Genomic DNA, 72089 nt, shown 5'->3' with positions numbered 1-72089 from the left:
TTTAGATCGCTCCTGCACAAGGCTCGACTCACAACTAACCTGGGGGTGCCAGGGGACGTGAACCCAGCCCCACCTCCTGCAGTGGGGCCCCACGATGCCCTCTTCAAGTCATCCAAACAGGAAAAGGACAGCATTCCCTGTCCACAGCTGTTCTCTGAAGTTATCCAAAACGCCTGGGGGCAACCAGCTTCTCAGACTACACCAAGCAGTCCTTTCGTAAAACACACCAGGCGGTAGCCTGGGCGATCAAAACAGCCACAGCCACCTCCTTCTTCAATAGAGCGGCCCTCATTTGGCTACGCCAGATGCAAGAAAGGCTCCCTCCAGAAGACACCAGGCTGCAACAAGATATCAACAAGATCATTGCGGCCACCGAGTACGCCTCTGATGCCTCCCTGAACTCGGCAAAGTTCGCCTCAAGGGCCCTAGCCTCCACCGTCACGACTAGGAGGCTGTTCTGGCTCAGGCCCTGGAAAGCGGACCTTAAAGCTAAATGGAAGCTGGCCTCAGCTCCCTACAAGGCACCTAATCTTTTTGGAGCAGCTCTAGATCCTGTCCTCGTGGAAGACAAGGACAAGAGGAAGGTACTGCCGTCGGCCTACCGCCGCCAAGAGCGGAGGTACTCCCCGTATCCAGTCCAACAGCCCTTTCGGCCTGGCCCAGGACCCAGGGGGTCCTTCCCACACCGCTCCAATTATATGGGAGGCGACAGATCACATGACAGACAGCAGTTCCGAGACCGGGGCAGGAACCAACATTCCAGAAGACCTTTCCGGGGGGCAGGCTTCAAACCCGCCAGAAGGGGGAAGTGACTCCAAGACCGAGGGGCCCATAGGGGGAAGGCTACATTTCTTTCACCGCCAATGGGCCCGGTCAACATCGGACTCGTGGGTAAGGCGCACCATCTCATTGGGATTATCAATAGAATTTGCAGGGCTGCCGCCGCAGCGCTTCGTGCGGTGCCTGGTCCCACAGTCCTCCGAGCTACAAGCTCTAATGTCCCAAGAATTAAAGCATCTGCGAGAGATCAGAGCCATAGAGTCAGTACCACCAGCCCACCAGGGCTCCGGGTTCTATTCAAGCCTGTTCTTAGTCCCCAAGAACTCGGGAGGATGGAGGGCCATTCTGAACCTAAAGAAGTTGAACCTGTCGGTGCACTATCACAGGTTCAAAATGCACTCGCTACAGTCTATTCTAATGGGGGTGAGACGGGGGGACCTCCTCCAGTCAGTCGACCTTCGAGAAGCCTACCTCCACGTCCCTATCCACCCGGACCACAGACAGTACCTGAGGTTCGAATATGGAGGCCAACACTTTCAGTACCGTGCCATGCCCTTCGGGCTATCGTCGGCTCCCCGCACCTTCACCAAGCTAGTGGCGGTGGTGGCAGCCAGGCTTCGAACCATCCCGGTCCGAATTCTCTGTTACTTGGACGACATCCTGATACTCTCATCGTCTCACGACCAAGCGGCCAGGGACTCGCACCTAGTCCTCGAAGCTTTTCGAAACCACGGTTTCACAATCAACCTCGAGAAGAGTCACCTTCAACCGTCCACACGGATTCTCCACCTAGGCGCAGTGATAGACTCCGCCAGGGGCCAGGTCTTCTTATCCCCGGACAGGGTCCAGAGTCTCCAGCAACTGACCCTTCAGATTCTGTCAGGAAGGAGGGCCTCTCTTCTGCAACTATCATGCCTACTGGGAAAGATGGTCTCCTGCTTCGGCATCGTGCCGTGGGCACGCAAACATTCGAGGGCCCTCCAGTGGTTTCTCCTCCCGTTCCAACGTTCGGGGAGGTCCAACTCCAAACACAAGGTTCAACTCCCCACCAGGGTGCGTCTCTCCCTCAGATGGTGGACTTCCACCGCACTCCTCAAGGGGTCAGAGTTCCTAGACCCAGACAGATTGATCCTCACCACAGATGCGAGCCTGCGGGGGTGGGGAGCACACCTGCACAACGGGGTGGCACAGGGCCAGTGGTCCAGAGCCGAGCAACACAGCAGCATCAACCTGCTGGAACTCCGGGCGATCAGATTAGCACTACGCCACTTCCAGGCCACACTGCAGGGCCGGCACGTGCTGGTCCTGACGGACAACATCTCGGCCAAGGCGCACGTAAACAGAGAGGGAGGCACAAGATCCCGCTCCCTGATGCTGGAATCAGAGGCCCTATTCGAGTGGGCAGAGAAACACCTGCTATCGATCAAAGCAGACCACATCTCGGGGTCGGCCAATGTAAGAGCAGACTGGCTCAGTCGAACAACAATAGACCAGGCAGAGTGGCAACTCCACCCTCGCCTCTTCAGCAAGCTAACCTCCAAATTCGGGAGACCAGGGGTGGACCTATTTGCGTCTCCAACCAACGCCCAACTCCCTCGTTTCGTGTCTCGGTACCCGACACCACAAGCAGAGGACCACGACGCCCTCCATTGCAAGTGGCCGACGGGACTTCTGTATGCCTTCCCTCCGGTCCCGTTGATCCCTCGCCTGATCCGAAAGTTACTGGCAGAGAAGGCCGACCTGCTCCTGGTGGCTCCAAACTGGCCTCGAAGGCCGTGGTTCGCAGACCTGGTGGCCCTGTCGGTGGAGCAACCATGGGTGATTCCACCCCATCAGATTGTACTATGCCAAGGCGAGGTCAACCACCCAGAGCCTCAGTGGCTCCAATTAGCCGTCTGGCACTTGAGCGGGTCATCCTAAAGAAGGACAATCTACCTGACAGCGTAGTCAGCACTATTCAGGCGGCCAGACGCCCGTCAACAACTCGTATCTACGAGGCCTCCTGGAGGGCCTTCTGCAGCTGGAGTGCCGTACACCATGTGGACCCCACCAGGGCCACGATTCAAGACATTCTATTGTTCCTGCAGTCAGGGTTAGACAAGGGGCTGGCCCCAGCGACCCTAAGGCGTCAGACCGCAGCCCTATCGACGGTCGTCTCCTGCGCTCCATACCGGACTTTATCACATCACCCGCGTATCAGGGAGTTCCTGCACGGGGCAACAAACTTGCACCCACCAACGGTACACCGTTACCCATCTTGGGATCTGTCTCTAGTACTACAGGCCCTGACAGGCCCTCCCTTCGAACCACTAGACTTAGCCACCCTCAAGCACCTAACTCTCAAGGTGACCTTCCTCCTAGCAATCACCTCAGCAAGGCGAGTGTCAGAATTAGCAGCACTGTCCGTGCGTAAAGACCTCTGCATTTTCAAATCCTCTTCGGTGGTCCTCCGGCTGGACCCGACCTTCATCCCAAAAGTGAACTCCTGGTTCCACCGAGCCCAGGAACTTATTCTGCCGGACTTCTGCCCGTCACCAAAGGACCACAGGGAGAAGCGCTGGCACACCCTTGATGTCCGGCGAGCGATCCAGACGTACATACGCAGAACGGCAACCTTCCGTCGCACAGAAGCCCTCCTGGTCTCTTTCAACCCGGCGTCCATGGGCCAGAAGATTTCAGCCCCCACGGTTAGCAGATGGATCAGAGCTTGCATCGAGCTATCTTATGACCTGAACTCCAAGCCTCTACCGGCCAACATTCTGCCACACTCAACTAGGAGCGCGGCCACCTCGGCAGCCTGGGCCACTCAGGCCTCTGTTGCCGACATCTGCAGAGCAGCAACCTGGTCCTCTGTGTCACCTTTCATCCGGCACTACAAGATCGACACCTACGATTCAGCCGAGGCGGCATTCGGTCGCCGGGTGCTCCAGCGGGTCGCGACTGGAATGGACCCAGCGGGCAGTCAGCCCCCCACCCTGGAGATTTAAGCTTGGGTATATCCCATTCCTGGATAGTGGGAGCAGCGCACAGGAAAATGGACGTTGTCTTACCTGAACGTCCCTTTTCTGGGCGCTGCGTACACTATCCAGTCCCGCCCGTACATTTGGGCTTCCTGCCCGGTGGGAATTTCCCCGTTTTCTCAGTTTGAACATGTTGAATATTGTTGTTAATAAAGTTATGGTTATTAATTCATCATGGTCGTGTCACTGGTAGTCCTTTTCGCCACACCTTCGCTCAGACTGGGGAATCATGGGAGTGGGGGTGTGGCTAGGCAGAGGGGAAAGGGGAAGTCCTTATTTTTAGTATTTTTTAACACTCAGTTGTTTGCCAAAGGCTGAAGCATTAACCCATTCCTGGATAGTGTACGCAGCGCCCAGAAAAGGGACGTTCAGGTAAGACAACGTCCATTCTTACCCAGCCTTCGCAAGTAGTAATAAGTTTTACAAGTAAAACAACCCCCTTTTTATAACAGGGCAATAACAGTCTTTTTATTCACAGGGATAAACAAACAATCAAACGTAATTAGTCCCAACAAACCTATCCTAAACCTATTTCTTGGATAAACCTATTTCTTGGGTTTATCCAAGAAATCCAAATTGCTTGCTGTATACTAGAAATGAACTGTTGTCTGTGATAACCGGCAACTCCCAAACCCCTCCTATTTATTTCTCAGCCAGAAGGGACTAGCTATTGTCTGTGTCTGCCTCTCCCTGAGAGCCGGCTTACTGCTTTCCTTTGCTCTCCTCTCTTTTCGTCTCTGTGCATACGTGCATCTGGGATAGGCCCCATCTGTTCCTCCCCCTCACTAGCTCAGGCCCCAGCTCTGCCTCTTCTCTGATGTTATTTCTTTATCAGAGCCTTCCAAAGGCTGTGAAGTTGGCCCAGGCTCTCCCTCAACTTCCTCCTCGTCTGACTCTGCAGCTATCTCTGCTGGCAGCCGACGGGCTACAACAGTGTCCCTGGTCTTCATTCCAATATAGTGTCTTAAGAATTCTCAACTATCTTCAAATACATATATTTCTTCATTCCTATGGATAGTTAAAAGAGGCAATGCTATGAATTGGAGTGTTTGCAAAATAAACTAAGCCATTTTAGTATGCTAATAGAATTGTGTGAGCGGCCATCTTAACTTCGATTTGTATGAGATTTTAACATACAGTATTATCTGAATTTAGCTTGATTAGTTTTTGTCTGGATAACACCTAAATCTTAGATAAATCAGGGATTATAGTTAAAAAGACTGTGCTGTATTAGGCTACAATTACAATGAACTCTGTGTATTTTGCTGTGCCCTCAAGACCCTGCTGTTCCGCCAGGCTGGGCTATCAATGTAATGATTTTAAATTGGGTGTTTTAAATTTTTGGGGTTTTAAATCTGAGCCGAAATTAATTAATAATTTTAATTATTTTTAATTGATGTCTATCTTTGTGCTTTTAATAGGCTATACACCGCCCTGAGTCCTTCGGGAGAAGGGCGGTATAGAAATAAAATTATTATTTATTTATTTATTTATTTATTTATTTATTTATTTACTATACAATGTTGTACAAACTAAGCTAATATGGAAATAAAAGATAAGTCAAAGGATTGGTGTCTTACTTGTCTTTTTCATGAAGTCCTTGGAAGTTAGAATCTATGACTTAAATATAGAAATTGAAATAATAATAAATAAATAACAAAGCCAAGTGTTTGATCTCATTTTAACAGTCTGTTGTGTAAACTCAGACAAGTTCCCTTTGTAGACCATTTATGGCATAACAGAATTGCAAATGGTATTTACAGTACAGTTGCAATGTATCTACCAGCAAATCATGGTGGTTCTGCAAATCATGGATTAATGCAGCACATGGACCCATCTTTAGTCTTCTTAATTTGCTGTTTGACAGTTTGTTCAAACATCAATTAAGCTGCAGAAATGCAAAATAGAATAAATAAGTAAATTTTACTGCCGGTGGACTATTAATACTTTTTCCTGAAATTCCACAAGGAATCTTCAGGGTGTTGTCCTGATTGTGCCTTAAGGTTCAGCAATTGCTGTTTTCTGATAAATTTCCCCTTGCTCATCATAGCCCACTAGGCCATCCCAAAATGTAGACTAGGAATAGAGCAGCATGGTGGGATCTAATTGGCGTTAGAGAATCATTTTTTTAAAAAAAGGAAAACAAAGCATAAAAAATCTCCTTGCCTTTTGGAAGCAAGTCAAGGTCTAAATTGAAACTTTTGGGGTAGGATGAGAGCATCTGAAGATGGGGTTACAATGCAGAGTAGTACCATTCACATAGAAGGTCAGGATTGTATCTCCCTCTGCCTTTGTTTTGAATAAAGGAAGCAATTTTGGGACTGAAACAATATGTGTGGTCAAAGGAGGCTTCAGAGGACATAAAAAGGAGAAAGGTGAGACCTGGATCCGAGTACTGGATATTCTGTTGCTTGCCTCCATGATAGACAAAAGCCATGGTTCCACAGACTTGACATACAGGAAGGTTGTGACCATCCCAATGTTGCTGAACTATAGCTTCCAGGATCCCAGCAAAATGGCCATTCTGCTGAGGTTTGTACGTCAGTTTCAGGTTGTTATTCTTTTACACAGCTGATGGAAATGCGTTTGAATTCTGACCTTGCATAGGAGAATGGATCCAGTTTTGCCTACTTCATAGGTTTGCAGTTGGGATAAAGTGCACAGATGAGGGAAAATAGATATGCTGTCATGAGCTTCATCGAAGAAAGTCAAGGTACAAATGCAAAAAAGAAATAATATAAAGACTGGTTTTAAGCTAAATTTGCTTTTAATTCCTGGCAAGAACGGCTCAAGCCTTACTTAAGACTTCCTTTGATAAGTCACTATCCCTGAGAACCATATTATTGGAAATAAATAAGGATATTGCACAACTGTTATTTGTTGAAAAGTTCAGAAGATGCAGACAAAATTAAAAAAAGGAAAAGAAAAAAGTAGAAAAAAAAGTCAACAAAGAAAATAATTAAAAAAATGGTTTCCAGTCATTGAGCGTAAGTTAATATATTACCTTATATATGTTTCCAACTAATATGGTCCTGAGCTTTCTTTTCCCAATTGAGCCCACAATACTTGCTGATGTCATTGATCCTTCTTGTTTTAGGTCTGTTTTGTGGACACTTTTCATCAAGTGGGATCCATTCTATGACTACCTTGGTCCACCTGCCATCAGTTCTTTCTATATGACCAATCCATTTCCATTTCCATTCTTTTACTCTCTTGGTGATATCGTATACTTTCATTTGTTCTCTAATCCATGTGCAGGTTTTTCTATCTTGTCTTGTAATGCCGAGCATGTATCTTTTCATGGCTCTTTGAGTCACTTCTAGCTTTTGTACTGATTGTGAATTTCTTATATTGTATCACCTACCATTGAGATCCATTGGCCAGGGTATATGCAGTGGTCTACTACATCTAGTTCTTCTCCAGATGGAAAAAAAAAATCTTTCTTTGATGAATTTATTAAATATAACCTAGCTATATCCAGAAATTATCATCCTTTTAAAACTAGTTAGGCAAAAAGTTGAATAGGAGTTATCAGATAAATAATTTATCTATGATCAAATAGTTCATCTTTATGTTCCTTGCTCTGCACAATCTTGACCTCAAACATCTATGACCTCACAAGATTTTTTCTTTCATCAGTATGGCATCTAAAAGGAATTTTCAAAGCCTACTTTGCAAATTCCATAAAAGGGCATCATCCTATTTTTTTTGTCAGAGCCGTTCCATGTTCAGATCCTTTTCTTCATTTGTCTTTTGTATTCTAATTTTGGTAATCTCAATCTTGTTGTGTTCCATGTCCTCAAACCTATAATACCAATGGAAGGTAAACTTTTTAAAAAAAGTTTTTCTCATCATCATTTAAAGGTTTATCCATTGAAATCAGTATTCTTTCTGAAATACTATTTCAGTTCAGTTCCCCCTCCCCCCCAGGAAAACAACCCTTTAAGTTAAGAAAATCCAGAGGTCAGAAAGATTTAAAATCTTGATTAATTTTGTGGTAGAATTTGAAAAACAAGTGTATAATCAAATAATATACTTGTGGGAAATGACTGAAACAGAATTAAACCAATGTTAGGAATTGAGGCTTGATGAAGATTGCAAATGAACACTAGAGGGAACTAAAGGACTAGGCAGAAAAGAGTTAAAATGACTATATAAGATAACTTTTTATTAACATAGTTTTTTTTAAAAAAAATTCAATTCAATTTCAATTGCTACTATGCTAAAAGCAGTAAACCTACTACTTATACTATAATATAACTAGTTGATTCTTACATTTTCTTTGTAACTCAAGTCATAAGAATATTTACTTGGAATATTTACCTGAATTCAAATGAATTAATTTGTGAACTTTCCCCTATGAAAACTGTATGTCTGTTTCTTGAATCATATTATGCTTTGTTTAGATGAGTGAACCATACCAATGAGTTTTAGCAAGGCATTTTCCCTTACCACAGTAAGGAAGTTACACCTTATGGTAACAGTAAAAATCTTAAAAGCAAATATCTTAAAAACAATATTTTATTTTCTAAAATTCTTTAGGGGTACAGTAGATTGGAGGACACTCAATACATACGTACTTAGCTTGTTTATCATTGTACAACAGTGAAGTTCATATGACAATTCAGTGCCTTGTCTTTTGTTATGCCCTTTTCTTAAATTATGCTTACTTTTACACATATCTATCCACATTTAGAATACGGGCAAAAAATGAAGGGCAACCTTTGAATGGATGGCAACCATACTTAACATTTTCCAGCAAAGTCAGCAGATGGTTGATAGAATGAAGTGGTAGAGATACATGAATAGGGCACAAATTTCCAGTTTTCTCTTGTGGTTGCATGGGCAACTCTTTGTTTTTAAAACCATGCTAAGCTGAATGAATCTGTGATTCAGAGATTCATTATGAAGGCAATTGAGTCAACTCCCCTTTTCAAATCAAAACTTCAACTCCAATGTTAAATTGAATTGGATGCCTTTGAACAAATCTGCTTCTTTTGTGCATATACAAATGCACTTTTTACAAACTAAATCAACAATTCAAAGTCAAAAAATTGGGAGGGCGTATCATTAAGGACCATTGTTTTAAATTTTGACTGTGCCTTACTGGAACTGAGCAGCAGCAGTAATTTTATAAATGCAAGACCTGCAACTGTAAATTACAGAATTTGGCAAACTCTGAGTCTGATGCAATGAGTGGGACAGCCACTTGGGGTTATGAGATTTATACTTCTGCCTAAGAAAATACTCCAGTAGTTTGTTCACTTGGTAAAAGACTAACTTTCTTCTCCATTTCTGGATTATTCTGTGATGACAAAAGAAGATTAACACAAATGGGTTTGGAGATACTACTAGTCATGTTGGAAGCACCGAAATGCTTCTGGGTTGAAATGATTGACTATTGCATGGGGGATGCCCAGTTGGAGGCTCCTTTCATGTCTCCATTAAGTTGCCCACCAAAGTGGTACCCATTTATCTACTCAGCTGAAGCGTGTGCTGGGATTTCACCACATCCTGTGGCAGCAACAAGGTCTTGAATGGGAGCTACCGATCATTAATCTAGTGTCCTAACCTCTGGAGCCACTGCACTCCCTGGTTTGGAGATATGGTGGCTTTTTAGGTGCTATCATGGCAAAGATATAAAACCCATGTATCCATCATTCTCCAAAGCCTTGAGTCTATGTCCCCACAATTCATTCAAAAATTTCTGTGGAAAAGTGATTTTAATATTACAGAAAGAGAATCTTATTATATACTTAAGTCGTAATCATATTAAGAGAAGCACAATTAAGCTGTCCTAGCTCAGTTCAACAAGGGCACATATCTAGAAGAAATCGCTTTAAGACCTACAAAAGACTATTTTCAAGTAGACTATTATTTCCCATTTCAAAACTTATTTCCAACATTAAATAACTTGCATAAAATAATCTCTCTGAATAAAGTATATATAGTATGAATAAACCATATACACATTTTGCAAGGATGTGAAACATGATTAGTAGACTTCTTGTTTCTGCCTTTTAGATACAGCCAGATTGCTTCCCATAAGTCAGTCTGGTATTGTGTCAGAAATATCACACCGGTAGTGTCTTAAAAGGCTTCATTCTCCAAAGTTCTTTTCTGAAATTCTTGCTCAGGATTGTAAGAACATATTCATTGTGTTGCTTGTTAAGACCAACAGTATAAAGTTTTACCTAGTCAGCAGAACAAGATCCAGTGTTTCAAGTTCATTCAAGCAAATAAAACATTTTCCCCCTTCTGAAAATTCAGTGCTGCCTACAAGTACAATTTGTTTTTTCATGAAAAATTCTTTTCAGATCCTCCCGTAACAGGTACAGTAGTAATTGTTACCCTATGGATAGCATTAGACAATCACATCTTAAGTTAATAAACGAAAATGCAAGCAGCAATTAAACTTGACGTCTCTAAGTAACCATTTATATTCATTTTGTCCAAATTGGAAAATTATACAGTGGAAAATATTGAAAACTTTAAAAACATGAAAATTAAATTCAGAAGGAACTAATAAGCATAAATCTTTTATTACATTAGCCATTGCCAGTGACATGACACAGGCCAATATGGTTTGTTTAGGAAACTACAGAAAAAAAAATTAACCATCTTGTGTATTGAGTAAACTCAAATACTATTAGATTCATTCAAGAATGAGAAAGGCAAGATATAAACATCTAAATCTCTTTAATTGTACTTGGATCATTTAGGAAATAGATTGGAAAAGAGAGATGAAGTCTTCATGTCTGAGTCCGTTTCACTACCTTCTTTTGAGACAGGGATAGAAAATGTTAAAATAGGGTGTGTGTGTGTGGAAAATAACAGGAGTCTTGCAGGAAATGAGTGGGATCACAAGCCTAATTAGGCCATGACTGGTACAAAGTATGGCTCACTGACTAAGTCATAATGGTAGACTTTATAAAATATGCAAATCAATGATTCCTCTTGAAGTACAGATAGTCCTTGAGATATGACTGAAATAAAACCTGGCCATTACAGTCGCATGTTGCAATGGTCATTAAATGAAAAACTCAACTAATGACTCTTCTTTCCCAGCTCTCCCAATGAATCATTAAATGAACGTACATGTCGAAGCGGAACGTGGGGTGCCTCAGGGTTGGGGGAGGCTGTTGGGGGGCCTAGCATAGGACAAGCAGGCCTAGCCCTGCTTGTCCTGGCTCTCCCAAGGCTTCCCCCATCGTCCGAAATGTCCCATACTCTGTTTCCTGCCCCTTGGGTCCCCACAGGCCTTTTCCCATTTCCACCAGGCCTCCCTAGGCCTTAAGCCCGATTCCCATCCTATTAGACCAAACACCCTTCTCGTCACTTACCTTTTGAAGAACTCTGAGGCCTTCCAGAGGGCTGGTCTGAATTACTTCATTGCATGGCCGCATGGCGTGATTCTGGAAACAGCTGCCATGTTTCCAGCTGCTGAATTGCATTTTGGTATTGCTGCCACTTCCAGAATAGTGCCCTGTGGCCAAGCAATGCATTTTGCTGCTTTAACATGGTTTGCACAGCGCTGACACTTTCAGAAACTTCTGAATTACTGTGCAGGCCTCATTAAGGCAGTTAATGTGAACAGTTCTATTATTAGGATGACACACTGTATTATACTATATGTACTAAAGTTGTGTAAAGGAAAATTGTAATAAAAATTATTTCAAAAAAAAAAAAGAGGATGACACACTGTATTCTACATAGTTAATTGCAGGTATGCTCACATGATCAAAATTGAGAGGTTTGGCAATGGGCATGTATTTATGACAGTGTCCCAGGGTCACCTTTTATGCCCCTTTGACAAGCAAACTCAATGAGGAAGCCAGATTCATTTAACAACCGTGTTACTAATTTAATAACGGCAATTATTCCCTTAACAGTGGCAAGAAAGGTCATAAAATGGGGTGAAGTACGCTTAATAACTATCTTGCTTCGCAACAGAAATTTTGGGTTTAATTGATGTCGTATGTCAAGGACTATCTGTAAGGGAGGCTTGTTGAGCAGAGGCCATTTGGTGAACTCAGCCCAAGTTCTGTGCCTCTCTACAACTGCTCAGGATCTCAAGGTAACTTCAGACCTCAACAGGAAGAATAGAAAATTACTATTTATCTACTCTCTAGGGATGGCTACTGGGTTCACACATTCCTCTAAACTAATGTTTGTCTTACATATAGTTTACTCAGCAAGCCGTAAAAACATGTTTTACCCATCACAGTTGCCCAACCACTAGGATAATACTAGAATACCTCCAGTGTTTTTGATATTATTTTAATAACTCAATTTGGACGATACTAGAAACAAAGATTTTCAGAGACTTCTTGGTTTAACTGCAACTTGCACAATCAGGCTACAGGTGTAAGCAAAAGAACTCTCTTACTTCCACATGCTAGGATGCGATCATCTGAACCTGTTCATTATTTCCCAACCCCGACTTAAACAAATAAACAAAATGAAAAAGCACCAAGGGATTTCCCCCTAAATAGTGATAATGGCTCAGCTTAGCAGTGTTCTGCCTTGATTTTCTTATTTATTAAACATGTTTCAGAACCTACGTGGAATTCCAGATGTTCCAAAGGTTTAATTTTGACCATTATAGACATTCAGCTTATTCAGTCTTACATGCGTAAGCTTCTTGTTCTTTGAAATGGCTGGAAAGGTCTTTTAAATGCCCACGTCAACAGTGGTTTCTGTTTACTTTTTTCTGGAAAAAGAACTGCTTCACTTTCAGGAGTAGGAAAACGTTCCTTATATACATCAGGATAAGATTTCTGAAACTGAAAAGGAATGACCTGGGTTAAGGAAGTTGTTTACTAGTTCACTAAAAGCAGACAATGTAGTAAGAATTCTACAGTGGAAAATATTGAAAACTCACTGTAAAAAAGAAATATGTGATATATTTTGTCAAACTGTATAGCACACTCTATAGTACTTAAGTTATTTATTTGTATCCCACCTGTATTATTTTTACAAATAATTCAAGACAGCAAACATATCCAATAGACTTTCCTCCTCTTATTTTCCCTGCAACAATCTTGCTGTTTTGTTATCTCTACAACCCAAATATACATATACACACACATATATATCCATTTTGTTCTAAAACAGAAATACTGTGACTATTTCATTGCTGTAAATTCAACCAAAATGATTAAGCCATGATGAGACTATATTATTTAATATGAAGACTAAAACAGAATAATTTTGGTAACCAAATTCATATTTATAGGCTCTTGCCTCACATTTAAGAATATGCTTGTAAGTCGCCCAGAGTTGCTTGTCAGCGAGATGGGCAGAATATAAACTTAATAAATAAATAACTAATAAAATATGTTTGATTCTTTACAATCTTTTATAAACTACGAGCACCTGCAATAAGACTAATATTTACAAATTGTAAACATTCTAGGAAAAAAAAATTATATTTAAATATTAAGGAAAATCCTAAGAACCACCAATTTTAAAAGATTTCCCTTATGGATGCATCTGTGTTGCTGTTGATATTATAGAAAACTAAAATAAATATTGGGCAATTTCTGATCCCACTTAAGACATGGCAAACCTGAACAGCTGTCAAGGTTTTGTGTTATGCATTAAATGGGAGAAATGTTTTTAATGCATGTATGGCTTTGCACTTGAGTTGTAAATTCCTAAAGATTGTCTGCATGTGTGTTGTGTATCTGTAGGGAGGAATTCTAAGATTCTATAAAGGTAGATTATCAGTTCTGTCTTGATCAGATCAGGATTTAAGTTTATTAAAGTCTCCTCAGTTGCTTTGGCAATGTTTCTGATTTATTTATATTTCATGTATCTAGACCATCCATCTCCCTCAAGGTTTTTAGCACTTGCCGCAACAAAATGTATTGTCTCAGCTACAGAACATACCATTTCTAGTCAGCGCTACAGATGTTTCCAAAGGAATAATTCTGTGGAAAAACTGATAAGCTGCAGGATCAGAATTAAGATTTATTCAACATATATTTTAAAAGATCCTAGTGTTGTTCTGTTATAGTAGTAAGCCATCAGCAAAACTCTGAACAGAGCTATAGCCCATCTCTGAGGAACCCACAAGCGTCTTGCCTTATCACTTAAGTGTCTGTAGAGAAGGCCTTTATATGTGTGGAGCCTTTCATATGACCCAGAATCCTACCAGGATTCGGATTTGTGAAAGCTTCCAAAACATCATCTGAAATTTCAGGGGAAAAAAAGAAGATTTAGTACACCCAATGAACTGCTATAATTGCTTCCTGGAGCAACTAAAAAAAGGCTAAATGGAAAAAAAAAAAGAATGTATGATTGGAAGAGAGAGAACGATTTTAAAATTCAATTCAGAGTAGATGAAGGTGCGACTGGTCAATATAGAATTTATGGTTTAGCCATTTTCCCTTGAGGTTGCTCTTCTATTGAAAGAGCAATTTCATTTCTGAGAATGCTTGCTGATCTCAGCTATCATTGGATTAAGGTGCAAAATGATGACAAGGAATGCATTTGCACAATTATGGTTGGTGTGCCAACTTCAACCATTTGTTCGCTGGTCAGATTTAGTAGCAATGATGCATATCTTAGTCATATTCAGTCTTGAATGCATCAACGTATTTGCTGTTAAAAAGTGGCTCAGAATTTACACCTTGCCTTTCCTCTAGAAGCTAATGGCAAAGAAGATAATGAATTATATTTGGCATCCACCATCTCTTCCTTTAGAGGAGACCCAAAATACATCTCTTTCATTCATTCTTATTGTTTGTTTGCACTGGTTTCATGTCTTGAATTTTATTAGTATCTTCAGCACTTCATTGACTGCGCCAACAGCTCAAGCTAGATGAAAAGCCAGTATACAGTTAGTCCTCAATTTACGACCCACCATTGAGCCCAAAATTTCTGTTGCTAAAGTGAGACATTTGCTAAGTGAGTGCTACCCCATTTTATTTTATTTTATTTTATTTTTTTATTTATTTATTTATTTATTTTTATTTATTTATATGCCGCCCTTCTCCGGAGACTCAGGACGGCTTACAGTGCGTTAAGCAATAGCCTTCATCCTTTTGTATATTTATACAAAGTCAGCTTATTGCCCCCATAATCTGGGTCCTCATTTTACCTACCTTAGAAAGGATGGAAGGCCGAGTCAACCTTGAGCCTGGTGAGATTTGAACTTGCAGTAATTGCAGGCAGCAGATGTAAGTGGATGTTAATTAGTCTGCTGAGCCACCAGAGCTCATTTTATGATCTTTCTTGCCACAGTTGTCAAGGGAATCACTTAACCATGTGAAGTTAGTAATATGGTTGTTAAGTGAATCTGGCTTCCCAATTGATTTTGCTTGTCAGAAGGGTGCAAAAGGTGATCACATGACCCTGAGACACTGCAACCGTTATAAATATGAGTCAGTTGTCAAGAGTCATGGGACCATGGGGATATGGCAACAGTCGGAAGTGTGAAAAATGGTCATATGCCACTTTTTTTCAATGCTGTTGTAATTTTGAGCTAAATGAACTGTTGTAAGTCGAGGACTACTTGTAGACTGCCAGTAGGCTTGAAGACCCTAAGGATGGATCAACTTGTGTGGTGGTTCCGTTATTCTTAACATTCCTCTATTACAGTAATGGCGAACCTTTTAGGCACCGAGTGCTCAAACCGCCCACGTTCATGCCCAAACTAAAAGGGGTGTGTGTGCGTGTGAATGTGTGCATGTGTGAATGTGCGCGTGCGTGCGCAGTAGAGATCCGAAGACCAGCTGGCCGGCGGGAGACTGGGCATCCCAACACCGGCACTGCGGCAAGAGGTAAGATCTTTTTCTTTCATGAGCTTCTGTTTCATCGTTTCCAGGGAAACAGAAGCCCACGAAAGAAACGTCAGAGATCTAATCTGGGGTGGCGGCGTGTGTGCCAGCAGAGAGGGCTCTGTGTGCCACCTCTGGCACCCGTGCCATAGGTTCGCCATCACGGATCTATTATTTTCTTTTCTGGTTTGGTTCTGGTTTTATAGTGTGAATCGATTTTTCATAATTATTATTTTGGATATGTTTTTCACAATTAATGGTTGAGTAATTATTATTTTATATTGTTATATTTATTGTTTTTGTTATTGTTGTGCCCAGAGGCACTTTCCATAAAATGGGAACTATGTACATTTGATAAATAAATTAAAATAATAAATAAATATAAATCAAAGAACCTAATATGAATCCACTTTCCAACTTATCTATATAAAGGGAATTACGTAAATGTTTCAGCAAAATTGAAGAGAAAAGTGAAGGAAAAAAAATCAACAGTTTCATTTACCAGTTTCAACCTTTTCTTCTTTTCTTTGATGGACATTTCCATATTCATTGTGATTTCTTCCAACAAATTTGCCAGTGGCCCCTGACGACAATTTGTTTTTTGGTGTTCAAACTCATCAGTGCTGATTTGATGACAAAATGATGGCACTGGCAAAATAGCATCTATATCCGATTCTGGATATTTTATCTGAATTTTACACAAACACACAAGAAGATATTTAGAATTTGTTTCTGCTTATCTCTATGATTAATAAACGTTATGAATTGAAGGCAGGTGAAATATACTATTATCACTTGAAGCAAAATTGACTACTGAAAGGCTTTGAATGATAAGCCTTTGTTTTGAAATTCATTGCTATAGGAAACATATTACATTTGATTGAAAGAGAGGAGAGAATGTTTATATTTTAATTGTGATAGTTATCTTCATTTAATTATAAAAAGTTTTTTTAGAGAAGGAAGGAAGGAAGGAAGAAAATACTTGCAGACACATTTCAATCTGTCAAGGGGTTCATAAATTAACTTAATGATCAGATGTTTCCTAACTGACTCTCTTAGTTAATCTGTAACATACCCCCTACATACATACTTGCATAATTAATTAATTAAATTATATATGTAGTTGTCCATCTTAAAACATCTGGGTGGCTTATAGCCAATAAAATCATACTCAACAGTATAAAACCAACAGCAATATCAAGTGTTTTTTCCAGTGAGACTGGTCTATCAGAGCAACCTTTAAAGGCATGAGAAAATAGAAATAAAAGGAAACAGAACTAAAACAAGTTTACACCAATACCATTCAGATATCTTATCACAGTTTTCTATTCTTGCTTCCTTCACATTCAACTCATACACCAATTTTTGTTCTTTAAACTTCTTGTCTTTCTTTTTTTTCTGGATCCCATCCACTTCATCCATCCAAGACTTTGTTGGTCTTTCTCGTGTTCTCAGTCCATTCATTGCTCCATGCATTTCACTTTTGCCTTCAGTCCAGACTCATTCTTGATCCTATGTCTTCTTATTTCCCACACATTTTTAAGTACCTGATTCTGACCGCATTTGACTTTTATGGTTCTTTGAGCGAACCCTGTTCTCTTTCATATACCGAAGTTGGCGGTAGCACTCTGATAAACATACATTTTACTTCTTTTGACATACATTCATTTTGCATAACAGATCAGCTATTTTTCCAACAGCACTTCCTAGTTTTGATTACTGTCACCTCTTGTGTTTAATTAGGATTCTGAGAAACATCTTCGTAGCCATATTTAATAAGCTCATTACCCTGATGTTCTTGCATTCATCCTTGCAACTTTTTACAACTTTTTTTTACTTGGACACTAATTGTTTATAGCAGGGATCTCCAACCTTGGCAATTTTAAGCCTGGTGGACTTCTGGGAGTTGAAGTCCTCCAGGCTTAAAGTTGCCAAGGTTGGAGATCCCTGATTTATAGCGTTCATTTCGCTCTTGAACACTTCCCTAATAGCTCTATAACAACATCTCTAAAATATTCTTCCCAATATTCCTCCATTCCATGTTATCAGAGAGAAGCCGTGGCCAGGGGACCTTTGCCCAGCCCAGCTATAACTAGTGTGTCAGTCATGACTGTACCTGGACTATGAAATCCTTGTAACAACAACTCATGCCCTGATCATTGCACAATTAAACTATTTCAATGTGTTTTATGTGGTTGCTTTTGAAGATAGGCCATGAGCTGCAATTAATGCAAAATACAGTGACCAGTTGATTAGCAAGAAAAACTTGTTCTGGTGGAATTGCTCTTATCTTGAGATCACTGCACTGTTGCTTCCAGATACAAATGCTAACAATTACATATAAAATCCTATGTGGTGTGGGGTAGGATTTATCAGAAATGCGCCCAGTTCAAATATTTAGAGAAGGTCCTTTGAATGTTTTTCCCCCTATGTGAGATGCAAGTGTATAGGCACCATCAGGGCTTCTTAGTGATAACCTCACATTTTGGAATATATTCCCATGGGAGATATGTATGATTCCCATCTCCTGTTATCAACTTGTTTTTTTTTCCCCCAACAGTATTTGTCCAATAAAATAATTGTGGGTGATCAATGGGTTAATTGTTGAAATTCTATTCACTTAGCCTGAGGCTTTTTGTTTAGATCTCTTCACCTATTTATAAATCATACATTTCCATTGAAATTGCTATGCGTTTTCTCTGGCTCTTTTAATATTAACTGCTTCATGCCCTCTTGAGACTACTACATTCTTTACAACTATCTTTTTTTTAAACATACATTTTATGCTATCTCTCATTCTCTATTGTGCAGAAATCATTCTCTTATTTATATGTGCGTGTGCTTTCTTAATCCATGGCTTCCTTCGCTTCACTATTGCACTTCATATTTCATGAGATCACATATATCCCATTAGCACAACTCGACCCAACTCCCTGGTAAACTGAACATATTTGTTTTTACTCTCTTCTTAACAGTGTTACATTCTCTTTTATTAAATCCATTTTCCATTTCATCCCTTGAGATATTAATCTATCTTCTAATATTTTCTCATATAGGACTCATATGTTTTCCTCCTGAAGTTGATGTAACTTCACTTTTGCTTCTCTTGTTTCCTTTTCTGCCATGTCCATTTCCCCCCATGAACCACTCTTAATTCTACCAAAAAAATGAACTGTTCCAATAATTTAGAAAATTATCATCACCACCCAATCCTTTACTAATCAACTCAATCTTTTGGTACAGTCAATTTTACTCTTAGAACTACTGTATATTCATTTCTTAACCATGCGCATCTATGAATAAGTTATTGCTTACACGGCATACCTGAAACGAAATTGTTTCCTTTAAAAAGATACTCATCAAACTGTCACCTTTCCCTTTCTTGGATTTCTGAATGCCTTGTGTACTCACCCAAACGTCTATGCCAACTGGGACAATTATTCATTCATAGTCATTCAGAACATTGCATAATTTACTCAGAACTCATATCTAGTTCTTCCATTATCACCATTCACTGTAGTATAATATAGAACTATTACCATCCTCTGATTTCCTACTTCCAAACTCACACACAACAACCTAATTTATATGAATTCGTATAATGTGCTGTCAACTAAAGGAGGGATAATAGCAGTTCTACAAAGAAAACTTTAATCTGCTTATTTAGGCAGGTTTTCAAAATGTACTTAAAAAGTTATATATAGGACAATAAAATTCAACCCCATAAGGCTCACCTGGACTCTTTGGAGATGTGCTATATGTTCTTCAACTGCAGTTTTTAAGGCTGAAGGAATATTTAAAATCTCATGGTAATTGTCCATCATGAATGATACCAATTTAGCCGCTAATAATTCATCCAAGTCTACTTCATCCTTGGAGCAAAGAATGCAGTGAGAAAAGGTTTGAACCATCTGAAACAAAGAGAGTAAATCAATGAGATCAGGTCTCACAATATATTTTGAATGTATTATTTATTATCCCATAAGTGATGGAAGTTGCTACTACATCTTGTACTGTAGATCATGCATTGAGCCAGAGGCTATATGACTTTCAAGATTCTTCCCAACCCAATGATTTTAAGTATTTATAAACTGATCTGATACTGATACTGGAGGCCTGCTATTACATTGATCAATATCAGTTCTTGTAGCCCACTGATTCATATATACATGTTCAGATGGTATCAATTTAAGGATAGAATACCTAACAAAAGAAAAGAAAAGAAAGAAAATTAACATATTTTCCCTTACATTCAATTGCCTTTCCAAAGTTTTTTTTTTTTGGGGGGGGGGGCTCTCTTATCTATTAAGGCAGGGCTATAAATCTTTAAAAAAAAAAAAAACTAGGCACATCACTGAGCAAGCAGTGCAAAAAAGTTACAAGGACTGTGGTGAGAAATAAGTGGGAAGAGTTCTGCCAGCTTCCATCTATTTTAGCAGTGAAATTCAGCCTGGGGATTTAACTAAAGAGTTATACTAGCAGAAGGAGAGAAGAGCATATTGCAAACCACACCCTGAGTTGCACAGATTACTACTATTTCTAGAACAAGTCATTATTTTGTAACTAAGTAGAATCTCCCCCAGAGCAATTCCAAAGTGATTTCATAATGTTTCCGGCAGACACACACCATTGCTCTTGTTCCAAGTGTGTCTGAAAGAGGTGGAAGATCTTTATTTGACTGGATCTTAGCCATTAGCGTCATCAACAACTGTAGTTTTCGCCGATTTGCTGGTGGCAGAAGAAGACAACAAATCTGCAAGGCTTCAGTAGCTAGCTTCTTTTCCTGCAAGATTCCTGAATCAAAACATGATTTTAAAAGGTGTTCTTAAGTTTTTTTTTTTTTAAACACTTCAATGTTGAGTTTCTTTGAAAATGAGAATTTAGTATTCACTTTGTTAAATTTATAGAGCTGAGGTGGCACAGTGGTTAGAGTGCAGTACTAGTTCAGCTGACTGCTAGTTCAGCAGATCAGCAGATCAAATCTCACCGGCTCAAGGTTGACTCAGCCTTCCATCCTTCCAAGGTGGGTAAAATGAGGACCCAGATTGTGGGGGGCAATATGCTATTTAGTATACTGTCTTTGGTGTAAACCGCCCAGAGTCCTCGGAGAGTGGGTGGCATAGAAATATGACTAATAAATAAATTATTATTATTATTATTATTATTATTGCATTCCAAATACAAGCTGTAAGGAAAAGGAAATGTATGTTGGGACCCAACATTAAAAGATTCAAGCTGAACTATTTTCATCACCCAAAAACATTTGAGGTATGCCTACTGATCTTTTCTGGGGAATGTTTTTATTATGCTTACAAAGTAATATTTGTAAGTAATATAACCATAATACAAAGTAATACTCCAAATAAATTAAGATTATACTTTCTGACAACCTGAAGAGGAAGAGAATCTAAGCCATTTTGTCCTCAAGTTTTTATGCTGATTAAGAATTATTTCCAGGGCTCTGAGATTATCCTCAGATTATTTCTGTAGACTCGGGGTGTCAAACTCGATTTCATTGAGGGCTGCATCAGGGTTGTTGTGTTTGACCTCAGGGGACCAGAGTGGGCGTGACCAGCTCAATATCACTCATGTTGGGGTGCCTGTTGTGACCCGAGTGCTTTGCCAGTGAAAATGGGCTCCTGAACTCCGTTTTTTGCTATAGCAGCTTCCTGCAACCCTCTGCCAGCAAAAATGGGGCTCAGGAGGGCCGCTTTCACTTGCAGAAGCATTGTGGGCCAGCCCTTCGCTGTTCCCAGGGCAACCCCACGGGCCAGATCTAAGCACCCTGCAGGCTGGATCCCGCCCCCGCGCCTTGAATTTGACACCCCTGCTATAGACATTCTGAATGAGGGGGTTGGACATTCACACTCACTGGTGTGGAAATAAAAGGATAGTTCAAGCGTAGTTTGTCCTTGAGCATTATCATCTCCAGACTGATTTGAAGGTTCTTCATGCAAACCTTTAAAGCAGCTATAAATTTGAGTTTTGTTAATATTCATAAAACAGGAAAAGATTTACACAAAATATTTTGAGTTTAGAAGTACTATACTGCATATTCTTAGCTGGAAACAAAACTATCCGAGAAAACAGCAGTGAAATGGGCTGTTCCAACTTCAAGTTAGGTAATTTCAAGTGTTGCAAACTTTTACAGAACAGGAATGTTCATTCAGCAATTTTTCTTTTGAGGTTAAACACCACATAAGGTATTTGGAGTTTCATTACAAGCAGGGCCGGATTTTCCTATTGGCTAACTAGGCTTCAGCCTAGGGCCTCAAGATCAAGAGGGGCCTACATTCAAATTGTTAGCAAAATTAAAATTACACTTTCACTATAGGTGAAAGGGCCTCATAAGTGGAATAGTCTAGGGCCTCTTTTCATCTAAATCCGGCCCTGGTTACAAGGAAACGTAGACAAGTCAATAGTTCTGAGAGTAGCTAGCAAGCTGGATGGTTATGTTCCAATTTTAAAAAGTTACCTACAGTATTTTATGCTTATTCCTAGATTATCCTACTTGGATAAATTGTCTATATAGAATGGCCGTGCTGCTGAAATAATTGGAAATTTATCTTTCCTGTGGAACTCTGCATTTGAATGGAATTTACAGATCTGATCTATTTCTGTACTAAACCATGATCTGATTAATCCTTCCTCTCTGAATAAACCACAGTGCATGGATTCACCGATAAAAAACTTCAAAATAAAACAAACCATGTTATAGCTTATCGTCAAAACATTACCCTAAAAAGGCATGTAATACTCCAGAGGTCCCCCAAAAGCCCAATGTAATGTCTAAGGAACTAAAGGCTTCAAAAAGAACATTGCTGCCTGCCTACATTTTGTGAAACACCACATGGATAAGCTAGAAAGCTAATGAAAAGTTTTGTAGATGAATGAGACCAAACTAGAACCTTTTGGCTTGAAAGAAAAGCATTATGTTTGTCAAAAAGCAAACTTTTTGGATTCCAGCATAAATTTAGCGGTGGCAGCATAAACCTAGCGGTGGCTGCTCTGCTTCCTCTGGACCAGGATAACTTGCCAACATAGATGGAACTATGTATTCTGAATTTTACCAGAAAAATTTGCAAGAAAATATGATGGTATCTCCCCATCAACTGACGATCAAGAGAAAATGGGTTATGAGCAAGGCAATGACCCAAAATACATAGATCATACGATCAAAAAAAATGGTTAAAACAAAAGAAAGTTATTTCTTCTAGAGGGCATTTCATGGAGGCAAGACTATCAACATTCCTGAGTTGAAGCTGTCAGAATGGAGGAATGAGCTAAAATTCCTCCAAGCAGGACTGATCAACTATTAGAAATGTTTAGTTGCAGTTATTTTTGCCCAACGGGCAAAATAATGTCAGTGACTAAAAGCAAAGGTTCACATACTTGCTACACAGAAGTATGTAACTGATCATTTACTTTAATAAATCATTGAATAAGTATGTTTTTGACTCAAATATTGAATTGGATTCTCTTTATCGAGTTTTAGGACTTGTGTGGAGCATAGATGATGTTTTAGATCATATTTATATTTATTAAAAAATTCAAAGGTTTACGAACTTTTAACTAGCAACAAACTGTAACTAGTAGAAACAGTAGAAACAGCATGCCTTGTGAGGAGAGAGTCAAATCCAAGTTAGGCCAAGGAATCTGGTACGAAGCTGATGGGAGATCAATTTAGCACATGGCAAAATAGAAAAGCAAGTTCTACATGGAACAAGATCCCAAGATAATTGTTTATTTTTAGGCATAAGTTAGAATGGCTAACAGTTCTACAACTGGAACAGAAACAAGGAGAGTAACAAAACTGGTTCTTCTGTTTGAAATTGTCTGGTATTTAATTATCATCTACATAACTTATATTTGAAAATAGTGATGATGTTTTCAAGATTGATAATTATCCACTCATTGTTGAAATATATTTATTAACAGTTTCCAACATTTCTCACATGAATCTTTCAGTGTTAAATTTCGGACAAAATTTTATGGAAAGGTAGAATGGGGAATTGTGACAATCAGGTAACATCCATTTCCATGACGACAGTTGCTTGGCCCACACTTTAACAGCACAACTGAAGGCAAAACATTTGTGTATATGCCTAAGTATGATGTTAGTGTCAATATACAGATCCCTTGAATGTGTGTCAGTATCTCCATGTACCACTTAGGTCAAGAGGTCTTAGGTCAAAAAACTAAGACACGTTTATTTTGTTGAAGTCCTCAAACAAAAAGAGATGAAGATTAAAAGAATAAAGGCAATGTATGAAGTAGGATATGGATGTGGTAGAACAGAAAAGATGAGAGAAGAATAGTGAACATTACTAGTATAAAGTAGTTTTTGCTAGGTTTTCTTTTCAGGTCATGCCTTTATTTTCTTTGGTTTATGATTTCTTACTTGCTTTCTGACTTGTATAAAATTGTTTACCACCCAAACAAATAAAATGTGGTTTAGTGGGAAATAAAAGAACTTTTTTTGTCTACAAAGGAAAGAAGTGATACTAATTCTTAAAAGAGTACCACCCTGGCATTGGTGATGAAATTATTCAGTAAGATCAACAAAATTCCTGAAAAACTATAGGACATAATTATACTAATTATAGGGTTAATCAGAACAATCAAAGAAGATGTTTGAGGTGTTATGTTTTATGGTATTGCTGAACTGTCTCTGGCATGAAGATAATTGTTTTGAAGTAATGATTCTGAAATTCTGCCACACAATTTCAGAGGCTCTGGGCAGTTTACACATACTAAAAATATTTAAAAGCAAGAAAACAAAAAGAGCAGCAGCAATAACCACAACGACAAAATTGACAAAAGTGGAATGATACAAAAAAAAGGGCCTAGGTGAAGATGTGCTTCTGAGGTCCCAGTAGATGGCATTGTTAATTGTTAATTTTGCCAGATCACATTGGCTGGGTAGATATGGGAGACAACCCCCAAATTGCACGCCGTCCTTTAATGGGGAACTGCCGTTCCATCTAAGGTCAAATATAAATATTCTCAGATCTGATCAGTTTGAAAACCCAGTCACTCAATCTTGGTAGGATTGAGTTGGACACAGTTCCTTCCCATCCAAATCTGCACAGGTTAACCTCAACAGTCTCACTTGGTCAGCCTGGACTCAAAAAATATACATGAATATGATCAAGGTACTGACAATATTGAACCCCAAGCTAATGAATAAGCTCAGTCAGCATGTTCATGCAGATGTTGAAAAGAAGGAGAAAGGGACGACAACTCTGTGGTACCGACAAAGGAAAGGCTTGTTCTTTCCACCCTGAAACATTGACTGTTACTGTCTCAGAGAAAGGAAGAGAACCATCATAAAATGGAGGCCCAATCCCTAACCTACGAAGTGAAGGCAGCTCAGAAGGATATCATGATTGATTGCATTGAAAACCACCAATTAGCACACCGGATGCACTGTGATTATCCCAGCTCCACCACAGATCACCTACCAGCACAACCAAAGCTGTGTCAGTGCTAAATCCCAGCATGAAACCTGACATCTAGATAATGCATTTCCTCCAGCGTTCTCATCAGCTACAAAATCAACTACCTTTTCAATGACTTTTCCCAAATGTACTGGAGCCAAAGTCATCTTGTTGAGGAGGGAATGCCCCATGACTGTTTCAAAGTTACGGGCATCACTCCCTCATGAAAGAGGCTGATATTATAGCATGACTCTAACTGCAGGTCATTTTCCTAATTGCTTTCACAACCCAAGGAGGACTCAAATCCAATAAACAGATGGCCAAGTTCATAGCACAGAGAGCCCTGCCTACTTCCTCAGGTGTCATCAACCCAATCTCATTCCAGATAATACCACCAGACCATGCATCAGCCACCTCAGCCTGCTCTGCCGAGTCCAAGGCAGAGAGAATCTGAAAGATTTGTCCATCAGCCTGAATAATCCTCACCGAGGACCACCAATTGTTTGGAGGGGCTCTCCCTGCCCAACAGGGACCAATTGCCCTAAACAGTAGACACAATATGGGTGGGGAAATATTGACATTTTATTGCCTTACTGCCATGAAGTAATCCCTATTATGGGCTCTTACCCCAGTCTGCTCAAAGTAGGTTTGATTTTTCCTCTAATAGCACTCCAGAGAAATCCCTGAATAAACTGCCTCAGGATTATTTGCACTGCTGAAGTCTTCCTTTAGGAAAGCTTGCCTTCCTAAACAAGGATAGTAATTGGGGATCCTGAAGGTTCAAATTAAAAAAGAGGAATATTTAGGTGTTCTGTTAGATGTCCATCCATTGAATAACAATTATTCTCAAAATATCAAGTTCTAGAAGGAGTCATTTTCATTAGGAAAGATGCTGAAGGACAGCACTAAAGTTTTGCTGCACAAGCACTGTGCACTCAGCCTGCCAGATATGTTTTTCATAGCATAACTTACCCAGCACACTGACAAAAACATCAAAGAACTGGAAAGTGAGAAGAGGCTCCTTCATGTGTGCATAATAATCTGCTATGGTTCTAAAGACATCTCTTTCAAAACCTGAGTAGGTGGGCTGTTTCAGATCTGGACATCTGGGCCCTAAAAAGAATGGAAAAGGGGGAAAGTAGAATGAAAAAAAAAAGATTTCCTGGTTGGATTTCGCAGATGGCAGAAACAGCACTAATTTACACGTACAGTCATAATGAAAATATTAAGTGTAACTGCCCAGCTCACACATAACTGACTCTGAGTGGCTTACAAAATTTTAAAAAATCCATCAGAGAATAAAAACTCATTAACTAAAACTCACCCCACCTCCATGGCAGATATAACACAATCAAATCAACCACACAATTAGCTCCATCCCCATTTGTGATTGTCAGGCCCACTGAGAAAAACCACATTTTTAAAGCCTTTCAGAAAAGCAACAGGGTGGGCGCCAATCGTACCTCAGTGGAAATGATGTTCCGACAACAACAACACTATGTTGTCACATAGGTATAGGAATGAAAATAGTGATTAAACCATTAACAAGGACTTAAGCTAGTGTCCTTCTAAAAACTTGTGCAATCACTATATGTCTATTTATAAACTTCCGTAATTTCAAGATAGTTTTGAATTTACTAAACAAATGGGTAGTTTAAATGTTTGCGGTACAGATTTCTCTCAGCCAAACCACTTTAGAATAGACCCAGGGAATTATCTGTTTGAAACCACTGCAACTTAATCCTCATCTCTCCAGATAGATAATCCCCGATTTAAACTGCATTATCTTTTAACACAAAGAGTAATCATGATGAACAATTGAAAGGGTTTTCTAATAGTAGAGAATGACTATAACTAAAAACAATATATTCATACTACCTGAAACTATAGCATAAAGCAACTTGCAAACATACCTTCTTCAGTATTTTTTTTCTTCTCATATATCCACCATATGTAATATGGCCATTCCAAAAAACTTTAAAACATTGTGTTCTCTTTATTACCAGATCCAAGTTGCCTCCATGTGTGAAGTTAAGTAAGACATGGAATGAAAGGATCATCCTTCCTTTGAGTAATTAAGCATACTCTAATTTGACTTATAGGAAAGGTCACAGTACCAATTTTAAAAAAGTATGCAATCCACCTGACACCTTCAATTTGAAGAAACCAAGCTAAACTTAAGTCTTTTAGCATTATTATCTATGAATGATATAAAAGGAAATTTCTTCTTCACCTTGTATTAGCAACTTTTAGAAAGTTTAGCATGATTCATCCTGCCTTCCTCAGTAACCTTAAATATTCAAGGACACAAGAAAATTTGACGAGGACTGGCCTAGTGTCTGAGGATCAGAGACAGTCACAAGAATACAGGTAGTCCTTGATTTATGACCACAATTGAGCCCAAGATTTCTGTTGCTAAGTGAAAAATTTGTTAAGTGAGTTATGGCCCATTTTACAACTTTTTTTGTAAAAGAAAACCTTTTTCACAGTTGTTAAATGAATCACTGCAGTTGAGAGATTGTAACCCGGTTGTTAAGGGAATCTGGCTTCCTCATTGATTTTGCTTGTCAGAAGTTTGCAAAAGGGGATCACATGACCTTGGGACACCATAACCATCATAAGTATGAGTCAGTTGTCAAGTGTTTGGTTTTGATCCTGTGACCATGGGGATGCTGCAACAGTCGTAAATGTGAAAAATTGTCCTAAATCCCTTTTTTCAGTGCCGTTGTAACTTTGAACCATCATTAAATTAACTGCTGTAAATTGAGGACTACCTGTATTAATCCCATCATCAGACCACTCCTCAGAAAATACTCCACTCAAATAAACTGCAGCTTTGGAGCAATGGGTGATGAGAATGAGACAAGCTATGTGGCAGATTGATTTCCTCCCAGCTCCGTTGCAGAAAATATCATATTGTTATTAGAAAAACTCTTATGATGGAAAACAAAATCAAACAAATCAAAATCGGTTTATTAAAAAAGAAAAGAATGAGGGGTTTCTGCTTTACTGAAATCAATGGGAAAGCGTAAATTCCAAACAACATACAGAAATTAAAAAAAGATACTCACAGTTAGCTAAGCATTTCATTGCTGATAGAACCCAGTGAGGAACCTCTTCTGCATTGAAGAATTTTGAAAGTGGTTTAATATGTTAGCAATGATTAGACAAAAGAAATTGGGTTTTAAATTACAACTGCAGGCATTTATTTATTTAACGATTTTACCCTTCTCCCCATAGAAGGATTAATATTTCACCCCTTTAGTTCTTATCTATCAAGTGTATTATATGAGTCTTTATAGGCTGCTGCTCATTGATCATGTAGGCATTGAGGGAAATGATTTTAGAGTACAAAAACAATACCAGTAATAAGACTGCAATAGAAAGCAATAACTTTTAACAGAATAAGATGATAAGTATTCTGTTTCTTGGTGCACAGAGATAATCTCTATGTAATAAAATGCATTTTTTTAAAAAGCACAACCCAAATGAATATGCTCGGTTTCGCTAAGGATGCTGCTTATCATTTCAACAGCGCACACTGCAGTGAAACATATTTGCAGAAAGTTTAACTCATACAACACTTAATGGATTCAGTTTTAATTTATTATCCAGCCAATTTTTAACTTTAGTTCCACGATCATGGAAGCCATACTGTCCTCAAGAAGAAATTGTGGAAAGATATTTCTTGAGAATACCTGGTTCAAAGGCTCCTGAACCTTTCTTGCAGGCTTATGTAGCCACTGAGGAATACTAGAGGAGCTTTGAGGGACAACCCATAATAGTTTTCCATTTGAAGGAAATCTACCTCAGAGATAGAAATGGAGTGACTATAAAACATTGTCCCTCATTCCCACATAGGTGTGCTGTTCTCAGTCCTGGAATTAGTTAAGAGTTGGGGGAGGGTACGTACAAGGAAAGATAGCAAAGAGTAACTGGAATTATCAAAGCTTCCTAGATTTCATGAGTCAAATTATCACCAATTCTTTTATTTCTTTAGACATATCTGTCCCAGAACTTTATTGCCACTGAATGAGCAGATTAATGATCAAGATATATTTGTTTCCTAAATAGAGTCCAACAAAACTATAACATATTAAACAAGTTCCACTTACTTGATTTATCTTCTAAAATGACAGTTCCTTGCTTGTTGACACTGTACACATTCTGAATGATGTCCTTTGGATTTACAAGTTTAGTGTCCAAAATATCATCCAGAGAATCCAAACCTAAAGTTTTTTGCAAGCTATAGAAGACATAAAGTAAACAGATTTACATAAATTAGCTACCAGTAGTTATCTGGAAAATGATTTATAGCTAAATAGCTCACATTGTCACTGGATTATGTACATATATATGAATGAATGCGTAATAAAGCCATCTTCAAAGCCTCATTAGTAAAACCAAATTACATACATATGATAGTGCTACTTTAATATAAAATATTTTTTAAACTATAATAAAAACAAAAGGACAGATAGGGCAGTGATGGTGAAGCTATGGCACATGTGCTGGAAGTGACACGCAGAGCCATCTCTCTGGGCACGCGGACTGTCGCCTGTTGCTCTTCCGGGTTCCGGTGCACCAGCCAACTGATCTTAAAGCATGCGGGAGCGCCGGAAACTGGAAGAGCAGCCGCCCAGTGTGCATGTGCGCGCTGGGAAGATGATCTTCCAGTTCATCTTCCCGGCCAGATGGTCTTCGCATATGCATGAGCGCCAAAAACCGGAAGACCAGGTAGCCAGTGTGCATGCGCGTACCGGAAACCAAAAGATCATCTTCCTGGCATGTGCATGCCGAAAAGGTTCGCCAACACTGGACTAGGGAATTACAAACCTGTGAAACATTTAATTGTGATTATACCTATAACAAACCCAAACAGCTACTGGATGATACACTTTGGCCCATATGACTTACAGCAGAGTTCCCCAACCTTTCTGCATTGGTGGCCTGGAAATGGGAGTAGGGGCAGGGGCCTTTATGTATGCATGCACATGTGCGAATGGGGCTCCAAGCGCAAGCACAATGCAAATGGGGTGGCAACGGTAGTGCGAGTGGGTTGTGTGCACATACATGCGCCAACACTGGCAAGCCACTCATGCAGCCAACAGGATACGGCCTGGTAGTAGGCTGTGGCCCACAGGTAGGGGACCCCTAACTTACAAAACAAAACACCCAAAGGATAAGAAAATGTTTCACTCTACATTCCAGATTAGGTCTTTGTTTATTTGACAAAATGTCTCACTAAAGGAAAGGTATGTTTTCCAGCAGGGTATGTTGTGGATGGACTGGAACCAATCTTTAATAAAACATGTACATGAAACTGCTGGGTGAGATTATCCAACACCATGGGATGAGTTATCATCAATATGCTTATGACACAGCCTTGCATCTCCATCCTTGGTGATCTAAGAGATAACTGTGGCTGCCTTCAACTGAACCCTGGTAAAATGGAATGGCTGTGGATAGGGGGAGCCTTGGGATCTGGGCGTTTATCATCTTTTGTTCTGGATGGGAGGCAGTGTCAACACCATTGTTACGCAAACTACACTGCCTTCAGACCTACTTCGGGGCCCAATCCAAGGTGTTGATCACTTATCTTTAAAGCCCTCTAGAACAGGGTTCGAGGCTATCTCAGGAGCCTTCTTTCTTCAATGGGATTGACCTGCCCCACTCGTGCTGCCAGAAGGGGCATACTATAGACCTCATCAGCCAAGGAATTGTGGCTGATAGGGTCCAGAAGAGCATTTTCTGCCATGCCCCCTTGCCCTTTGGGACATCTTGACACAGCAGGTGATATCTACTACCTCTCTTCAATTTAGCTGAGCTAGTTGGCATGAACCCTGAAGGAGAAGCTGATGGATGGAGGTGGCTGGTGCAGTAACAGAGAAGGCACCACCACTCTCTGCTCCAAATACATGGTTTGTTTCTTTTTAGTTTGCTTTAACCTTTTCTAATTTTAATCTGTTTTTATATTTACAATTGTTTTTATATCTGTATGTTTTATTACAAGTCACTCAGAGTCGCCTCGAACCACGTAATAGAAGGCATAAATTAAATAAATTAAATAATCACAGTTGCATAATCAGGTCTGGCATTATAGCTCATCTGCTTGGAGATAATAAAGAAACTCTGTAGAGACAGAAAACAATTTACAGATTTGCTCACTGATGCCTTTGGATTTTTTAAATGGCTACCAGGGTTTTTAAGTTTTGTTTTTTTTTAATTTTGGGAACAACTACTAATATTAATTGCAGTAGCTTAGTGTGTGGTGGAATGCAGTCCAGATTCTCAGGAGGGACAGAGTATATTCCAAAAAGAGATTGATGCCAAGCCCCAAAACCAAGAAAGACATGCAGAGTTTCTTCTAAACACTTTCCCTTACTATTCTTCACCTGCAGACAGAAATATTGCTAAACTAAAGCAAACTATTTTGCTTTGTTATAGTTAATACTCTGGGAACCTCTAGGGAGGAGCTATATTGACTCTGTTCCTCCCAACCGAAACTATCTAAAATTTAGTCTCTAATTCAGTGGTGAAATGCTCCCGGTTCAGACCGGATCGTCCGATCTGGTAGCAATCTGGTAGCAATGGTGGCAGGTGGTTCAGAGAAGAGGCTGTAGAAAAAAAAATGCCTTTAAAAGCCTCTGACGAGGCTGAGTTGACTGATCGTCAGAGGCTTTTAAAAGCATTTTTTCCTCCAACCTCTTCGGCCAAAGAGGTTGTAGAAAAAAATGCTTTTAAAAGTAAAAAAAAAAAAGTTGCCCACGCCCACCCAGTCACATTACCTCACCAAGCCACACCCACAGAACCGGTAGTAACAAATTTTAGATTTCACCCCTGCTCTTATTCCTCTGAAATGCACTCCCTTCTTCCTGGAGTACATTCCACCACATTTATTTTGTAAAAGAACAACTTATGCAACATGCTTACTATGATAAAGTCCTGGACTTCCATATGTCTTCTACATTTGCCTCTTTTAATTGTCGACGATGGATGAGTTTGCATGCTGGTACTTCTCCAATTGCTATGCTGTGACGTTTGAACCACATTTCAGAATTCTGTAGCAGTGTGAGGAGAAAAACCCTAATTATTGTTAATCTATAACTTTGCCCTTTCATGGCAACATTGCTTCGCCAGCAATATATTTAACCAAATCTGCGGAAAGAGTCACAACTAAGTCCACTTCAAATTAATGAAACAAGTTCTATAAATCTACCAATTTTAACCCTAATTTTAATTCCATTCCCCACTATCCTATCAGAGCTGAAGAAGCTTCTTGGATGAGAAGCGAGATGTCTTCAAGAAAAAAAACAAGGAAGTCCAGTTGCCTCCTGAAAAAGCACCTTTCGGACAACTGTGACCTGGCTGACTGAGAATCTCCATAGATTTCCACCAATTTTAATTTTTCTTGATATCTTTGAAGGCAGAAAAGATTATAATCTTGACATAATCTCATGTATTTGTATATCTCAATGCATTACACGTTAATGTATAAGAAGATAGCTTACCAATGTGATAGGTTTCACTGGGATGTGCTCTTGGAAAGTAATTTTTTCAAAGTCCCAGTTTGGGAATTTCACAACTTCTTTTCGGTAAGGAGATCGTTTAGGGTATGGTTTTAATGGTGAGAAAGGAGGAAACCTAAAATTTAAAAACAGTCTATTAAAACCTTCATAGGAACACTATCATTCTCCCCTGAGAATCTAGCCCCATTGATGCTACAAGATAACCTTTCTTTAAGCTGAAAGAACTTTGGAGACAAAATTACACAATTACACAATTTCTCCAAAACTAAAGATACACAAGCAATGATACCAATTTATAACATGATCGAGCTAAACAAAATATTTTTGCTTTGAGAGGGAAATCACAACAAAGTTTTATTCAAGCAAAATCTCTTTATAAATAGATAAAACTTGATGCTGCAAAATATTGCAGAATTTTCACCTTCACTTGTTTCAATATTTTTCCTTTACTCTTATGGAAAGAAAGTTATCATTTGGGATCAGCTAAAACCAGGATTCATGTGCTGTTTTATTAACAATTTTTTATTTTGCTGCTATTTTAGGCACAATTTTAAATGTTACCTGGTAGGACAGATACATTTTGTATCTCAATCCTCACAAATTCTACTGACAATGTTATTTTCAAAGTTTACAAATTCTGTTTTAAAGCCTGTGCTACTAGGAAACAAATGATGAAACCTGATGTTATCTATTTTTTTTATTTTACATTGTTTAATGGAAGCTGTTGATTGTATTACAAAACTGCACAAATATTTCAGTTTATTCACTGCTACAAATCATTGGATGGTATATTTTCTGGCTACATGTGAGGCTTTTTGATCCTAGGCAATAATAAATTGAGTGTCTATCACAGGAACATAAGAATAATGTTGGATTTAATAAATCATCTTCCCCAGTGTTCAAGCAGATGCTCCTGGGTTTCCAAAGTACAAAGTTCAATAAGCATAACATTAATCAAGTGGATTGCCTTTGATACTAGAATGCTATCATGGTTAGTAGTCATCGAATCATTATTTTTTATGAATTTCTAAATCCTGGCAAGGTATCAGAGGAAATAATACCAGGATTATTTAAGATCATGTATGATTCCTGATAATCTAATCATGAAGCTAAAATTATTCAATGAATGTTCCATGATGATCAGGAATATATTATCCCTGATAAGATCCATTATTTTTTGTGAAGTTTGCATTTTTGCCATCGCACAGAAGAATTTCAAGTAATAAAATCATGATAATGCTCAAAAATTGAAAGGGGAAACAGTGATCTGGTGTTGATTTGGTTTCATTCCTGTTTAAAAGTCATCCTGACTGAGAATCTCCATAGACACCTGTTTAAAAGGTATTCCAGCTTATTGTAAGGGGTTATTTTGCAATGACTGGACACACTACAGTTTAGATCAGTGTTTCTCAAACTTGGCAATTTTGAAATTGCTGGCTGGGGAATTCTGGTAGTTGAAGTCCACACATTTTAAAGTTGCCAAATTTGAGAAACCGTGGCGAAGATCAGGGTTGTCAAACTCAATTTCATTGAGGGCCGCATCGGGGTTGTGTTTGACCTCGGGGGGGGGGGGTGAGATGGCCGGGTGGGCATGGCCAGCTTGATGTTACTCGTGTTGGGGCACCTGTGGTGGCCTGAGTGCTCTGCCAGCGAAAATGGAGCTCGGGAGGGCCGGATCCGTGGGCTAAGGCAGCCCCGAAGGCCAAATCTAAGCACCCCGTGGGCAGGTTCCAGCCCACGAGCCTGGAGTTTGACATCCCTGACCTAGATGGAAATGTTATACAATGCTTTATTTCTTACACATTCCACAACAATAACAATGGGTTAACTTCACCCTCCTAGTCTTGCCAAGTTAACTTAGTAGGTAAACAAGTCTTTGGGGCTCAGTCCCCATAGTAGTTAAATGTTTTTGAAGTGGTATACAATCCTTGGCTCCCTACCAATGTTCTTGCATTTGTTGGGCATTAGGTGTTGCCTCAGCCCCTTAGCTCCTTTCATAAAACCTGATGCAGAACAAATTTGCTGCTGAGGTCCAGGCTACATTTGAAGCTCTGCTTTTAAGCAATGATATATATTAAACATCCAACCCAAACTCCAGGCAGGGATCAAGCCAAAACGGGCTGTTTACCATGGCTTGTGGTTACAACAATTATGAGCCCTTTTATTGTCTGTGGTTGATGCACTTGTCTGTATGACACTTCCTGCTTTTTTGTCTCCTGTTTTCCTCGTCATCCATATCCCTCTGGGTTGGCTTTCCCTTTTGAGTCTGAGGATATGGTGTTGTTAGAAAGTAGTTATTAGAAAGCTGAACTAACACCATTTTAAAAGGGAAAGGCAATCCATCATTTAGTGAAGCAAGAGTGTCACATGGACAGATAAGGAATGAATGTTAGAAAGTAGTACTGAATAAACTTTTGAACTCTGAACTATATCTGGTGTCTGACTTGAGCAAGGAACAAATTCTTCTACCAGTGTGCTGACCTGGTTATCTATAAACATAAGGTGCTCTTGGAAAAGGTAGGGTGTGGCTAAACTAGTCAGCTGGAATGGCCAATTGCATAGCTGGAACGTTGGCATGGATGACTATGGACTGAGTCTGTTGGTCAGTTTGCCTCTTAGCAGATGGGGGGAGGGAATTGAACACTTCCCCTATTAATGTATAGTGCTGTAAAACTTTTTATGTCTTGGGGGAGGCTGAGTTAAGCCTAGCCTTTACAAAAGGAGAAAATATTCAACCTCATCTTCTCTCCCTCGGTTATAGTGGTTGGTCTGAATTGACTCTTCAGCAACTGCCTCCAAGTTTCAAAGTCTGCATTAATAGCCAAGAGTTACTTGTTCCAAATAGCACAGAACTGTTCCGATGGATTTAATGTTCTTGTTTTTAGCTTTCTTGTAACATGTAGCAAAATAGCTCATGCTGTGATGTCAAAAATGTCAGTTTCATCTACTGATGGTTGAGTACAGCCAGTATGTTGGAGGATAGATGGAGTGGAGAAATCCTTTTTTTATTTGTTCGAAACCTTACTGAATAGGATATTCTATATGAATGGGGTTTATTTCCAGCACAGGTTGGCTGAAGAATGTGTGAGTTTTGCAAAGTTTGGAATGAAGCTTTATTAATAGCTTGTGAAAGCTATTAGCTTCTTCATAGATTTGACCCACTTTGAGTTGTCAGTAGGATGTTTTTTTTTACTTTGGCTGGGTCCTTCTGGGCCTTTTTTTGTAGAGATGTAATATCTACAGTATTAATAACATTGACTTCAAAGTTGCATTTTTCAGGAGTTGCATACTGATTATGTTATCTGAGGCACTGCAAAGCATCTTTTACGTGGCATTTATGATGCTTGAAGGGAGCATGAATAAATCAAGGTGTCATCTAAATAGATTGGTTTGCAAAATCCTGAAAAATGTCATTCATCAAGTGCTAGAATATTGTGACAGTGTTGAATAAACCAAATGAGATCACAATATATTCAAAACACCCTTATCAGGTAGAAAGAGCAGCTTTTCATTAGTTGCCTTCCCAGTTTCATGCCAGTTGTACATAACTCCCTCTGAGGCTGAGTTCTGTAAAACCTCTGGCCTTCTACATATGCCCCGGGAGTTTTGAGATCAAGGCAGAGTACTGATTTTGGATTATGATCTGGTTGAGGACCAAGAAATCATTGCAGAAGCTGTCCTGACATTTTCTTGACAAATAGAATACTGTAAAAGCAGCTATAGATGTAAAGATATATTAACCATCTTGAGGTTTTTTTTAAATGAAATTTTGCAGAGTTGCAAAAGTTCAGTTTCTGAAAGGAAGTAGCTCTACACTGGAATTTAGGCTCCAGGGATCATGTCAATAGGACAGTCATAGGGACAATATGGTTATAGGTGATCGTATTCACTTAAGACAGATATGCTCAAACTACAGCCCGCCAAGGCAAAGTATCCGGCCCACAGAGTGATGTGATTAAGCCCTGCCCCTTGTCGTGGGCCTTATCTTCCAGTGAGCCAGCTGTAAGGCCAGCTGAGGAGTGATCTCGAGGGTGCAGCCTTGAAAAGCAGCTCTGGGCTTGTAAAGTACTGTTTTAAATTAAAAGTCTTTTTCACAGCCATGTGAACCAGGACTGGTGTTTGAATAGGGGAGGGGGGTGCAACCTTGAAAAGCAAACTCAGGGTTTGTAAAGTACTGCTTTAACTTAAAAGTCTTTGAAAACAATTTAAACAGGAGCTTAGGAAGGAGAAAGGCAAAAAAATGGACTGTTAAATTGTCCACGCCGACCCAGTCACACGACCACCTAGCCACTAAATGGCGACTCCCTGTATTGCTTATGCTGGAAGAATCATGCCATTTCTTTCTTTTCTAAGGATTGAACGCTTGCTTGAAATAACAGTCATTTAAAAATGAACACAGTACACAGTTTCTGCCCCAAGAATCCATTCAGTTATTTACCTATATAATTTACCATTATCCTCAAAATCATCTTTGCCCCATCTTCCTTTGATATCTTCAATAACGTGATTCTTCAGGAACTTTTTGAGAAGCTGAACTGTTTGAGTACGAGTTACTTCTGGGCTAAAATTTTGGTTGCGTCTCAGCAGTTTGTGTAACCACTCCACAGCCTCAGAAGCAGTGAAGCAACCTTCATAGCTTTTGAAGTGAAAACGATGTTTCCGTAATGGCATTCCATTTCGAAAGAGCTCAACAGTCTCATTCCACTGAAAAGAAAATATGAAAGATTTATCTAAGCACAAGTTAGTACTTGTTGGGGCAGCACCTGAGAAGGAACAAAAGAATGTATGAAGAAACCTAACTTGTACCTTCTAATTTAAGCTTTTAGGCTTTTTCCATATTAGCCAAGCTCTTTCCAGTTTTTATATATTATTCTTATAAGCAAGTCGAAGAAATGCCTGATCGTTTTTTAGGTTGTTTTTCAAGACTTTCTCCAATATAAGCACATTCCCTTTAACAACTATACGTTCTAAAATCATGCTTGAACACATTCAGGTTTTAAATTACTTGAGCATAAATCTGCTTTGATTGCTGTATAGGTGCACAAAATTGTGACATGGTGATTTGTGTATTGAAATTCGCAATCACGCTTGTCTTAATATCGACCATTCATTTTACACTGTTTTATTTATCTTAAAAAGTTGTGTCCTGTTTCATTGCTCACAAGAGATAAAAAATATGGAGAAAAATTGATTGCCTTCACCACCTGTCTTTGTTCATATATCACAGGCAAGACTTAAAGCTGATTTCTTTTCACAGAGGAAGAAGAATAACGCTCACTATAGAGGAGGCAACATGTTGTTTTTTTATTGAAGTTTTCATATTGCTAGTCCAGTGATGGCTAACCTTTTTGCCATCACATGCCATTGGGGGGAGGGGGAGCAGGGGAGGTTCATGTGCGCGCATGCCCACACCCTTAATTCTATGCGTCCTGCCCCGCGCATGTGTGCGCAACCCCCTCCCCCCCACACTCCTGGCACGTGATGGCCCAGTAGGCCTGTTTTTCTTTCTTTCTCACCTGGCTCCAGATCCTCTCTATGCATCTGGGGAGGGCAAAAACAGCCTTCCCCACCCCCACCGAGGCCCTCTTGTGGCCTGAAACAGCCCATTTCCCAACTCCCAGTTGGACAGGAAGTGACGTTTTTTGCTGTCCCCAGCCTCCAGAGACTTCTAGAGAGCAGTGCCATAGGTTCGCCATCACTGGCCTAATCACTCCCCAACTGTTAGGACTGATATGAGTGGAAGACCAAAACATCTGGAAAGTCCAAATTACTACGTTTGTATTTTATAATGTTTTGTAAAGTTTGTAGTTGTTTCATTTTAATTTTGTTTGCTGCCCAAAGTCAGTTGTTTCAATAGGTGGCCATAACAAATGAATGATATTCCTTACACTTTATATGGAGGTCATCATATAAATAACAATTTATGGCAATTATGATAAAGTTGTATTATTATTTTCTAGAACCATCATTCCTGCCAGTCTTTGTAACCCAGGTAGCTCTATTTTTATCTCCATCAAATGTGCATGTATCTATGTTCATTTATTCATAATTGGGGCAAGAGACAAAGATTCAAATTAGGAATAATGTTGAAGATAAAAATCTCTATAGAAATCTATGGATTTTTTTCTCAAACTGTTCAAGGACCTGCAAAAATTCATAAACTGGGTTCATATTGAATTATAAACTTTAATCATGGGTTAACAAAACCCAGTGGCTAGAAATGCATAACACATCCAAAAACCACTACCGTCCCAACAAGCACTTAACGATTCACTGCCCTGGTTAGGTTTAATATTGCACAAGGGCATTGTTTCAGTTCAGATAGTCCTCGACTTACAACAGTTCATTTAGTAACCAAAGTTACAACAGAACTGAAAAAAGTGACTTAGGACTGTTTTTCACATTTATGACCATTGCAGTATCCCTCACAGTCAGGTGATCAAAACTTGAATGCTTGGCAACTGACTCGTATTTATGACGGTTGCATGGTAGGGTCATGTGATCCCCATTTGTGACCTTCTTATATGCAAAGTCAATGAGGATATCAGATTCATTTAACAACCGTGTGAGTAACTTAACGACTGCAGTGATTCACTTGACAACTGTGGCACAAAAGGTCATAAAATGGGGCAAAATTCACTTAACAAATATTTCACTTAGCAACAAAAATGTTAGCCTCAGTTGTGGTCGCAAGTCAAGGACTACCTGTACATGGAATCATCATTTGTTGGATGCAAAGTTTTAAGTGTTAATTAAAAAAAAAACTCCCAACATTTCTGGAAGAAAGGTTGTCATTTAATCTTAATTTATGGTACTTCTAATACTCATTTTAAAATTAATGTGATACAGTTGGAAAGGTATTCTCTTATCTACCATATAAAATGACACAGCCCATTTAAAGCTTTAACACCACGCTCTGCTACGTAGTAAACCAGTGCTCTTTAAATGAAGCTATGGATGCTGTGTACATAAAGAAAATACAACTACGTTTTGATAAGGCATAAAACAAAGATGAGCAGCTCTTAGGGATACTTCTGTTTTGCCTGCAAAATATCTGATTGAATCTCTGAAATGTTCAGGAGGGCTAATGCTTATTGTCTGAAACTCTACAGATACAGATCATTCAGGAGAATTTGAATGCTGCCTTGACTGGTGAGATATTGGCTTGATTTTGGCTTGCGGACAAAGTAGCAGTCATGCATGCTCTGGCTGCAGCTCAGAAAGAATTGTACTGTATGTGCATTAATAGGATATCCAAATATGTATTAAAATACCTAACTGCACCAGCATGAACTTGTAATTTTCTTACAACAGTATGCAGGAGCCCTTTTTCCAGGAAGTTTCCCTCCTTCCCTGTCTAGACTACCATCCCATGATTTTTCTGGCAGCCTCCCATCCCAAACTAAACAGTTCAACCAGGTTTGGTGTTTTCAAATTACATGCTGTAACTATACTGTATATGCATTTAGTATACTCGAAGTTGAACATTTTAATCAGGCACATAAACAGGAATTCTGGGAAAGACCATGGTTCAGTGGCAGTGAATGCAGGCGATCCCAACATCCACAGCTGAAATGTTTTTTTTTTATATAAAAGCCCCATTTCCATCGGAAGTGCAGACCTTCCTAAAACAGGTCAGCATATTCAAAATACCAGCTTTCTTCAATGCAGCACCTGCCCAGATGTGCTGGAGTAATTTCAAAACTGGCCGCAAGTTAGGAAGATGGAATTTCACTACACCTATGCTTGTGCTTTGGGGCAACTTAAGACCATTCACCCTGCAGAGAATTGTTCACCTGAAGTGTAGGCAATTATATATAGTGTATGGTATATAATTGTAGTCAATTTATACATTAAATTTACAGCCTCTCCGCAAGCAGGATTTTATTCAAGATTTAGGAATGCTGCACCAAGAATCTATTAAGGATGGTACCGGGTCACATGCAGAGTGCATTCCCTGCTTATCTTCAGGGACCAAAAAAAAAAAAAAGTCAGCTCGTGTTTAGAAAGCCTTCGGGGGGAAACGTGCTTTACTCACCAGCCGAGTTGCTCGGTAGGGCCCGGGGCCCACGAGTCGAGGCTCCATAGGTCTCGTCCCGAAAATACAAAACTCCGCGGTCCGTCTCCACGGCGACCGAGGGACACAGCATGGATAGAACCCTCGAAGGAAAGTTTGAATTGGAGACTAACGCGTTCTGATTGGGCCAAATCCAAGTCACATGATACCTCGGAATTAGCCGATTGGAGGAAATCCTTTTAGAAGCGCTCCGTTCATTAAAAAAAGAAAAAAAAATCACCCTGAGTTTCGCTCTTTGCCCCCGATAAGCGGGCGATTGGATTCTCTGCTAGAAACGTCAGAGGGGCGTTCTTACCGTCAACGCCCAATCAGTTCCTTCTCTACGTCATCAATCGCTGGGCGGTAGCGAGATAAGGGGACCGGGCAGATAATTTCAGGCGATGCTTTTTGTTGTTGTTGTTCGGCTGTCTCCACTTTGTATATTGCGAGCAGGTGACGTTGTTCGCACCTGCTTCGGTGGCCTCTTGCTAAAAATCGATACTGCGTCATCGCGGAATTTGGAAAGATTCCCATCCCTTCTCATTTTATATGGGTGGTGCAAGGATTGACCTCTCTTAAATTGCCCCACGCAGTTGGCACAAAGGCTATAGCCAAGAATGGAGGAAGCCTTGTGACACGCGTTAAGCCTCTCTTAACCTGGTTTGCACCATCATGGGTTAATATACCTGGGAGCTTCTTGGGTTTTCTGCTTCATGAGTGTGTCCCCATCAGCTTTTCCCTAAACCACTGAGTCTTCTAGATCAGTGGTCACCAACTGGTGGTCCATAGAAAAAAATATTTGCATTTTTTATATTGCGCTTAATACTACTTATCTTTTTTAAAATATCATATTAATGGTCCACGGGATTTAAAATGATGAATTTAGTGGTCCCTGAGGTCTGAAAGGTTGGTGAACCCTGTTCTAGATCGAGTGATTACAACGGGCATTAAGTTTCAGATAGTGTCTCAAATCCTGTTTGCTTATTTTGGGATTTGTTGTCCTTGTGGTTCAGGGCTTTTGGGTCAAGCAGTGGAAAGACTGGAATTTAGGCAAAGAGCTGGTGTAAATGTAAATCTGAATTTTAGATCCACTAAAATTATCCTTTGATCCATTAAACTGCTGATAGCTTTTTCCAGGGACGATTATTGGGCTTTTGCTATGGTCCTGACAGTCTGTTAACAAACACTCCATCTTAATAAGCTTTGACCTGATTCCAGAAGAAGGTGGCCTTTACTTTAAAACATGACAGTATTTTAGCAAGCAATAAATGCATTGTTTTACAAATTCCTGCGGTGTGAATGTTTCCTTCAAACCATCCCATTATTAAAACCCTAAGACACCTTAAAAAAATTCAAAGAGTTGAAGACTTATGAATCATAGTTTTTAATATACAGTAGTACAGTTTGTATAAAACAAAGTTGATATATAAACAGTGAGGTTTATGCCCCTATCATCCATGAAACTTTTCCATTTCAGTTAAAAGCACCCTAAAGAAGTTGTGACCCAGTTAAAATGAATGTATCCTATCAGTGCTCAAAGTATTATTGTATACTTATCAAACACACTTCATTTGTATAATGAAGGTACATAAGCATTTAAGAGTGCTGCTAAATTGTTGTTTAATACATATATTTTCACAATATGTACTTTATTGCTGAAAGTTGCAGGATGTACTAGGTAGTTTTTATTTCTCCTCACATCAAATTTAAATTCCAAATAATTTATAATAAAATATATTTTCTTGTCCTGGAAAACCATATACAAAACATCCAGTGTGCTGTGTGCTGAAGTCTCTTGATTGTCAAGTACTGCACGTTGAAGATCTTGTTTTGTCACTGAGCCCTTCATTCATTTTTGTTTCTGCTAACGCCATTTTGCAAATGTTTTGGGAGCCGCTGACCCTTAGTGTAAGCATTATACCAAAAATGTAGAAACAAGATTAAAAACAAAGATCCGTAGAGCCCAATGATGAACATGAAAATCGGATACTGATACTGACAATTATCCATGGTGTAGATTTGTCCTATATGCATTGTCACCAAAATGAACTGCACCTGGAAAAAATAATTGCTTCGTTTAGATTTCTTACAAGAGGAGAAGAAATTTTACTTTTTGACTTAGGACCTGAAAACTAGATATAAACTGTCTAAAGAAATGGATTTTGAATACATGGTTATTCGTATTTGACAATTTTTTGCAAGTTAGATTAAAATTAAGAGAATATATTATGAATATTGATTTTTTAGAATGCTGATTATTATGTTCAGTTATTTTAAATATTGGTATTATTCATTTAAACTTAGGTTTGTTATATTATCTCTGCTTTAAAAGTTGGAGGTCATTTTTGTTGTATATTGAACTGATATTTTTTGTTACTTTTTAACTTCTCTTTTTCCTTTTATGTTAGCTTGTATTTTAATGTTTGTTTTTTGAATTTAATAAATATATTATTAAAAAGATATTACTTTTAAATCAAGCAGAGAATAATTAAGACAGAGCTAAGAAGGAAATTGCAATCCAAATAATTCTGTAAGGCCTGCTATTACATTTCAGGACACATGTACACAAAATCATTTTAGAGCTGTGATAAGTAGTTTCTGTCCCTTTGTACAGACCAACAATTGGAGAGAAGAGGGCATCAGGAAGAGGAAATGCCAACAAGAGAACAGGTAGTCTCACCTGGAGCATTTGTGGGATGGGGCAACAAGCCAAAGTGGTGATTAGATGAGACTAAAGCCTCATCAATTTGCATCAGAGGGGCACATCTTCACTCATCCCACTTTTGGCTTCCCATCACTACCACAAACTCCTGTTCTTACACATTTTGGAGTCTGGTCCCACCTACTGCTTGCTTCAGTTCTGTCCACAGCTTCCAATATTGTAGATAACTCAGTAGAAAGGAAATGTTCTCCATGCTTGTTTGTAATAGCAACAGCACTTAGACTTATATAATAAATCCAATAAATAATAAATAATACTGCTTCACAGTGCTGTACAACCCTCTCTAAGCGGTTTACAGAATCAGCCTATTGCCCCCAACAATCTGGGTCCTCATTTTACCGACCTCAGAAGGATGGAAGGCTGAGTCAACCTTGAGCCACTCAGAATTGAACTCCTGGATTGAGCGAGTTAGCCTGCAGTATTGCATTCTAACCACTGCGCCACCACAGCTCTGTAATACACTATCTTTAAAAATAGTTTTGTTTAAAGTAAAGCAATCTTTTCTTTGTAGTAAAGATGAAAAGATTCTTAGGAACATAGTAAAACTTTAATGGATTTTTTTGGATCACGTCTAACCTTTTTGTGTAATTTGTTTTATTTGCAGTATTGATACCCTTATGCAGAAGGCATAAATTACCATGGCAGTGTTTTTTCATATTTAACCAACATTTATAAATAATGGTTATTCTTTTCCTCGTTTCTCTATTAAAACTAGCATTTCATATGGTAGGGATTACACCAATTGTCTAGACTTACATTTCTTTCTAGCAATGTTTTCTTTGAAAGATAACTGAATTCAAAATATTTTTAAAGAGTAGTCTTGATAGGAACAATAATTGACTGAGATAAATAATATTCTTTTAAATATTATTTATAGGAATAATTAAAATAAATAATATTTATGGAAATATTTTAAAATGTATTAAAAGATTCAAGTTTACCAGGATGGATTTATAATAACGATAATTAATATATGAAAAGAGGTTCACCTTATGAATAACCAAAGGGCTATACAAAAGGATCTTCCATATAGAAACTTCAGAGAAGATTAATGTATTGTTGATTCACATACTATATTAACAAAGGGAAATATGCTTTACATTGGATGCATTGTCAGAAAAAAATATGCATTTCTCCTTCAAGTTTTGGAGACTTAGTGCGTAAATCATGATCCTAATGTGAAACACTGTATTTCACAGGATTTTTTTCCCCAATTTCCTTATGTTTCTTCTTCCCTGGAGAGACAATCCATCCACCCATTTTATAACATTCACAAACTGCCCCATTCCAAACTAGGCTTCACCCGCTTAGCTGTGGAATCCAGCAAGGTTGGCAACGTGCTCCCATCTGCTCAGGCAATCAGCCAAATGATAAACTACATCCTTCGTAAAGCACTTGGGTGTGAAATATCAGGACTCAGATGTAACAATAAAAATTAAAATAACATGGATCAGTATCCCTCTCCTAAAATTTTGATGGTTCTGACTCTAACGGCCTTTAAGAAAGCTCTAAAGATTTGGTTTTTCACTCTGTTCTACCCCATGATGGTATATGACACTACTGTAATTATATGACTCTTACGCCTTTCCCCAGCATGTTTTATTTCATTGCTTTATTGTATCATTTTTTATATTCTATTATTAATCTTTGTAGATACCCAGAATCACAAATAAATAACATCTGTTAATACAGATAATCTTACACTTGTCTTTTTGAGAAAACTCAGGCTGTATGGAAGCAACCTAGCTCACAACTGTATAATGCGCCTGTTCATCTTTTGTAAGTATAAATCATTCAAATCTAAGCCTATTTTTTTCTGTACCTCTTTTCGAAGTTACTTACCAGTTGTATAGTTGTCATATATTTTTTCCACCATAAGTGCTTATGGAATGTTGGCCCCAGCGTACAAAGTCCATAGTAGGTGTACATGATCACATGAACCATACAGTTGAGCAAACCGTGAAATGTTCCTAAACCTCCTGTAGAAAGGGAGGCAAGATATGTCTCAGTCATGTAATCATCAAATTTTTATTATCAGTCCAAAGCATGTCATAGTTGAGGCATATCAGACAAACACAGAAATAATAAGCATCCAACAATGTATTTTAATCCTGTTTTCATAGGTTTCTACTAAAGTTGTGTTTATGATTGGCTAACTAGTAACCCACAATTTATTGAATTACCATAGCTGTCTGGGTTCATATATCATTTTGAGTTGCAAGCTAATTAAACACATTTTATCCTAGCATTTAATATAAAGCTAGTCTACATGGTGCAATGGGTGGATGCCATTTAGAAGAAAATTTCTGTATGGCAAAAAGCTACATGCAATGCTACAGTGGAGACTTCCCAAAGTGGTGCCCTCCAGATGAAGCCCAAACACAACACACAGGATTTGCACTCAACATGGTGAATTATGTGCCATCAAGCTGTTTTCATCTCCTAGTGATTATATAGATAGATACTGATTAGGAATTCTGGGAATTATAGTTCCATGCATTTGGAGGGTACATGGTTAGAGGTTGAATGGTTAAAATGAATAGATGGATGATCAATTTGTACCAACACTGCCATCATTTGTAAACAAACTCATTTTATAATAATGCTAAAGAGGAGGAGGAAAATTTAAGAAGGAACTTCACAAAAGCAGTAATTATCCATGCTGGACACCCTCTATATTAGCCTGATAGGACTCTCTTATTTATTTAGTAGCAAAATAACTTGCATTCACCTAATGAAGTGAAGAAAGCTGGGAGTAACCAGGAGTGGATTCAAGTAAAGGGTTTGTTTAGTTGTGGTGTTCAAAACCTAAGAGGTTCTCAGGGTTTTAGCATAAGAATAAAACAGAACAGTTTTTTGCATTCAAAGGAGTAAATTTAACTGATAAGATAATGCTTCAATACTTCTTTCTATATTTTGGAGTTTTTCTATATACTCCTGCTCACAAGGCCTTTAACATCAATAGAAAAATAACACAAAAAAGTGCATGTAGACCAGAAGCTGTGAGAAGGTGGTGGTTGTTGTTAGTTGCGAAGTCATGTCCGACCCATCGCGACTCCATGTACAGTGTTTCTCCAGGCCTTCCTGTCTTCTACCATCCTCCGGAGCCCATTTAAGCTCATGCCAACTGCTTCAGTGACTCCATCCAGCCACCTCATTCTCTGTCATCCCATTCTTCTTTTGCCCTCAATCTTTCCCAGCATTAAGAGAAGGTATGAGAAGGTATGCAGATTTTTAAAAAACCCATCCCCTTCTGGTCCTCTTCAAAGCCTTAAGGCCATGAGGTTGAAAAACTTTCTAAAGTTTTCTAACTTTCTAATGAATTTCTTGAGAAATTCATGACAGAATGGGAATTTGAATTCAGATTTCCCAAGCTTTATCCTGGTCGTTATCTTCACACAAAAATAGTAAACAGTATAATATCTCATAAATAGTATAATAGTAAAGATAAAGGTTCCCCTCGCACATATGTGCTAGTCGTTCCCGACTCTAGGGGGCGGTGCTCATCCGTTTCAAAGCCGAAGAGCCAGCGCTATCCAAAAACGTCTCCATGGTCATGTGGCCGGCAAAGGCACACGGAACACTGTTACCTTCCCACCAAAGGTCCCTATTTTTCTACTTGCATTTTTTTATGTGCTTTCAAACTGCTAGAAACTGGGACAAGTAACAGGAGCTCTCCCTGTTATGCGGCACTAGGGATTCAAACCGCTGAATTGTCGACCTTTTGATCAACAAGCTCAGCATCTTAGCCACTGAGCCACCGTGTCCCTTTAGTATAATAGTAATACAAATAGTAAACTGTGTGTGGAAAAACAGTAACATGCATCATTTTGTAATTTATTTATTTATATCCTGCCTTTAAAAAATGACAATAAGGGTATCTATCTTATTTTTATAAATAACTCAAGGTAGCAAATATATGCAACACAACTTCCTCCTCTATTTTCTCCACATCAGCATTCAAATCCCAAATCCCAGATTGTGCAGGTTGTATATTTAAATAATTGCAGCTGATTAGCATATCTTGCACACCTTCAGATACAATAATGGACAAGTTTTGCAGGTTTCTGAGCACTTGCCATTTTTAAATGACAATACATGAGTTGCTTAAAAAAAATCTGGCACAGTGTTAGGAATAGATTTAGGCTTACTTGTTTTTCTACTTAGTCTCTTCCTCTTCCACTACCTCTATCCTATTTTTACATCACTGTTCTCCATTTCTGCTTTGGCTGATTTTCAGTCAGCTATAGTAAACTTCTTTATATTTTTATCAATTTTCCTTTCACTCTATCATGCATCCCTAGGAAGATTCTAATTAATCACTACTTCTTATTTCATCTCTACAAGAGAACTACAACATCTAAATCTTGGCATGTTTCATTCACTTCATTTGGACTTTAATTATGAAGCTACTTCAAGGGTTTTTTGTTTTTTTAGTAAGCAATTGTTGAACGTCTTTGAATCCAGGATAAAGTAACTTCTTAAGTTATGGAGAACTGGCATCTGGTTACCATTATTGTAATGGAGCAGGGATTATTAATTAGGTTTCATCAAGACTGCGAGAACACCAAAGTTTGGAATTGGTGATTAGGGCTGGATGTGTTTTATATGATTATGCCTGAAGAATGGCTGTTGAAAATTTTTTCAAAATGTCTAATGCTGCTGTTTGGTCCTGAAAAGTCCACATCAATTATACTCAATCTGCAACAGTGGAAACTGCATGGAATGCTTTTTGTGCAGCTTTTAATTAGATAATCCATCAAGTCTAGGTAATAAACTGGAAGCTATAGCAGAATCTACAGCAAGTTAAAACTGGAGCAGGGTTAAGCAACAGTGCCTAAAGAATTTGCATGGAGCTTGTTCAGCAAGTTATTTATTTTCCTCTAATCTCTAAACTCTAATGATAAACCACTATTTAAATCTGTTGCAGCAACAGTTTACCACAACATTCTAGCTCATGAACAATTATTTTAAATGTATTAGTGTCAAAGGAATATTTTTCAATGTTCTATTGCTGAAAAAACCAATCACCAGTTATGGTATCTGAAACATTAACAGACTTCTTATGGCACACATTTTAACTAATTTTTGTCATCTGTTTCAGATTGTGCATAGTAATATGATGAAAAGGACTGTTGTTCACCAAAGCTGCCCACGTTGTTGTTGCTAATATGTTTTGGTCGGATCTCCCTCCACAGGAGAGCAATAGAATACCACTCTACTTGCTTTATTTTTGTTCCTTTTCCATAAATTAATTGCAGGTAATCCTTGACTACAACAGTTCATTTAGTGACCATTCAAAGTTACAACGGCACTGAAAAAGTGGCGTATCACCATTTTTCACATTTACGACCATTGCAGCATCCCCATGGTCATGGGATCAAATTTCAGGCACTTGGCAACTGACTCAATATTTATGACAGTTGCAGTTTCCTGGGGTCATGTAATCTCCTTTTGCAACCTTCTGAAAAGCAAGGTTAATGGGAAAGCTAGATTCACTTAACAACCATGTTACTGACTTAACACCTGCAGTGATTCACTTAACAACTGTGAGAAGAAAAGTGGTAAAATGGGGTAAAACTCACTTAACAAATGTCTCACTTAGGAACAGACATTTTGGGCTCAAATTTGGTTATAAGTCAAGGACCACCTGTATTGTTCTTAATGCAGAATGCAATCTTGCTTATTCACAATTTTCAAATCTCACCTGGAGAGTTTTTTCTAATGTGCATCAGAGTATACTGCCTTTAGCAGTTTAGGATGAATTCTACCTAAAGAAAAAAGAATTTGGTGCACATATCCCTAACTTTCTCCATGTGCACTCATCCTCCAGGAGCTACATTGGTCCTCGGTTCTTTTCCAGGCATAAGTCAGAGTGCTGGTAATTAATTTTATGCTCATATGTGACTCAGAACTTGGAAGCCCATGTCTTACAGAATTGCCTGCCCAGGGTGAGCAGGGAGCCTGCAAGGTGAAAGCCTTGTCTCTGCTTGAGGAACATCATACATGGGCCTTAGTGGTGCCCAGGGGTGGGATCCTACTGGTTTAACAACCGGGTCCCTGCGCATGTGCGCAATTTGCAGAAAGTTGAACTGAGAGCAAGGAAAACAGCTGAGGAACGGCAATTCACTCTCTGCCCCAATCAGCTGGGCTTCGGAAATAGAAATATAGGTAAGTATAACATGGGCGGACGGGCGGGCCCACTTGAAAGAGAGAACCGGTTCACTCACGGCTGAAAGTCGGAGCTAACGGTTCACTCAAACCGGTCCGAACCAGTAGAATCCCACCACTGGTGGTGCCCCCAACTTCCATAAGGGTAAATATCTCCTGCAAGGCTGTGAAGCTGACCTTGTTTCACATAAGTTTCTAGTTTAGTAAATCAGGGAAAAGATGTAGCCATGTTGCAAAGCCTTCATCAAAGTCCCATGGTTCTCCTTGGTAAAATGTTAAAATAGGGGCTAGAATGGTAAAACTACTAGAAGCACTCACAATTGGCTGCGTGAGCGCTCATTAAAGGCTTCACTTCAGTTTGCAAGGAAGTATCAAGTGAAATGTCACTGGGCCCTGTGCTGTTCAATATGTTGATCAATGTCATGGAGGAGAGATAAGGGGAGACTTATCAAGTCTGCAGATAATACAAAGCAGGGGAGGGGGGAGAGAAGAAATGCAAAATATTTTAGATAAGACTTCAGCTGTGAACTAAAATGATTAGAATTTAATGGGGAGAAATGGATATAATAAAAGGCATAAGTATTGGGGGAGGCCTTGGCTTCATAGAATTCTAGAATATATAAGTTGGAAGGGACCTTCTAGGTCAAGAGTGTCAAACTCACAGCGTCCTGGCATCCTGAGAAGTATCGTGACTTTTTTCCTCTCCACTAAACCGGGGATGGGTATGGCCAGCGTGTGCCGCATCCGGGCTGTGGGCTGCAAGTTTGACACCCTTGTTCTAGGTCATCTAGTCCAACCCCCCATACAGTACACGATTCAGTTTAATCATCCTCGGTAGATAACCAACCAGCCTGTTTGAAAACCTCCAGCAAAGAGGAATTTTCCACTGTTCTAGGCAGACTCTTTTACTGCTTAACAATTTCTGGTTAGAACAAGAATTTAAGACCACTAGAAAAAAAAAGTGCATAGGACCTTTAAAAACAATCAACTAGCAGCAACCCTACCAGTATCTGGGAATCTACGTGAAACATGAGCTAGCAATGTGATTCAGCAAGTGAAAAGGCAATTTCTATCTTGGGCTATATTAACAAGTTCACAGAATTCAGGTCACAGGAAATAAATATTAAAATCTACTCCGCTCTTGTCAGATTCCACGTGGCACAATTCTGAGCATCAAAGTTCAAAAGACAAGGTGGAGCAAGTTCATAGGAGAGTTATCAAAATGATGAATGGCCTGGAAGCTATGCCAAATGAGGAACAGTTAAAAGATCTGAGGAGAGGAAAGACAACTGAGGGAAGATATGATAGCAGTCTTTAAATACCTGAAGGACAGTCATTTAGAAAAGGGAGTAAACTTATTATCCATTACCACAAGGACCAGAACCAGTGGGTTAAAGCTACAAGGAAGTAGACAAGGTTATATGAGCCGCAGTGGTTCAGAGTGCAGTACTGCAGGCTACTGATCACCGGCTGCTAGCAGTTTGGCAGATCGAATCTCACCAGGCTCAAGGTTGACTCAGCCTTCCATCCTTCCAAGGTGGGTAAAATGAGGACCCATATGCCAAGAGGAATTTTCTGACTGTTTGGTCTGTAAGTCAGTGAAACAAACTGCCACATAAAGCAAAGTACTTCACTTCAAACAGAACTTGGAGGGTCATCAGAGCTAGTGAATCTTGCATTGGGCAAAGAGATGGCCTAGATTATCTCTAAAGTCCCTTCTAATTTTATGATCTATGTCAAATAAATAAAACAAACAGGCATTGTTGAATGCTTCCTTTGTGTCATATGTTACAAATAATTTACAAATTCAATGGGTTTTGGGGTTTTTTGCCATACTTTGTAATATGCTATACCACAGTATAGTGATTAAATTACTGGACTAAAATATAATAAGGAAACAGCTTCAAGTCCAAATTTGCAATGAAAACTCACTAAGTGAACTTGGGCCAGTTAATCTCTCTCAATAAACCCAATTTGTATCTATGGAGATTTTCAGTTATCCAGGTCATGGTTGTCCCAAAGGTGATTTTTCTTCAGAGCTGAAGAAGCTTCTTGGATGAGAACCAAAAGGTCTTCAAAGAAAAATCAGAAAGTCCAGTTCCCTCTTGAAAAAGCACCTTTGGGAAGCCCAATTCATCTTTCATGAAAAAACTGGAGAAAGGAAAGCTCCTTCTGTAAGTCCAGAAAATGTATGAGTGGGCTTTAAAGAGCAGTGCACTGAATTAAAACAATCCTAGCCATTTCAATACTGATTTTGATCCCATCTTCAACTGCACCTCTAGAAATCTGGTATTAAAGGCATCTAATTTGGTTGTCCCAAAGGTGTTTTTTCCAAAGCTAAGTGGACATTGTTTTTCCTTGAAGACCTTCGCTTCTGATCCAAGAGGCTTCTTCAGTTCTGAACTGAAGAAGAAGGGATGAGAAGCAAAATGTCTTCAAGGAAAAACAATGTCCAGTTGTTTTTTGAAAAAACACCTTTGGGATACTATACTGTAGCTTTTCCCAGATTAAGTTTAATGCATCGCTTATTCATTATAAAAGAGTAACAATGTGGATTCACAGTACTAACATGTAAAAATGAAATAATTATTTTTATTGATGTATGTTTGATTCAGACATCTCATGTTGGCTTAAATATAGTTTGTTGAATAAACTATAAACAGCTAAATTCACACGATATTCTAGAATCCAAATAAATATGTGGAAATAAACATCTGTAATGTGCATAGTCTAAGAACTATTTTTTTTCCTCCTTGAGCTGCCACAGTGCCAACTACTGTTCCATGGCTGAACTTTGTCCATTATCAAATATGGGCATAATCAACTCTCATTTAGATATTTAATTATTAGCTCTGACAGAGGCAGAATTTATAGAACACACCTAATGGAAACCCAATACACACACATCCGTTCTATTTGTTTTGGCATTTAGTACTTTATTGGCATGCTAACTAACTAAGATCCATAAATATTTATGAGCTATTGGCATCTGTTTTAGAGGATTCATACTGCTAAAAATCCATCTTCCCCCAGACTTTGAATTTACGCTACATGCATTCATAAACTGCATTTTTGATCATGTTAAAACAGAAAAATATAGAAAACTGAAGGCAGAAAAAGCCCCAATGGTCCATCGAATCTGCCCCTTGAGTTTTTGTTCTGTTTTATGTTTAATCAATTAACTGTTATTTATTTTTATTTTAAATTTTATTATGTTTTATTTTATCCTATTTTTTTTTTTAAAAAAATAGTTAGATGATAGACTAGTGTTTATCCCAAGAATATTTAAACTTAGTTACTGACCCACTACCTGCACTGGAAGTTGGTTTCAAGTTTCCACTACTCTTTCTGTGAAGCAATACTATTACTATGTTATTAGCAGAGAGTTAATTTTCTCTCTTCAAACTGCCTAGTATAAAAAAGATAATGCATTATATTCCTTTCCTGATAAAAATCTATGCTACTAAATTTCCTTACACTGCAACATAAATAAAGCCTCAGGTAACTTATATTCAACCAGTTTTAGATCACAATCAAGGTAAGGAATGATAAACTAAAGCAATTTCTCCCTCATCTCAGCCTTCTCTACATTTAATGCTGTTAACTGACCACAATCAGTTATTTATTTAGGCAGATTAGTTCAGCCTAACGCTTTCTAAAGTTAAGGCAGGTGTTGATTTCATATAGTATGTTTCAAAGGAAACTCATTTCCTAGGACTCTTGAGATTTCAGTTTTATTGCACAAATTTGATCTTCTTCCATTAAGCTTTCTTCCCTAGGAAATTGTGTATCATAATGTGGATGTCTCATATTGTGTTACGCCTAAACCAAGGGTGAAATTCAGCAGGTTCTGACAGGTTCTGGGGAACTGGTAGTGAAAATTTTGAGTAGTTCAGAGAACCGGCAAATACCACTTCTGGCTGGCCCCAGAGTGGGGTGGGAATGGAGATTTTGCAATATCCTTCCCCCAGGAGTAGGGAGGGAATGGAGATTTTGCAGTATCCTTCCCCTGCCACGCCCACCAAGCCACACCACTCCCACCAAGCCACACCCACAGAACCAGTATTAAAAAAATTTGAATGCCACCGCTGGCCTCAACTATGATTTATTTAATAAACCATAGATAAATAGCAGCTTACTGAGTGACATAAACCCAATCACAAAGATTTGCAAATCAAAACTTTTCCATACTGGTTATTAAAACATATGAACAGCTACAGTATATGATTTGATAAGGAAGGATAAATTTGATATTTATTTTGAAGGAAAGACAGAGTATGAGTTGAGTCGAGCTGATTATTATGCAGCCAATATAATCTTTCTCATTCCCTTGTCTGAACATCATTATTTGTTTTGCTAATTCAAAAATAATAACTTAGAAATCTATAGGGTCATAATACTATTCTGCCTCCTTGGCGAGAGAACATTGCAGGGCTGCTCAATAGGTAGGGGTTGGTGTTTGCATCATGGAGACCCAGTTTCCCCTCCTTATTCCCTATAAAAAAATCCATAAGGAAGAAGGCAGGCATAAACATTATCTTTTCTGACTTGCCTAATTTTTGCTCTCTTTTTTTCCTTCCTTCCCCACAATGCCAGAATCAAAGAGTGGGAAGGAAGGAAGGACAGGAAGGAAGCTCAAGGAGATTTCTAGCTGGAGCACTCGTTCCCTTATTTTTTCATAGACTCTCTAGTAAGATAACAGAATTGCCCTCTTCCAGTTCTATATGAAGAGATAGTCATTCTTTGTTTCATCTTTTCTTTCAAACAAGCTCTTTCCTCAAAAGCGAAAGCAGAAGTATCATTAAGAACATTTTCTCAACTATTCATTATCATTACAATATGTTCACCTTGTTTGCACATGAGTTTAAGAGTGGGGGGGAGCACATTTCAAACAGTTTTTATGCTGTTTGACATACAGTTTTTGCTTTTCTCGATCTGCTCCCTGTCTTCTTCTCATTCTTTTTGCTAGAACACTATTAAGAACTTCAAGGATTTATAAATTTCAGCTTAATTGTGGTTTTGTTGATGCTCTGATTTGGCTCACAATAGATGTTGCACCTGAATAATTACACCTGAAGTAATGTCCTGGTGCCTGGAGGCTGTGCGGATCTGGATGGGGAGTAACAGGCTTCAACTCAACTCTTCCAAAACTGAGTGGCTGTGGCTTTCGGCATCCCGATATAGCCAGCTGGTGCCATCGCTGGCTATTGGGGGCGAGTTATTGGCCCCCACAGAGAGGGCTCGCAACTTGGGCGTCCTCCTGGATGCACGGCTGTCTTTAGAAGAGCATGTGACGGCTGTGGCCAGGGGGGCTTTTTATCAGGTTCACCTGATTCGCCAGTTGCGTCCCTTTCTGGATCGGGACTCCTTATGCACAATCACTCAGGCACTCGTCAGTTCCCGCCTAGACTACTGCAATGCTCTCTACATGGGGCTCCCCTTGAGGAGCACCCGGAGGCTCCAACTGGTGCAGAATGTGGCCGCGCGGGGGATTATGGGAGCGAGGGGGCGCTCCCATGTGACGCCTCTCCTGCGTGAGCTGCATTGGCTCCCGGTGGTCTTCTGGGTGTGTTTCAAGGTGTTGGTTACCACCTTTAAAGCGCTCCATGGCATAGGGCCTGGGTATTTGTGGGACCACCTTCTGCCACCGATAGCCTCCCACCAGCCACTACGCTCCCACAGAGAGGGACTCCTCAGGGTGCCGTCAGCCAGGCAATGTCGGCTGGCAACCCCCAGGGGGAGGGCCTTCTCTGTGGCAGCACCTGCCCTCTGGAACGACTTGCCCCCAGAGATACGCATGATACCAGATCTCCAGGCTTTTCGCTATGCCCTATAAACTTTCCTTTTCCACCAAGCAGGGCTGGCGTAACCCCCCCCCCTTTTGAGATGTTAGATTTTAATTGTCTATGGGTTTTAGTTGGGATGTTTTAAATTTTGGGCCAAAGTGTGTAATTCTTTTAACAAATTTTAAATTTTGTATTGGGATGTTTATTATTTTGGCTGTGCACCGCCCTGAGTCCAGCAGAAGGGCGGTATAAAATTTAATAAAAATAAAAAATAAATAAAATAAAATAACTTGATACAAACTAGAAGAAAAAGACAGTTTTTTTCAACAGCTAAGTAAACTACTTAGAGATCAAATGCACCAAAAAAAATAATAATGGAATATCTAGTTTTATGATTTACCCAAGTATTGACACAACTCCTCCCACCCCGCAAAACTCTGTCTTTATTTAAAGGCAACCTTCAACTTGAAATCTGAAGTTTTGACTACCTGCAGCAAATTTGACTCCAAACCACCAAGTCCATGGCATGATTGAATGATGAAAGACATGTAAGAATGTCACCTGGGCATTCTTTTTTCGAAGAACAAAGAAGATCTGAAATGAAACATATTTAAAATGAGCAGTGTGAATACAAAGGTCAGTACAGCACATTTAAAAGTTTGTTATCTGATTTACATTTTACAGATGAAAATAAATTATAAACGTTAGCATACCTGCAAAAATAAAAGTAATTGGTTCAAAATAAAAGAAGTTGATTTACACCAACTCAGGCTACTGGTCCCTCTAACACAGGGGTGTCAAACTCACGTTGCCACGTCGTCATCAAGTGACATATCACGACTTTTTTCCCCTTCACTAAACCAGGGGTGGGCCTGGCCAGTGCCAGTGTGACGCATCTGGACCGAGGGCTGCGAGTTTGACACCCCTGCTCTAACAAGTACTGTCTCTTCCTCATAATTCCCTAGGATCTCTGGCAGAGGTCATTCCCAACCTACAACTTTGTTGATCTACAGTATCTAGAATTCCCCCCAATCAGCCATAGAGGCTTGTGCTACTGGGAATTGTGGCCATTTACATGCTGAACTATACAGAGTATATTCTCTGTCCCTTATGTAAGTCATATGCTCTACAATAGAGTCACGGACCCACCTAAAAGTGCCTGAATAGTGCATGTGAATCATAAATCTATGATACAGAACTCTAGTTCAAAACAACTTCATAAGGCTGGATAACTGGATTGGGAAATAAAAATTGGAAATATTGTTTCGCATTAACACACAGCCAAAGGATCTTCTAGAAGTCTTTGGATCTCTCTTTTATATTGTATTCTTTCTTTAGGAGGCTACAAGGCCTACAATAGGCTGGTAATAAGTTTTCCCTTCAAGAATGGAATGAAAGAGCATCAAAGCCAAGTAAAATTTCAGACCACCTAGACAGAATGCAGAGAGAGAGAGAGAGGGAGGGAGGGAGGGAGGGAGGGAGGGAGGGAGGGAGGGAGGGAGGGAGAGAACAGTTCAAATTTTATCCTTTTGTGTCTTACTAAAGAGGTTGACTTTTCATATGATCGTTCTATACAGTTTCTTTCAGGTTATGCTCTGTCAATGACTGAAATATTTTTCAATGTATATTTTCTACAAATTTTATGTTCTATTTCAGAAATTATTCTGTTAACTTCTTGGGTTTCTTTTCAGGATTCACACACCAACTTTGATTGTACAATTTGTTTCTTCCCCACTCTAATATTCTATACAAGCTTTGGATAAATTTACAATTTATATTCAGAGGACTTTTAGAGGTATTAAGAATGCAGCTCCCAGAAATCGCAGCCAGCATCATTTGCAATTCTGGAACTTGCAGTCCAAGGATATCTGAAGAGCTAAGTTTGAAGACTGGACTGAACTTTCTATCAATTAAATGTATAGATATTGGTAAAGCACAGCATCATTATTATGAATAAGTAATGAGCAGAACTTGACATGGTCGTTCTCAGTGAGAGAGGGAAAGTGAGAAACTAAGCTGCCTGATTTTCCATCCCAATTAGTCTATAATATCCAAAACGTTTTCACCCATTCAGTAGAATCAGTCTAACATTTCTTCCAATGATGACAAACATTCAATATATAAAGAAATGTCTGAAATATACGATATTGATTATTAATCAGTCTTTTATTATGTACACAGACCAGAATATATTTATTAAACTATATAATCATACTCACAGTGTCTAGCAACTCAATGAATTTGGAAAAATAATACAACCAGCAGGCACGAACCATCTATAAACAGCAAAAACATTGAGTAAATTCAATATTGTATGAAAATTCTCTATTTTATTAAGCATGATGAATATTTTATACATACAGTGTTAAACTGTATTAAATGACATTCGACACTTTTGTAGGAAAATTGAAATATCCCTATATGATTATTCCTGAGGCAGAAGTAAGTAGAATCCAGTGAAGCCTCTAAAACAACGGTCTCCAACCTTTCTGGCTAAACAAAAGTCATCTCTTGCTTTATATTAAATTTGAATAGACTTCTAACTGGTCTGGTCCTATTTCATGGCCTGTTGTTCGGTTTTACAAGCTCAGTCTCTTGGAACACTTTTGGATAAACAATACAGTAAGAAAGACCAGAGACATCCCTAATTTGGATTATAATCAGTGGTGGGTTGCTACCGGTTCGCCCCGGATCAGTTTGATCTGGGGTGAACCCTAGTTTGATCTGGGCTAGCGACGACAGTGGGAGGCTCAGTCCATCCGGCCGGACATCTCTGCGCATGCATAGAAGTGTTGCACACCCTGGCGCACCCATGAGCAAACCAGTAGCTGCCGAAATTGAAACCCACTACAATAGTATTGTTGCAATACTCACCCTGAGAGCCATAGGTGTCCTGGAATAGTCAACTATATCACAGCGAAATGTATAGCCTGTGGCCCAGCCAGACATGAGGAACTAGAAGTAGAAGAAAAGAATTTAATGTAATATTTAGTTTTTACAAGTCATTGGATTGCATAAATAATTACAGTAAGAAGCATGGATGAAAAGCAAAATGTCTTCAAGGGAAAGCAAAGTCCAGTTGTCTTTTGAAAAAACACCTTTGGAACTACCAGGGGACATATGTAATTTGAATCAAGGAGAATTTTATTTAAGTTATGTCCCATAATATTTTTTCCCAAAGGTTGGCCTAGAATATCAAAGACCCAAGCTTGTTTACAGTCTTTATAAGCAATGGGTATTCCAGAATTTGTATAGCATTATTACTTTAATGTGATCAAAACAGAAATAATTAAATATATGACTGAATTACAATCCTATAAATTGCATTTAATTATATTTTTTATTCAGGTAGAAATTAAATTTAAAAAAAATTGTTCCACTCCCCACTTATTTCTTTTTGGAGTAGTCCCAGATTGTTATACCCAGAGCTATCTACAACACCCATTATAGGACTGTGTTAGAAGAAAGAGTAGGCAATACTCCTGATCATATCTCACGGAGATTATGCATAGCAGTTCACACCATACTGAGAAACTAAAATGTAGGCTTTGATTTCAAAAGTATTTCTGTATACCTAAGTTACATTTCTCTTCACATCACAAAATCATTAATATTTTGGGGGAATCCTTTGTACATCTCTATTAGAACAAATTAGCAATCTTCTACTTACCTCATATGTCATATAGATTGAAAGAGCAACTATGCCAAAGTTATAAAAAAACATTATTTGCCTCAGATCAAAAGGCTTTCTGTTCTCCATGAACTTTGGTCCTAGATTAGTGACAAAATATATATAAGTTGCAATAATAAATGTTTGTGGGAAAGGTGAAGACATGAGTGGGTAGCCATCAACTCGTGGATCTGGAAAAGAGATATTAAAATGTATTTTAATATTTTTAGATTTTTGACTTAAATAAGCAGCATATTCTTTAACCTAAATGATTGCCTACATTGAACAGGCTGTTTACCTGTTCAAGAGCAGAGGGTTTTTTTATCTTGCGCTTCTTGTTTGCTTTATATAAAAGCTTCACACATACATTACACAAAGGCTTCTCGTTTAGCCAAAGATAAAACCATAACTGGTAACATTATTAAATTATTTATATGAATGTACAAACTACCTATGTTCATCAGATTTATAACTAGAAGAAACAGTGGTTAAATACTTTTCCTCCCACATAAATGTATTCTATTAATTAATTAATTATTATTCTATTAATATTTGCTACCTCATGTAGACCTTTAAGATCTAGGTAAAAGTTAATCGCTGCTTAATCAATAGTTTTCAATACAAAAATTAATTCATAGAGTTCATGATGTTCTTTGAGCTTGGAGTTTGCTTGCAGACATTTCACTACCCAACTAGATAACATTATCAGCACATTAAGAACTCCATAGTTCAACTCTAAGCTACATGTATTCTCTTTTATTGGAAAAACTGATTCATTTATGTTGTCAATTTTTGAGGTGTTCTAGCATAGGTTACCAAAAGTTAAATTTCAGATAATTTCACTTCTGTTTAATAGATCTGGGATGATACTCAAATAAAACATGACTTTTATCTCTCCATTTATATCATGGCAAATGACAGACCACAAATTTTCATCAGTTGTTGAAAATCTTCTGATAATTTTCTTTGATATAAAAGATGGCCAGCCAGAGACAAAATGAATTTAAGAGTAAAAAAGAGCAATACTGGACATGTTGAAAACCATCCTTCTGAGGTCAGTAAAATGAGGACCCTGATTGTTGACTCTGTAAACCACCAGAGAGTGCTGTAAAGCATTATAGGGAGGTATATAAGTCTAAATGCTATCACTATAATATGCCAGTTAGATCCTTTTATCATCCTTACATTAATCATTCTTATGTTTTCAGCTTAATGCACTAGCACAACTCTTAACTAGAATATTTTAAAGATATATAATTTCCATCTCCTCTTCTCAAAAACAATGTTAAAATATATGCTGAAGTAGCATCTTTTAAAAAATTACACTATATGCAAATAGAATATACTAAGAATGAAGAAATTTATGAAGAACTAAGTTTAACTACTCTCAGTCTTCATGTTTCCATAAAAATATATTGAAGCATTATTTATGCATAACTTGTTATATGCTTAAATTGTAATGAGATACATTACACAATTAAGGGAACATTATCAAGAACAGGACATACCAGCATCTTTAAGCCACTTATCATAAATAAGTACAGCCTTCGAAGTCAAATTGTTAAATGCCATTTTCATAGAGGTACGTAGGATTCAGGATTCTTCCTGAAGGCAAATAGGATAGTGTATGTTATGAAATCTGTAAGAAAAAAAAGGAGTGGTAGTCTTTTCAGAATTTAGAAAACCAAGTAGATGATTGTTATGCATTTACAATATTTGCTTAATACTGTTTTCTGCTTATTTGCTTAATACTGTTTTCCCCATATAAGTAATGTAGTCACGTTATGTTCTGTCCTTATGCTCTTAGAAACACAACTCTATGAAACATTTTCCAGAAATAAGCCTTAACTAGTGACCAGAACCAAAATGAAGATCAACTTCATGACTGTAACTAAAGCAAAGAACAATTTGAATATTCAAATAATACTATCAATAGTGCTATTTAGAATTCTACAACCACAATACACTGAAAACCATTTCTCTGTTCATCAAACTTGATTTTTCCATTTTTCTCTGCTGAAGTTATGAAGAAGTTGGACAAGGTTATGAAACTTAGTAGTAGTATAGTAGTATGTTTATTTAGTAGTAGTATGTTTATTTACAGCATGAAATTGATAAACCATCTCAATCCTACTTAACTATGCAATCTATAATATATTATACTGATACAATATTAAATATTATAGTATTAATATATATTAAAAGACAATAGCACTAACGCAATAATGCATAAACATGTGACCAAGTTAACACTTGTCATATTTAGGTACATTTGCAATTTAGTAAATGCTAAGTTTTTATATTGCTATGATAAGGAACAAGAAACTTGCTCCTTTCATTTGTAAACCTTTTGAAATACCATACTTTATACCTTTACTTAAACCACCACTATTGGAAAAACAATTCTCCAAGAATTAAAGATTTTTCATTATTTGCAGCAGGTCGCTCTACTGTCTCAGTCCACATAACTTGCTATACAATTGCCATTCAGTGTACATGCCCTCCTAATAAGGCAGTGTATGTGTTTCAACTCATCTCATCTCATTCATTGTATATTCTACTGCAATCATTTGGCCTTTCAGTAGTTCACAGTAACAAAAAAAAAATGCAGCAATAACATAATGCTCACTAAAGCATCAATGATAAACTAAAATCAGCACTACTGTCACAAATAATTAAAATTTACAACCCAATGGCACATATTCTCTCCAAAATAATTTCATAATTTACAGAAAACTAAAAAAAACAGGGACAAGACTAATTTCTAGAAAGAATTTTTTCTATAAGAAAGGTACATCTATAACATGACAATAGTTGCAAACCTCAGCATGTTTCCCACATATAAACCATGGACTAGCAGCTGTTTCTTCTGGGATACTCAAATTGGACTGACTGATTCTAACTGAAGAAAATAATCTTGCAGCTACCTCAGTGCTAAACGGTATTGGGCTGTATAGGTTAAAAGCAGCACTGGAAGTCAATAAGAAGAAGTGTAAGTGTAAAATACGGTATTAAATTTGATTGTAGTGATAAGGATCAACCAACACTTTTAAGCCTGACAAGTCTTCTGGCTATTATTATAGGGCCTCACTCAGCCCCACTGGAAACCAGCAATTTAGTGATGTCCCAACTCAATCAAATATTGCTAAGTATTTTCCAACTTCCACAAACATCCAGTAATCATATTAACTAGTGTATGCACCTATAGTCCCCTCATCAGTGATTCTCCCCCAGCTTTGGATTCCCTGTCACATTGTACGTGGGTGTGGCTAGCTGGTTCTTATTTTTTTATGTAATAACTCCTATATTCTATTTTCATTCTGCTGCTGTCAGCACTTCAACCTGCATTAACTCTAGTGCTGACATAAGAAGGAGAAGTGAAGGCGTTTGGAAAGGGACGGCTGACTTTTCACCTACTTATTTTCCCTCCTGGAGATAATGTCCCCTAGGAGATGGATGGGAGGGGGGAATTCCTTTGAGCTGGAGTAGATTAGGGGTAGAATGACTTGGAAGATGAGTGCAGGGGAGTAGGGAACGGAAAGGGAGGGTTTTGGGGTGGAAGTCAGTGTTGGCTTCATTTGGAGTCAGGTTAGGATGTCGTACTCAATAAATAGTTTTTTCTTCAAAGATTTTGTTTGAAATGCATTTTATTCGAGACAACCTCGAAACTTGATAGCTACCTTGTTTGTATGCTGCCCAGAGTCAGTCTGGAGTTCGGCAATATCTAAAACTAATAAATTTTCTCTCTCACCCAGCTGTTCCAGTTCCACTCACCCTTAATGCACTTTCCCTGTCTCCAGGCCTTTAAACTCCAGGCTCCTTGACATGCCTCCACCACTGATTCTTTGCTGAGTAGCCTGGTCCAAAATTCAACCTTTGTTCTTGTGCACTCCAATCATTTTTAAATCATCAAATCATCAGTAATTTTCCACAAACCTCTACTGTCTCTGTATGCCCAGGAATAATACAAATCAGGTTTCTGCTCTCTAACTCCTTGATCCAAGTGAAGTTAATGCAGTTTGGAAAGTGTCCAAATCAACACCAACATTCACCACTTTATTATGTGGGTCATCAAGGCAAGCCCTCCAAAGATCTCATCTTCAATGGGACATTCTTTTGCAATCTTAATAAGGTGTTGGGACAACAGTGATGGACCAAATCTTGCATGACAGTCGTTCAAAAGCATTGGCCACACTCTACTGATCACTATGTCTTTATCACCTCAAGATACTTAACTGCCAGAGCCCTCTAGCTGAACACCTGTGTCCAGACAACTTTAATATTTAACATCTTACATTTAGCATATAAATGTAGTTATGCACTTATGCCAGACAGATATCAGATTAATATAAACATAGTGGAAATCTTTATTTCCATGAATTGTGACCAATCCTAACTTCTTCTAGAAGATTTCTCTACTACTCGTTGATAAATAAAAATTTAAAGCTAGTAGTACTCTCTAGGACCCTATTTAATGTAATGGCTAAGGCACTAGGCTAGAAACTGGAGACTCTTGAGTTCTAGACCTGGCTTAGATATGAAGCCAGCTGGATGACCTTGGATCATTCTCTTTCTCTCACGCCTAGGAATGGCAATTGGCAAATCATGTTTGAGAAATCTTTCTTGAGAAAGAAAATTGCAGGACTTTGTCCAGGTAATGCTAGGAGTCAACACTGACTTGAAAGCACACACACAAACAACCCACACTCTCTGTACAGATTACTATCACAGTAGCAGTGGTGAAATCTAAAATTTGTTACTACCAGTTCTGTGGGCGTGGCTTGGTGGGGAGGGTAATGTGACTGGGTGGGCGTGACCAATTTTTTTTTTTTACTTTTAAAACCATTTTTTCTACAACCTCAGAAAAAAGCAGAGGCTTTTTTCCTTTTAAATGCCTCTGATCAGGCAACTCAGCTTGGATCGGCAGAGACATTTAAAAGAAAAAAAGGTTTTTTTTCTTTTAAATGCCTCTGACGATCCAAGCTAAGTTGCCTGATCAGCAGAGGCTTTTTTCCTTTTAAAAGCCTTTGACGATCCCAGCTGAGCCGCACGATCATCAGCTTTTTTTTTTTACTTTTAAAAGCATTTTTTCAGCCAAAGAGATTGTAGAAAAAATGCTTTTAAAAGTTAAAAAAAAAGCCTCTGATGATTATGCAGCTCAGCTGGGCAGGGGGCGGGCAGGGATTTTTGCTACCAGTTCTCCGAACCACCCGCCTCCATCGCTACCAGATCGGGTGATCCGGTCCGAACCGGGAGCATTTCACCCCTGCACAGTAGTGATATGTACAGTAGTGCTCTCTGTAGGGCAATCTTATCATCAATTTACAGAAGCATCCAGTAGGCTAGGTTTCAGACATAAATTCAGGGCAAAATCTTTAGACTGCCTAGTCAACATCTTGGTGTTTATCTACTTTATTTTCAGAAAGTATGTTAGTGAGTATATTAGAATATTAATGATGGCACATAAAATAATTCATATATTAAACAATTTTCCAAAAATGGGGAGCAAATGATTCTTTACATAATAGCATTACTTTCTGCAAGCAGTATGCTATTATTATTAGAATATATACAACACTTCAGAATGTGTAAAGTATTTTGTTCAACTCAGAAACTTGTTGTTCAAGTCAGAAAGTTTTGCTTTGCTTAAGAATCATGTGGAATTTTAAGAGGAATTAAATAAGCAGTTCTCCTTGTTTAGGTTGCACCATACCCTCAAAGAGTTCAGGGTGTGTAGGCAGTGGACAGTACTTTAATGCTCAAAAACAGCACCATGATCTTTCAAGGAACAACCATTTACATAGGCAAATGATTATAAACAAGATGCACAGAGATTTGTTTATCAGATGAATGGGTCTTCTATTGGATTCTTACTAGAAACTTATTTTCATAAGCTGTAATACTCTGCTTGAGTTGTCAAACTCAAGGCCTGGGGGCCGGATTAGGCCCATGGGGTGCTTAGATCTGGCCCACGGGGTTGCCCTGGAAACAGTGAAGGATCGGCCTGCGGTGCCTTTGCCAGTGAAAATGGGCCTCCAAGCTCTATAACACTTTTCCAATTAAAACAAAGCTCCATTTTCGCTGGCAGAGAATTGCAGGAGGGCATCGTAGCTGAAAATGGAGCTCGAGAGCCCGTTTTCGCTGACAGAGTGCTCAGGCCACCCCAGGCACCTCCAACACAAGTGACATCGAGCTGGCAACGCCCCCTGGCCATGCTCCCTTCAAGGTCAAACACAACCCTGATGTGGCCCTCAATGAAATTGAGTTTGACACCCCTGAGTTATGGGGTTGTTGTTATGGGGTTGTTGCTCCCACATCTAAAACATAAGATTGTATACATAGCTGCAAGGTTGCAATAACGCAGTGTTATGCATGCATTAAAGCACAATTTTGGAGTAACTAAAAAAAAATATAATCAGAAATCGTTTTTTTTCTTTGTTAGAAAAGAATTTTCCAGAAAGTTACAGTAAGGTTTTAATTTCTCCTCACCTGCACCTCCCCAATTTAATTCTCTTAACAATTTGAGATAATTTAGTTGAACAAGGAATAAAAATGGATCTCAACAGGTTCTATGGAACTTTTCGTTATGTTGAAATAGAAAAACCCAACATTTAAACTATTCTTCACAAGAAACTAATCCAGGTATTAGTATAAATTCTGTATTGTCTCCAAATCTCCAAATTATAGGCTTACTTCAAAAATTCCATAGAAATGCTGAGATAGGAGTACAATTTGCTGGTGCTTCCCTTCCTTATCTTTTTCCTAAACAAGTAAAAGTATATATATTCAGTTAAGTATATATTTCTGTGTCATAAAGGACACAGAAAATGAAACCCTTTGCAGAAAATATACTTTCGTATAATAACTAAAGAGACAAAGAAATGCAAGATATTAATATAGTCTCATGCGCCTTCTGTGGAAAACACAAAATAGCTCACAAGCAGGGTGGATAAAAATCAATGATTTTTTTAAAAAAATCAAAAAAATCAGATTGTTTTGATTTAAATTGGATTTTTTTGATTTTTATCGAATTTATTTTAATAAAAAACTTTTGGGGTAAAAATCTATCGTAAGATAGTTTTCTATTTAAGATACACAAATAATTTAGTTTATTCAGCATGAAATGGAGCTTAGTTATGTAGCATGAGGCTGTATATTCTGCAACACTGGGACTATCGGTGAGTCAACAGTGGGTCAAAGGAGTAGCAGAGATGACAGTTGCTCTTTAAAAATTATGATTTAAATCGAGTTGATTTAAATCAAGCCTTTTTACTAGTGATTTAAATCATGATTTAAATTGTGATTTAAATCAATTCAATTTAAATCAAATCCACCCTGCTCACAAGATAGGTAAAATCTAACACTGCTATGGAAAAATTCATCTTTTAAATTGTTTCCTATGTTTCTTTCTATCTAACAAAACCCCACTAGCAAGTTCCAGAATGGAACATTCCTTTAAAAAATACTTCAGATGTTTAACACTAAATCCAGGAGAATAAGACGGCATAAGATGTGGTGTTTCTCTTTATCCTTGATCATTGTGTAAGCAAATGTAAGAAATTTATTGAGCAATTGCATTCTGGAGTTAAACACCTGAACTGAGTTTATATGGCTGGCTAGGAAGGGATAAGCATAATACCCAAGTTTCACATTCTTACCTAGACATTTGATTCTTTTTTAGGATGTGTTGCTACTGATTTGCTGATGATCTTATTGTATAGGTTTCACCTTACATTTTTGTATTTCCATGCTAAGGTGTTTTAAGTTTGAAACATTTCAAGTTTTGAAACGTTCTGTTTGAAATTCAAAACAGCTATTTCAGTGTTACTGGAAATATAATCATTCTAGAAGGATTCTTAACTTAAAGCGTATTTGGAGTTGTTGGAATAGCATCAGCCCATATCCATTAGAGCTGGAACAATTCCTTATGAAGTTGGAACAATTGTTTAAGCTCAAACGGTTTCATCCTTTCGCCTTAATTTTGTCAGGTGCCTTGTTATGTACACAGACACACGATCACACTTAATTAAGACCAGGAGTTAACAACAAGAATTCATGTTTTCTATAGAATTATATTTGCTTTTTACAAAGAACAGTACAGGTAGTCCTCCAATTATGACCACAACTGAGCCCAAAATTTCTGTTGCTAAGTGAGACATTTGTTAAGTGAGTTTTATCTCAATTTATGACCTTTGTTGCCACATTTGTTAGCTGAATCACTGCAGCTGTTAAGTTAGTATCATGGCTGTTAAGTAAATCTGGTTTCCACATTGACTTTGCATGTTAGAAAGTCACAAAAGGTGATCATATGAACCTGGGACACTGCAACCATCATAAATATGAGTCAAACCTCAATCATCTGAATTTTGACCATGTGCCCATGGGGATGCTGCAATGGTTGTAAGTATGAAAAACGGTCATAAATCACTTTTTTTCAGTGCCATTGTAACTTCAAACAGTCACTAAATGGACTGTTTAAGTTGTGGACTACCTGTATCTATAGCAAGAATAACTCCACAAATGGGGTGATACCATTATACAATTCTGCATATATGTGGGTTCCAATGACTGACACAAGTACCAAACTCATAATATCTTAATACATATTTCATCCCATCTTTGCTGTGTGGATAAAAACAAAAGGGGGAGGGGGGAGGGAGGGAGAAAGAGGGGGAGGGAGGGGGAGAGAGGGAGGAGGGAGGGGGAGAGAGATGGTTTAGGGACATCCAGGTTGGGAAAAAACTGGATAAAATACAGCAGCCTAATTTCCTAAATATTCCATTCCTATTTTACAGTTGATTAAATTTGGCAGTAATGTGTGGAGAATGCAGCCTCAAACTCCTTTGAAGGAAGCTGTATTTTCTTGGCAGTACAATTCAGTTGAAGACAAGCATAATTAGACAATATAAACAGTGGCTCGATAAATAAAAGTAGGAATATCTTACAGGGTGTAAATAATTCTTACCTGAATTATTAAATTTAAGGTATGTAGGTTTCCATGAATTTTTAAAATATGCTTTTTAAATCCAGTGCAGAGGACATGTATGTACTATGCTCATATCTGAAAACATTTCCTAATTTTCTAAGTAAAAGTCCCACTCTCTCATCCCAACTCCCACAAAGCTTCTTTAGTGGCATTCAATATCTGTCTCATTACCTGGTTTGAGTCACACAGCTAATGGTGAAAATAAGTAATGGCATTTTAAAAAGTAATGACTCAAATAAAACAGGCAATAACCTAGCAACCTTCAAACGTGGAAGTAATAGACAAGTTTCCAAGGGGAAAGAGCAAGCAAATATTTAAACTATCAACAAAAGAAAAGAAGTCAGCCTGCTATTGTTTTTTTAAACAGGCCCTCTAAAGATTCGTCGTAACTCAGAATCTTGCTACACACTCTAGGGAGAAAGGGCAAGGACTGGCAATTTTATAAAAATAAATAAATACCTTTATATGGACTGAGGTATGACTAGCCAACTAATTTATAATTTGTATCTGAGTTTCATGATGATACCAGGAACAAGAACTTCTCTGTCTCCAATGGTTGTCTAGATTTTTGCAAAACATGGGTAGTGTCCCCACAGAACATTGCCACTATTGATGAAACAACAAGCAGGTAGACTTTAGGCAGGGTCCAATGGTATTGGAGGAAGCATGTTTTATGTACAGGTAGTCCTTGATTTACGGCCACAATTGATTCCAAAATTTATTGCTAAGTGAGTTTTGCTGATATTTTATGACCTTTCTTGCCACAATTGTTAAGTGACTCGAGGCAGTTGTTATTATTATTATTAGCAGGGTTCAGTGGTGGGTTTAAATTTTTTTACTACCGGTTCTGTGGGTGTGGCTTGGTGGGCGTGGCATGGCTTGGCTTGGTGGGCGTGGCTTGGTGGGCATGACAGGGGAAGAATACTGTAAAATTTCCATTCCCACCCCATTCCAGGGGAAGCATACTGTAAAATCTCCATTCCCACCCCTCTCCAAGGGAAGGATACTGTAAAATCTCCATTCCCTCCCCACTCTAGGGGAAGGTTACTGCAAAATTCCCATTTCCTCCTGATCAGCTGGGACTTGGGAGGAAAAGAATAGATGGGGGCGGGGCCAGTCAGAATTTTTACTACCGGTTCTCCGAACTACTCAAAATTTCCGCTACCGGTTCTCCAGAACTGGTCAGAACCTGCTGAAACCCACCTCTGGCAAGGTTATTAAGTGAATCTGGCTCCCACATTGACTTTGCTTGTCAGAAAGTCCCAAATGGCAATCACATGACCCTGGAAAACAGCAACCATCATAAATATGAATCGGTTGAGAAGCGTCTGAATTTTGATCCCATGACCATGGGGATGCTGCAATGGTCATAAGTGTGAAAAATGGTCATCAGTCACTTTTTTCAGTGTTGTTATAACTTTGAATGATCACTAAACGAACTAGTCGAGGACGGCCTGTACTTGGGTCAACTCTTTAGATTTTTATAAAATTAACACTTTAATGGACCGAATAGCTCAGAGTCAGGAAGTTCAGCATTTTAAGGATCTTATGTAGGTGCCCATCTGGATCACTGAATAAAATCTATCCTGGCCTAAGTAGGTCACAATTGGCATCAAACCTGAATGTATTCCCATCTTATCAGTGAAGCCAATTATACTTCAAGAGGGGAAATCACCAAATTTTATTCATTTGTTCCTGTGGAGAGAGTGGAGAGCGAGAATTCATTGGTTCCTTAACTAGATGTGGGGCTTCAATTCATTGGGTCTTCCTAACTATCTTTTCCCTTGTCTGTACCGTACATAGATGGTATTCTGAATCATCATAATTTGAATCTTTTTAATACTGATACAGGGAATACTAAGCAAGAATAATCAAATGCTTTCCTAGCCATCTTGCATTAAGAGATCCTTGGCTGGAAGACCAATAAGAACACAGTAGATTAGGTCAGCTTCCCCCAAGTGAGGATTTAGAGGATTTCAACAAAATGAATTTCCCAGTGTCCTTCAAACTCCTTTTTCCCATCAAATAATTTTCATCCAACAACTTTCATTTTCTTTCCCAAGTTCCTCCCTCCCTTGCATCTTAAACAGAGAGAAGAGGAACACGGCTCCCAAGTGAGACCAGAGATTTATGTCAAGTACAAGTTCATTCCTTTTTCATCACCAAGCTAAATCATCTTGTCAAAGATATTAAATTCTGACAAACTTAGGTGTCAGAATTTTTTGAATCAGCAAAAAATATGAATCAGTGATTCTGTTTCTCACAATTTCAAGGGTTATGTTAAAATGTTAAATAGACCTAATTCATTAAAATAATTCTTAATCCCTCTGAAACTGACCAAAAAAGGAAATTGTATGCAACCCAATTGTAATCTTTGAAAAAAGACAATATCATCCTAGGAGTAGCCACAAAAAGGACTGATGAGAGATGGCTTGTAATTCAAGTGGTATAGCAGTTTTGCTCATGACTGCAATTACATCTAAATTCCGTGCTATCACTCTTCGTATCTTGCAAGTACTGCTTCTTTAAGAATGCCCAGTTTAAGAAACAAACTGAAACTAAAAGCATAAAATCAACCATAAAACCAGTAAAATGTTAAACCATCTGTTTATTTAAAATGTTAATTAAAAATGTTAGTAAACTTAATTAAGACATATTTTATACCAATAAAGAGGTACTACCACCAAATGCCCAATTTCATTAGTAAGCGCACAACTTCCTTGTGGTTGTGTGCTTACTAATGAAGTCTAAACAAAGTATGAAGGTGGATTGATATTCTGGTTTGTAAAAGAAGCAACCATCCAGGGTAAAATGTTTAATAAACTATTCAGTGTTCCTATTTAATAGGAAGGAATAACGCAAGTATGTATAAGTTATATGCAGCAAACAGAAGTTCAATTACGTTAACCTAATTTGTAATAAACCTGGATTTTTAGTTTACTTTTCAGTGCAAATTCAAGTGTCCATGAGTTCAAGTATGATATTCATTGCACAGGATATGTGTTTGGGAATACCTAACTAACTACTTACTACACCACTGCATCCAAACAAAATAGCTTCCAAACACTTGTATACACATGCATCTAGGGAAATACAGCAGTACCAAATGCATACCCCAAATAATTCATAAACTAACAAAATTGATCAGGATTAAGTTATCAGAACGGCTAATATATATCCTGAGGAATCTTCATATTTTTCAAAACAGTCTGTCCAGAATACAAACCTTGGCTGCAATTTGCTCTTTCTTTGTACACATGAAATATAGGGAACTGTTTAGGTACTCAAATCAGCATATGCAAAGAGCATATGCAAAGAGCCTATTTAAACAGAAATGGTTTTCTTCTACTACCAAGTGGTTGTGCAACATCTTATCTCTTTCTCTGCTTGCTGAAAAGTTCAGTTTCTGATAAAGACTAACTCGCCCTACCAAGTATAGTAGAACTTCTAGTTTCTATTTGTCAATCATCAAGCAATAGAATGGGGAATAAGCTATTGTCTCCAAAAATTTGTTTTACCCGTACAGGTAATTCACAGAATAACATTTACAGCAATTTGAGAAACTTGGATTTCTAACCCAGTTTCAACGTACACCTTTATGAACAAAATACGCAGTTAGAATGGAGGCCTATCACTTCTCACATTGTTACAATCTCACACTTTTTAAAAAACAGTAAATAGTAAAGTAAGATTGTGTTATATGAGTATAAATCTAGATGCATATTTATATTCTATTTACAATCTTCTGAAACCCAGGTACACAATGATCACAAGAGACTTCCAGGATGCTGAGCTTTATGACAGTTCAAAGAGCTATGAAGAATCAGAAATCAACTTTTAAAAAGGAATCAAAGACACATGATTATTAAAAATGATTCTTTTGTTAACCTATGCTGAACTGATTGGGTAGGTAAATAATATATTTCCTAGATTGCCGAGGATTACTTACTTAAAGTTACTATTGATAAAATTTAAACTACTAAGAAATAAATTCCCCAACATCTGAATTGTGAATTAATTTAAAGATGAAATGTGTATTCGTCCTTAGTATAATCAACTGTCTTAATTAACAGAGAGGACTCACTAGAAAAGACCCTAGAAAAATTAAAGGTAAAAAGAAAAGGGGACAGCAAAGGATGAGAT

General features: G+C 38.5%; 2 protein-coding genes across 3 annotated transcripts; both read right to left on the bottom strand.

Moving 5' to 3' along the window:
• Positions 1 to 12427: 12427 nt before the first annotated feature.
• Positions 12428 to 40664, bottom strand: DEPDC1B (DEP domain containing 1B). Of its 2 annotated transcripts, XM_070935869.1 has the most exons (11): positions 40594 to 40664; positions 36994 to 37259; positions 32538 to 32670; positions 31960 to 32087; positions 29142 to 29272; positions 28098 to 28145; positions 25999 to 26139; positions 20214 to 20380; positions 19321 to 19497; positions 16089 to 16274; positions 12428 to 12586 (listed from the first exon to the last, which is right to left on the bottom strand). In XM_070935869.1, the coding sequence occupies exons 1-11, from the start codon at positions 40639 to 40641 to the stop codon at positions 12428 to 12430; spliced, it is 1584 nt and encodes a 527-aa protein (XP_070791970.1). In that variant the 5' UTR covers positions 40642 to 40664. The 2 variants fall into 2 exon arrangements, with proteins under 2 accessions (XP_070791970.1, XP_070791972.1); XM_070935871.1 differs by lacking the exon at positions 16089 to 16274.
• Positions 40665 to 42456: 1792 nt separating this feature from the next.
• ELOVL7 (ELOVL fatty acid elongase 7) lies at positions 42457 to 60538 on the bottom strand. Its single transcript, XM_070935872.1, has 7 exons — positions 60469 to 60538; positions 58961 to 59151; positions 58165 to 58245; positions 57510 to 57566; positions 55779 to 55884; positions 45176 to 45312; positions 42457 to 42666 (listed from the first exon to the last, which is right to left on the bottom strand). The coding sequence occupies exons 1-7, from the start codon at positions 60536 to 60538 to the stop codon at positions 42457 to 42459; spliced, it is 852 nt and encodes a 283-aa protein (XP_070791973.1).
• Between the last annotated feature and the right edge of the window lie 11551 nt (positions 60539 to 72089).

This window comes from Pituophis catenifer, unplaced genomic scaffold, assembly GCF_029215685.1.
Source record: "Pituophis catenifer annectens isolate HBS135680 unplaced genomic scaffold, rPitCat1.0.hap2 SCAF_2, whole genome shotgun sequence".
Classification (NCBI taxonomy): domain Eukaryota; kingdom Metazoa; phylum Chordata; class Lepidosauria; order Squamata; family Colubridae; genus Pituophis; species Pituophis catenifer.
This window is presented reverse-complemented; position numbering and strand designations above follow the sequence as displayed.

What these genes read in the sequence shown, in the direction of transcription:
- ELOVL7 (XM_070935872.1), bottom strand. Translation starts at nt 60,538, where the DNA reads ATGAAAATGGCATTTAACAATTTGACTTCGAAGGCTGTACTTATTTAT. An exon ending in TAAGTGGCTTAAAGATGCTG is followed by an intron (nt 59,152 to 60,468) that starts GTATGTCCTGTT and finishes TCTCTTTTCCAG; the next exon opens with ATCCACGAGTTGATGGCTAC. An exon ending in ATATGACAACTATACAACTG is followed by an intron (nt 42,667 to 45,175) that starts GTAAGTAACTTC and finishes TATTTTTTCCAG; the next exon opens with GTGCAGTTCATTTTGGTGAC.
- DEPDC1B (XM_070935869.1), bottom strand. Translation starts at nt 40,641, where the DNA reads ATGGAGCCTCGACTCGTGGGCCCCGGGCCCTACCGAGCAACTCGGCTG. An exon ending in AATGAAATGCTTAGCTAACT is followed by an intron (nt 26,140 to 28,097) that starts GTGAGTATCTTT and finishes CATTCTTTTTAG; the next exon opens with GGCCCAGATGTCCAGATCTG. An exon ending in CACATCTCCAAAGAGTCCAG is followed by an intron (nt 16,275 to 19,320) that starts GTGAGCCTTATG and finishes TGTAAAATTCAG; the next exon opens with ATAAAATATCCAGAATCGGA.